General features: G+C 43.1%; 4 protein-coding genes across 6 annotated transcripts; all 4 read left to right on the top strand.

Moving 5' to 3' along the window:
• Positions 1-25,026: 25,026 nt before the first annotated feature.
• LOC128430037 (trypsin II-P29) lies at positions 25,027-36,473 on the top strand. 3 transcript variants are annotated; one of them, XM_053415962.1, is made up of 6 exons: positions 25,027-25,267; positions 26,032-26,049; positions 26,433-26,595; positions 26,921-27,186; positions 27,326-27,465; positions 27,770-28,680. In XM_053415962.1, the coding sequence occupies exons 1-6, from the start codon at positions 25,210-25,212 to the stop codon at positions 28,169-28,171; spliced, it is 1,047 nt and encodes a 348-aa protein (XP_053271937.1). In that variant the 5' UTR covers positions 25,027-25,209; the 3' UTR covers positions 28,172-28,680. The 3 variants fall into 3 exon arrangements, with proteins under 3 accessions (XP_053271937.1, XP_053271939.1, XP_053271938.1); XM_053415964.1 differs by lacking the exons at positions 26,032-26,049; positions 26,433-26,595; positions 26,921-27,186; positions 27,326-27,465; positions 27,770-28,680 and adding exons at positions 32,578-32,595; positions 32,708-32,861; positions 34,574-34,839; positions 34,978-35,117; positions 35,564-36,473 and having other exon boundaries at positions 25,121-25,267; XM_053415963.1 differs by lacking the exons at positions 25,027-25,267; positions 26,032-26,049; positions 26,433-26,595; ... (1 more) ...; positions 27,326-27,465; positions 27,770-28,680 and adding exons at positions 31,602-31,786; positions 32,578-32,595; positions 32,708-32,861; ... (1 more) ...; positions 34,978-35,117; positions 35,564-36,473.
• A 2,726-nt stretch (positions 36,474-39,199) lies between these two features.
• Positions 39,200-42,637, top strand: LOC128430036 (chymotrypsinogen A). Its single transcript, XM_053415961.1, has 6 exons — positions 39,200-39,323; positions 39,544-39,561; positions 39,675-39,837; positions 40,723-40,988; positions 41,125-41,264; positions 41,712-42,637. Exons 1-6 carry the CDS (start codon positions 39,266-39,268, stop codon positions 42,123-42,125), a joined length of 1,059 nt encoding a protein of 352 aa, XP_053271936.1. The 5' UTR covers positions 39,200-39,265; the 3' UTR covers positions 42,126-42,637.
• A 1,345-nt stretch (positions 42,638-43,982) lies between these two features.
• LOC128430038 (chymotrypsinogen A) lies at positions 43,983-47,450 on the top strand. Its single transcript, XM_053415965.1, has 6 exons — positions 43,983-44,125; positions 44,346-44,363; positions 44,477-44,639; positions 45,548-45,813; positions 45,958-46,097; positions 46,552-47,450. Exons 1-6 carry the CDS (start codon positions 44,068-44,070, stop codon positions 46,930-46,932), a joined length of 1,026 nt encoding a protein of 341 aa, XP_053271940.1. The 5' UTR covers positions 43,983-44,067; the 3' UTR covers positions 46,933-47,450.
• A 3,496-nt stretch (positions 47,451-50,946) lies between these two features.
• Positions 50,947-55,439, top strand: LOC128430035 (uncharacterized). Its single transcript, XM_053415959.1, has 6 exons — positions 50,947-51,089; positions 51,240-51,257; positions 51,371-51,533; positions 52,617-52,882; positions 53,027-53,166; positions 53,538-55,439. Exons 1-6 carry the CDS (start codon positions 51,032-51,034, stop codon positions 54,771-54,773), a joined length of 1,881 nt encoding a protein of 626 aa, XP_053271934.1. The 5' UTR covers positions 50,947-51,031; the 3' UTR covers positions 54,774-55,439.
• Positions 55,440-71,937: the final 16,498 nt, after the last annotated feature.

Genomic DNA, 71,937 nt, shown 5'->3' on the forward strand with positions numbered 1-71,937 from the left:
TGGTGGCTGGCGCTTGTACTGGCGGGACCTCAACACCTTCAGGCTCCATCCCCACGATCGCTGCACGGCACTGCTCGTGTCCGGGGAGGTTGTGGCGTCTCTAATTTGTTTTGTTTTCTGCAGCAAAGAAAAATTAAAACATTACTTTGGATGGAGGCGAACTGCAGCTTCCGTTCTAACCCGATAGATTCTAATTGCTGCGACTGCACCCCGACGTGTTTCCATCTCCTTTCTCGTGATGCTCATTTCAGTCACGCAGTCAACAAGCGCTCAACGACTTGCTCGAGCCTCCGGAATATAACCGAGCGGCTCGTGGAGCTGGTGCTCGAGTCGCTAAAACCTCCGAGGCCGTCAAGTCCAGATAAAGTCCAGAGTCGCCCAGGAAGGGATTTGATGTCACTGATAAAACGCAACCACCAGCACTTTTCTATGAATACAGAACAAAGAGGGAGGCCTTCATGCCAAGGATGTTATTTTTAGGAGCTCCTCTCGTTGATGTCTGGAAATGTGAGATGCAGGTTGGGCTGCTGTTGTTCTAGTGGCATCCCTCCCAGATATGAAATTATGGTCTGTTCGGCCATTTGGACGGTAGCTGTTGTCCATGATTGGGTACCAGCTGTGGAAGGCGTTTTGAAGCTGCACCAGTGCAGCGTCACGGTTGTAATTATGTATTTGCCCTTTTTCATTTTTATCATCTCTCCATCTCCCAGACTGCAACATCCATTTCCTCCGCTGCTGTCACCCTCTCTCTGGGAGAAGTATAGATTTTACTTATCAGTGTTTGCTGTTTCTGTTTGGCTGTGTGTGTGTGTGTGTTTGTGTGTTGGTCTGTGTGTGCGTCCGCCTGGTGTTGTCACCTCCCCTTTGGCTCGGCAGTAATGGAATTAGCCGGAGTGACCGGTCAGCTTTCTGTAAGAGGCAGAAGATATATTGCCCCGGAGAGAAAGAAAGGACGTGAGCCAGCGACTTACTGGAAGTGCTTTGTCTTAGATTACATTTCACCAGGTCACACAATCTTTAGATAATACACACACGTCCTCACACAGTTACCAAAAGAGGCCGTTGATGGTTAGTATGCTGTTGGTCTTTCTCCAACGTGGCCTCCTGCTACGTCTCCGAGAGGAGGAACATATTTCTCGGTTCCCAGGCATCAATATTTCTCAATTTATGAGATAGAGATTTCAGTTCAGACACTTTCAGAACTACCACAGCTGGAGGAAAAGTTTTGTATTTACAGAAAACGACCTCATCAAAAGTTTTTTATTATTTCGAAAAGGCTCAGCATGGAAGAGAACAGGAGATTACTTCACGATAGACAAATTGTTAAACTTTTTCTGAGTCTTGCTGTGAGTTCACCTCCTCCATCTCACCATCTACGTAACTGAACAAATGTTATTTCAAGGTTGTCTGACAATCACCATATAAAGCTACACTCAACTATAACCACCATCATTATGTGCGTGCAGCTGAATTAACAAATAACACTAATTTCTCCTCCCGGGCTGATCGGTGTAATCGGCCTCTCGGAGGTAGCTCTGTTATATTTAGAGCAGAGAGAGCAGCACTGGTGGGAGAGTGGAAACATGTAGGATGCAGAGAGAAGACAAGAGGGGAGCTATTTGTGTGGGATAGCAGCACAAGAGGTTGCTCTTCTCTGTGTCATTTTGCTCTAACAGCAGAATTATACTGGATATTACCTGCTGGGGGAAAAGGGCAGAAACCCACCAGCACAAGACCAGTGCTTCTGGGATTTGTTTAACCCGGCAGGTCGACTAACAACATATTCAGATTCCTGAGAAGTGGCTGAATTTAAGGTTTGCTTTCATGCACCAACACATTTCAATCCTGCAGACTTTCCCACACAGTTTATGCTACGGTTTAAATTCGGTTAAATAGTGACATGCACAGAGTTCCAAGGGCAAAGCTAAACTTAAGTTAAAGGGCACATCTCTATCTCGGGACTTGGCATTTGGGAGGGGGAGCGGCCCTAAGCCCAAAAGGACAATTAGGCATGTTAATAAACTGATATCTACTGGTTGAGTGTAAGGTCCCAGTTGGATCTTGGTGGTAGCGGTCACACATTGTCAGTTTAATGTTAGAAGAATATTGATCGCAGCCGGTTTTGCAGTGTCTGCCTCCCTCTGGGCGACTCATTGGTATTTCTGGTACCGTGAGGCAAAGGACCGCTGTGCCACTAACAACCTGCTGGGCCGGAATAAATGAAAGTCATTAGCAAAAATCAAAAAAAGAGCTCGGAGTCTTGTGACAGTGACAGAGGGGCCTGTACTTAATGTGGAGCTGTCACAAAGCATCCTTCACCTGACGAGGACAGGAGCAGCAGGAACACTGATCCTGACTCCATCACCGCCTCTTCACCCCGAGTGGCCTTCATCACGCTGCCGGGTTTTCACTGTGGACTCGGACCCACGCCGGCGTCCACTTGCTTTTTGGAGTTTTCAGCTGTGCACTGATGCTGCAAATAGTGTTACACCTCATCGCTGCAGCCCACGGTGCTCTGCAGCAACTGTGAGAGTCAGGTTCACTGAACCGCCCTCGACAGGGAGGGTGATTCACCGGACCAGCCGATGCTTTGCCACTGTTCATTTCTACCTTCTTTTAACCTGAAGTGGCCACTGCAGCATCGTGTTCATGCTCTGTGGTCAAATCCTCTTTCTGCTCCGACAGGTTCGGTTCATGCAAGGTGAATATTTGCAGAGCCGTTGCCAAATTGTCGTGTCCCGGCCTTCCGCAAAGTTTCGAAGAAAAGTGCTTTTTTGTGTAGTTTTGCTGACAAACCACCCAACAAGTGGACAGGAGCTAAAACTGAAACTCCTGGGCGAAGGTCAAATCAATCCTCACGTGCGTCTGGAGGAGTTTTAAACATTGCACTCTTTTTCTTTCACCTTGTGTTTGGGAGAAACCAAGGAGATCAGCGGGATCCGAACAGTAACACATGAAGACAGTTACACATGAAGACAATGGATTCTCCTGGGGCCAGTTTTTATTAACACTTACTTATTAACAAAACCCCATCTCACTGCAGTTATTACTAAAGAGGGACTGAAACATGGAGTGTGAATATTCCTTTTGGAAAGGACACATCTATCAGAAATGAATGATGGGTGATGCTGACCTACTATATAAGAACTACATACTATATTTGGACTGATACGGTTTCAGGATCGCGGCACGTTGTTTAACCTACTGCTGCTGCAACCTGATTCCAGATAAGCAGCTAAGAATGGTTGGATTGGGGGGGGGGGGGGGGGGGGGGGAGGCGAGCCGGCGATTGGGTGAAGGAAACGCAGGGACTTAATACACACAAGCTAACAAGCTAACAAGACACAGGGGAAACCAGTAAGGGGCCCGGCAGGTAATCAATAAAAGAGGGAAACCAGGACGTGCACAGAAATGAGACACATGGGGGGGGGGGGGGGTAACTAAATAAAAAAATCATTCATATTTATACCTACGACCAATTAAGAGTCTCCAATTAACCGAAGCTGCTTGAAGACCACGAAAGATTGTGTGTGAGCCTCTCGAGTGGCTTTTCTCTCCAGACTGGGGAAACATTAGCTTTGTTTTTTCCCAACATGCAACAGTTACATCACACGGACACGCCCCAAGTCAGAGGCCTCGTCCCCTGGAGGACGCAGAGGACTGTAGACGACAAAGGCCTAATGTAAATCAGACGACCAGGTCTACGGAGGATTTTGTGTTTACGTCACTCTCGCATTGTATCATCAGCATTTTGGCCGAGTTCCCACCACACGACTTTCAAAGTCCTCGAACCGCTGTAGGTCACATGACGAGGCAGATTGACGACAGCCTCAGAGCCGTGTGACAGTCGTAAAGAAGAGGGAGCTGTCCGAAAGCGTCCAAGCCCGAGTTCTGTACGAGGCGGAATGGAAGGACGTCTAAAATAGAGCAGAGCTCGTCCGGCCTCGAGAGAATAGATAACTTTGAGCCCTTGGTGAGTTTCTGTAGTAGCTCATATAGATGGATGACTGTCTGAAAGTTATACCAAGGATATAAACTACTTTTGTTGTCGGGGGGTTCGAGGTTTTTGGTCACAGTGGGGAGAGAGAGGGAGAGAGAGTGAGAGAGAGAGAGAGAGAGAGAGAGAGAGAAATTACTTTGTCACAAATCATGATTGTTTTGATTGAGTCCTTATTTTAACGAGCTACAATGTAAAATTTTAAAGCTAAGCTGTTAACATGCATTTTAATGTCGTCTAACATTATTTGTGTTAATGGTGCATCCACACCAGTCCAGATTATGGTCCCAGTACAGACCATAAAACCCTTTGCACTTTTTCCTGAGCCTGGAGCACGCGAGCACCTGGAACACCTCCAGCTGAACCAGGATCAGAACCCTGGATCACAGCAGGTGTCACCTTCCTTCCTCCTGCTCCGCTCCCTCCGCCTTCAGACTCAGTGGATGTTCCAGTTGCCCCCCCCCCCCCAGTCGTCCCCATTAACCCGCCACATCGTCACCTGCCTCTGCCTGGTTTGGAATCGTTGTTTCCTTTTCACCATCTGTCTGCACATCTCTGCCAGGCAGGTCCCCGCCTCCAGCCCAGCACCACTGCCAACCCCTGCCTCTGATCATTACAACGTTCTATAATATCCAACATGAAAAATACTTTGATTTTTGAGGCTTTAAAATGGAATCACATGGTTATTTTTGGACCCAATCACAGAAGCGACGGGTTAAATATCAAACAGGTTTAGGACAGACACTCCTTTCTTCTTCTCTCCTCCTTTTCTTATCAACCCCGGTTTAATAAAGTAACAGCAGATGCATTAGACGCTGGTCTAGAACGGATATGAATCATTTTTATGCAGCCGTGTAATGAATATGGCCAAACTAAATCAAATTAACCTCCTTCAGGCCTTTCGGCTTCCAGATGCTCCGGGTCTCTCAGAAAGATTCATTTCATCCGACTCTGGGCCTGAAGATGATGGAGGGTTGTGTGTTCTTCATCGTTCAGTCGATGTTTTAAGCTGATGAGTTTTACCAGCGCAGGAACATATCTCATGAGGGGGAAGCATCGGATATATCTGGCATCACAAGGACAGAGAGAGCAGGTCTGCATCATGTTTTCCTCTCTTCCCCTCCCTCGTCCTCCCTCGCTTTCTGAGTCACTCTGTTCCCCTTTTAACTTCTCCCCATTTCACTCCTCCTCTTCCTCACTTTCTTCTTTTCCCTCCAGTTACCTTACATCCCCACGTATCCTGTAATCTCACCTGCCTCCGTTTGCTCTCTCCATGCTTCTCACTTCCTCCCCGTCTCCAGTTGACACCGTCAGGTCTCTGCGGTGTAAAGGCCTGACCTCCGTTGATCCTGCCCTTCAGGAGAGTAGACTTTAAATCCTTTATGTTGTAAAAGATTTAGTGGTTTAAAAGCACTTTTGCTCTCTTCTGGGTGCAAATCAACATCTCAGAGGAACGAGGCTCAAGCTGACAGAGACCGGAGCAGAGGGGAAAGGAAACAGGAGAGTGAAGCAGAGGCAGACGTGGAAGAAGAGGGTGAAGAGGGTGAATGTGCTATCAAACATCTGTTCTAACAACATGGCTGCTACACACACACACACACACACACACACACACACGCACACACACACACACACACTAATTATAGAGCTGCATTGAAAACAGAAAAGTCTATTCAAACAGGTGTGTTTATAACAGGCTCTGGTGAACAAAGTGTTCCTGAAAGATGACTCCTCTGTAATCCAATAATCCAAAGTATTAAAGCAAACTGAAAGTACTTCCTCAAACCCTCACATTGGCCTGTGTGATCCCGTGCATGGTGGGCGGGTGGGCGGAGACTGTACTGAGAAACTTTGGCTTCCAGCTCTTGGAAAGAATTCAAACAACACTTCATTACCATCGATTCGTCCCACCAACACTCAGGCCTCCGTACTGGGGAGCGAGCACACTGCCAAATCACCCAATCTGATTTACTGGTTGGTGAGCACAACTTTGTTTTGCACAACGAGATAAAAAGCATTTGCCAAATAACCGTTTCCTGGATTTGAATGTGTTTTATAAACATGTATAAATAAGAAATAAAGAAAGCAACCAAAGTGTTTCTTGCACAGAAACTGCTGCGTCATCAGGTCTAAGTCTAACTCTAGAAACCTGCTTTATAACCCTGCTGGTGTGTTTCTGTAACTTTTGACTTTTTGGTCGTCAAAACTATGCAGTAAAAATAAAATGCAATTATTTGATCCACTGTTCAAATGAAGAAGCGCTTCACCAGCAGTGTTCTACTGGTTTAGTATCAAATCTGAACAACGTTGGGGGACAGCTGCTGCACAGAGAGTGTGAGTCTGTGAAGTGTATGAAAAAATGATTTAAATATGCGATGAAGTCACATGACGAGCACGACTTCATCTCCGTCAGCGACTCTGCACCTGACGCCGAGCAAACAGCCGCTCAGTTAAATGTCCTCTTCACCGACAGCAGCCTGTTCACCACGGAGTCCCAGTCTGCCTGGATGCCTCCTCCAGGTTAGTGGATGGGACCTTGACGGCTGAGAGAGACACAACAGCAACACACAGCTGAGCTTGCGGAACAAAAAAAGGAACAATTGTGACTTTCGGGTTTTGCCGCCGCGCTGACGTTGAGCGATGTCTCATCTTCTTATCTGTCAACCAGACGTCGGTAAATTCATCAGGTTTTTGGCCGGAGCTCAGCGTGCAAGTGTGTGTGTGTGTGTGTGTGTCTGTGTGTGTGTGTCTGTTCTCGATTCAGAGAGATCAGAGCGAGGGGTTTGTGCACCTGCACCCCCTTCACATCCCATCTCCTCTCCCCCTCTCCCCCTCTATCACTCTCTCCATCTCCTCGCCTCCCACTCCTGTGTTTTCTTGGCTTGCTCTGAATCAAATCTGCTCCAGGGAAGATGTTTTCCAGTAAATATGAGCTTTGTAAAAACACACCTGCCCTCAGAACGAGGCACGGAACAAAGCCGTGTATCTCTGAGGATCTGACAAGCCCTAATTATTTATAGGCTCAAAATAAATCCTCATGTCAATGAGCGGCTGATCCCTGCAAAGAAGAAGTGAGGGAGTTTAAACTGTGACCATGAACCACAGAGAGCTGGAGGTTACGTTTTCACCTTGGATCTTGGTGGAAGGATGGGACAGTGGATTTATCTTCCAGGGCCGTATATCTTCCCTCTGAGGTCGGGCAGGAGATTCCTGACATCAGAACCCTGTAGCCTATACACAGCTAATAAAGCTAATGTAAGAGATTTATATTAGTTAATCTGCTCGCCTGTGAAATAGGAGCCGGGCACTAAACTGGACACGGGAATTGATTAGTTCAGGAAACATGTGATTTCCCAAAGTGCCGCCCCCCCATTCCTCATTCCCAGTCCCAGTTAGACTCGACCACTTACGCTAATCACGCTCCGGGGCGGAAACTGGGCCGCCGCCATTGACCTTGTGCCATTTGGTAGTGGTCCCTCTGAATTCACTGGTTAATCACCAGACTGTGTTCACCTGCTTCCACCAGCTGCTGCTCCTCCATCATTACCCCCCCGGCATATAAAGGACAAATGTACCTGCAGCTACAGAGTAGGATGAAAACTCAAGTGTCTTCCACTTCCGTCTCATCTCAAAATACGAGAAGGGCACTGAGGCCCAACAGTCTCCGTGTAAAACAAATATTCAAATTCACTAAATTCAGAGTTTCTTCATCAAGATGGATGAATTATTCTCTGAGAAATCACAGAAACAAATAAACAAGAAGACAAACTCCTCCAGCAGCGACAGGAAATGAGTTGACTTGTGTTTAAATAACCTGAGGATCCCTCTGCCACCGGATTCCTGCTCCAGCCACAGAGAAAACAAGGGCGGCAGATTATAAATGTCATTTCCCTGCTTCCTCATAGACTCAGAGGAACCTTTCCACTGCTGCACCATCTGCTCCGTGTGCGTTGGACTGTGTCTGTGCAGCAGCTGGAGGGAGCGTCCCCCCCCCCCCCATTGACAAAAAGTGAACAACGACTTGTGATGAAGGGCAAAACCAAACCACACACGATTCAAAAGGTTTAAACTCCGACGTGTGTGTGTAATCTGTTCCATTTGTTCATTTCACTTTGAGTTAATTATTGTTTTATGTTGTTTTTGTGAATTCCTCATTAATTAAGCAACATATAAATGGCAAACGTAAATAAATTACTGACCGAATAATACTTTAATATAAACTACTGCTGTGTGAATTGGTCTGTTTCCTCCCAGTAAAGCGAGGAGCCTCGTCAGACGTCCTGGATGTTCTCAGCTCTCCGGCTGCACAGATAAGAAGCTTACATCCCGATAACACACAAAATTTTTATTTTATTTTTACACACAAACGGGATTAATTTCATCAGCGTGCGGGGAAGCTCTGGAGCTTAGAGAAGGACCCGGGGTAACAACGCCTTGGGTCTAATATGGGTTTTTTCTTTGTGCTCAGCCACATCCAGTGGGAGGATCTCGGTTTCAATATGTTCGGAGCTTCTTTTGCTTAAAGCTGTTCGATGCTGTCGGCTTAGATCTGAGTGAGAACACAAGATATCCGTCCTGCTGAGGGAAACTGAGCCGACAATGACCCCCGCTTCTTTGTGTTTTCAGTTAACTTAGAATTTTGTGCCTTTTGTGTTATCCCGACAATCTTTGACTCTCCGAGGCACAAACATTTAATTTAATTTTAAGAAGTTTAGAGAATATGAACATCGAGCAATGGGAGAAAAACTTTGTGGTGTATCCTTCGTAAAGCAAGAGTCAGGAGAGGAGATGTGATCCTTCATCTTTATAGTACACACACACACACACACACACACACACACTATTACATCTATGAGTAAGTCTATTATCACGCCCGCGATTAAATGCAACACAACTGGTCTTGTTTATATAAGCAGCTCCCAAGAGTCAAGCCCAAACATCTGGATCTCCTCCGTGTTGGCAGATGGGACATGGGCCAAGGTGAGACGTCATGATTGACAGCCGAGACTGACTCCTGATTGGCTGAGGGTGCGTTTCAACGTGACCTGGATACCACTCCGCCATTACCATAATGTTATTCCATTCAATGCATTCAACAACAATTCCACTTCTTTGAGGATAATTTAAAAATTATAATAAAAAAAAAAATGTTATATTCAAGGAGACAACTAATTATTCTTTCATTAAAAACACATGGAAAATATTTGGAGAAGCGAGTGACTGAGGGCGATTGAGACTCTTTGACTCAAAGTGAACCGGGCTGGACGGAGGCAGTGACCTTCTCCAAGGTCGAGTCACTTCACCGCGACTGTAGAAAAATCTCCTTAATCACAGACGCGTCCATTGATTAGGAGCCGCCGCAGTCTGGTCACAGAGATTTGATTCTGAAAGGGGTCGAACAGATTAGGGAACGCGTGGTGATAAATGGAGTTTGTGTTGAGCGGGTGTGTCTGGGTGAGGATCCACAGGGAGAATGAATGATGACGGGAAGAGGATCTGACATTACGGCTGTTTTGTTTTCATTTGCTGTAATGGATTGAAAGGGCCCAGTCTGCGCACACACACACACACACAGACACACACAGACACACACACACACACAGTCATCAGTGAGACTGTCACAGTTTGTTTGCATCCAGCGGTTCTAAAGAAACTCACACCGAAGACAAGTTGAACACGTGGCCGGTGGATCGATGCCTTTAGGGAAGAAGCGCTGATGAAAATGAAGCAACTCTCACCAAAAGTTGTTCTTGTCCATCGTCATCGACCCGAGATCAAACCAACACACTTTAGTGTTGTCACAGTGAGTTTAGCACGTGCACACAAAGAGGATCGATGTCAGAGTGCTTTCTAATCATCTTCACCGGCGCGGCGCTCGCTTCAAGAAAGCCAATCAGCATTGAGAATGAGTGTGCACCATGATGTTATATATTTAATACCATATGTTAAAGTCTCAGATGTGTCCAAGCAGCACATGAGGAGACATCATCTAGTCCGGGACAAACCGTGAAGTTGTGGTCAAGTTAACCCGACGAGAACCTCAGGTGTTTTAATACAATTCATATTTCTTCAGAATAAAAGCATGAATGTGGCGTTTGCACATTCCAGACACTGCTGGGGTCAGAGGTCACTGGTTTAATAAGCCACAGTGAGATAAGCATCCTGCAAAAATTAAAATGTGAGACCTGGAGATTGTCTGTTTCCAAAGGGAGCGGATAATTTTCCAACAAAGGAGGCAATTCGTACAACACACAAACTCACACACACACACACACACACACACACACACACACACACACACACACACACACACACACACACACACACACACACACACACACACACACACACACACACACACACACACACACACACACACACACACACACACACACACCTCAGAGTAAAGATGTTTCCTCTGATCTTTGTTTGACAATCAGTAAGATAAGTCACAAAAGTTTTCTTTGGTGATGTTAATCCATCCAGATGCTTTGTTACCCAGAAACATCTGTGGAGAGTTCATCGGAAACTTTTAGAAAAAAGGAAAGGTTGACAGGTTGACAGGTTGACAGATTGACAGGTGATTGGACGAAGCATCTGTCCGTCACAGCTGCACGAGTCGAGAGACGGGAAAACATATTTCACATCTTGAAAAGCTTCAAGTGGAATTCGTCTTTTTAAGAATCAATAATCCGTCTCCACTCAGATTTCTCAACCCTCACTAATCAGACTGAATTATTCTCTAAATGCTTCAACACACACACACACCACAGACTGAGTGAAGATGGACGACATGAGCGCTCCACAAACGTGAAGCCAAGACATCTGGGTCGCCCCCTGGTGGCCGTGTGCAGCCAGAAAAAGAGAAAAGCTCCACCTACACAAAAGCCATGAGCAACAACCAGCGCTGATTGGTTGATGATTTCTGGGAAATGAGCTGCAGCAAGATTACAACTGTTGCGTATTAACGATAATAATAACTTGATCTTCCTGTATTTAATCCTATTTTCCTCTCTCCCCTCCTCCTCCTCCCTCCAAGCTTCTTATCTTCCTCTCTTCTCCAGCTCTTCCTCTTCCTCCTCCTCTTCATCTATAATCCTCCGTAGATGAGTGTGGTAAATGGGGGATAAAACAGGTTTCAATTAAACACAAGAGGAATTCAAATGACATTTTCCCAGAGCAATGACAAAATGAGATCGAGGCTCACACACACAAACACACACACACACACACGCACCCCCCCCACACACACACACTGACACACACACACAGTTATTACTTGCTGTAAGCATCACGTTCTTCAGCCAGATTTCTATTAAAATGCATCATGTCAGATTTCCTGCAGCATGACTCTGCTTCAATCCCTTCTGCAAACAATGAAACCAAGCGTCTTGCTCGCCCCCTGGTGGCTGACAGCAGTAGAGCTCCTAAATCCTGCTCTCCCCATGTTAGTGGGTGGGAACAGGGCAACACTAAGAAGTCAAAGTACACTTTTCTCAAAGATGCTTTCTGTCATTGGATCACATGATTTACTTGACGCTGTGATACTGTGGCTCCGCCCTCTGATGGCTGCACAGACGTCTTTCCCGTGTCGTCCATCTTTATTCAGTCTGTGGTTCAGACACAGAACGGACTAGATAAAAAGTGAAATCACATTTTTGGGATGAATGAGCGCCCTGAGGCGGAGGCAGAGCAGCTCTGTCACGGACGAGGACACTTCATCTATTTTTCCTTCCTCAGATTCGCCCGTTTTTCTAAATTACAGATGATTCACGCTTCAAAAAACGGAATAATAGCGAAGGTGTCCGAGAATGGGCCCCGGTTTGATGACGGCAATCACCCAGGTGCAGCCGGTGGAACCCACTTCAGAGAGTGGACGCCTCATTTTGGAGAGAGAGTCTTTGTACGCAGGTCGTGTGGCTAAAATAAAAAAATAAACCACCTCCGCCCCGACCTCCTGGACGCATCTTTACACTAAAGTGCAGAGAGCTGAGAGGGGAAGACCGAGACTTCAGGGACCAATCGAGACAAAAGAGGAGTTGGAGAAGACAGCGAGGCTCTTTTACGATGCGTCTTTAAAATCGGATGAGTCCCCCCCCCCCCCCCTTCCTCAGTGTTATTCCCCTGAACAGAGCAGTGAACGTTAGAAAAGCTCAGAGGGAAAAAATAAAGAGGTTTTGTTACGACCAACCAGGGACCAGAAATATTGTTTTTAAAGTTTAAAGACTTAACGGCTGCACGAGGTGGAGATTTTATTAAGGTGCTAAATATTAACAAATAACACTTAGAAGTACAAGCAGTACATGCACATCAATGCTCTCACCCATTGTCCTTGCTGGTGAAGCGAAACTGACTCAGAGTCTGCGACTAGACGTTTGTCTGGGAAGCTGATGATTGATGAGAGTCTAGGAGTCGGATCCTGGACCAGTCCTTACTTATGAGGCCTGATTTAAATGATAACAACAAGGTGCTGCTCTCATTTTGAATTCTAAGTCTCATACTCCTGGATCTGCGGAGTTATTCTGAAAGCTTAAAACAAATAATGTGCGATTATGATCACGTGATTAAAAAGGCTCATGTGGTGTCGGACTGTTTCTGCTGCCGAAGACGAGACCATAGTTTCTACAGACGTCCCACAAGACGATGTATTATTCATCTTTTCTTACCTTCTAGAAAACATGCTCATGTTCTTCACTCACAGATGCATTATCCATCACACCCGCACCACTCAGCCCGACCCTTACCTCAGCATTAACCTTAAATCCAAGTCCTATCCCTCAAACGGCTTCTTAGAGAAAGTGAGGACGGGACTAAATGTCCTCTCTCTCAATCAGCACTTTCTCCACATGTCTCCGCTGAGGAAGACGAGGAACCTGCCGCTGTGCGTCCGCCGGCCAGAGGAAGAATATTAACCACGGGCCCGACTCTCTGTGCACGGAGCAATCGACAGCGTGACTCATCCGAGTGGAGCTCCGAGAGGCGAGTGGGCTGTGAACTACGAAACCTCACTTCATGTCAACGTCTCCGGGTGAACTCACACAAACACACACAAACACACACAAACACACACAAAACTCCCACGTCGATTCCGCTGCCTTTGCAATGTAGGTAACGTTTCTCAAAGCCGCCATGTCTCCGACCCATGATCCTCTCTGATTGTTGTCGATACAGGGTCTTAACCCCGGACACGGATCCATCCCCCCCCCCCCCGGCAGCTCTGCTCTGTTTTTCTACCTGTGCCGTTTCAGTGGAGGTTTCGACAACAGGCTGTCGCTTCCTGATCCGTCACTTCAGAGTCAGCAGGACGTCCTGATGGGTCAGAGCAGAGCGATGCAGACAGAGGAAGTCACCGGGAAGGATGAGGGTCATTTACAGGTCCGGGAATCAAACGCACAATTATTCAATGGGGTTGTGCTTTGTTACCGTCCTCTAATGGAAACAAGGGAAGATTTGATGAAGAAACTGGACTGAATAGACCTGAGTTTCCTGTGAACTTGACAAATAAGCCTCTCAACCTGTTTGTTATTAAATATTATTTACTGCTTTGTTGTTTGTCTGGAATTTGGGTCCAGGAAACCATATAAAAACTAAATTCAAAACAACTACAGTATGAACGCACGTCTGACTCCCCACTGAGCTTATTTATCCACACACACACAAAGGCTCAGAGACATATTTACACACACACACACTCTTGCCACTCTCTTTGCCCACCTGGCATCATTGTGTAACAGATGGGTGACACCGATGAATGTCAGAATAAAATACGACAGCCAATCTCCCGCTGTGTGCACACACACACTTGTGTGTGTGTGAAATAAACAACCATTCAATTTCACACACACACACACACAGACACACACACACACACACACACACAGGAACAAATATATATATTTTTTACTTTTGGACCAAAGCACCAGCGTGATACAAATGAATTTAAATGATCTGATTTGACCTAACAATCAAGTAATTAACTCAAAATGTAATAATTCAATAATAAAAATGATTGTTAGTGTCAAACTCAAATTAAAAGGTTGAAACAGCTCAAACTTTTGACACAATTCAACTTTAGCAGCTCTATTTTATCTTGGATCAGGCCATCAACTAGTAACACAGACCAGTGAGAACCAGTTACCCTACCTGGTCCAGAGGAGCCCATGACATCACTAACCCTAACATATTATTTGGTTATTCAATATGGCATTGTTTTGTCTGTTTTTGCCTGTTAATCATTTATTTATTATTATTTTAAATTTCATAAATAATTTTGGCGATGGGTGCCCTTTTTATTTGGTTTGAGCACCTGCCCCCCAAAATATCTGTGCACGTGCCTGCTGATGTCTGTAAATACATTTCCTATATATAACACTCATTCTTGCCAGAAGTGCCTTTTGAGTACTCAAAGCTTTAGATACAAATTTCTAGATTTTATGTTTTACGTAGCATGCAATATTTAAGTGAGGAATATAAAGAATATATATCTATATAGAAAAATATGAATGTAGCTAAACTACATTGGAAGGACAGTAAAAATGTGCAGTGAGAGAATATTCCACAGTTGAGACTTAAAGGGTTAAAGTGCAGTACATGATGGTGGTGAATGAAGTCACAACAAGATTCAAGATTCAAGATTTTTTATTGTCAAATGCTCGAGCATGATGCATGAGCATGAGTTGAGTTTGTAATATGCACCCAGACAGAAGACAGTGGTTTGTATTTATACATTTGACTAATCCCACCCATTCAGGAGGGGGTTGTTAAACAGTTAATGACATACAGGAAAACAGCACTTCAAACATCTTCAAGCTCCTCCTAGAGAGGAACAAACTTATCGATCAGCCTCTTTGATGTTTAAGAAATAGGTGACAGATATCCTGTTCTCTGTCTCCTGGAGTGAAACATCTGTTTCCAAGATCCCTTCTTAATGTTTACAACCACCAAAAATCCCCCGTGCTGTAAAGTCTTTGTTAGGGGAATTTGTGGGAGAGAAAATCATATAACATAAGTTGGTCGAGCAACACCCTGACTTCTCAGGGAAACATTTGCTCATCTTTCTAAACATCAAAGTACTTCCTTTCATCATTTCTTTGCCTGAATAGTTAATTACTATCACACTGTGTCTGGACTAATTAGATTACTGTGACTGGAGTACAGGCCAACACTCATTCAGTTTGACAGGAAACAGTAACATCAAAGTTACATTGTTAGAGATTCAATCATGATCAAAGTATAAATAAACATGTTACATTTCTCTTACAGGAAATGGAAACCATCTTTGAAGTTAAACACCGGTGTCTGGGCAAGTGTCAGGGTGTGTTCGTCCCTGGATACTATACCCAGCCCCAGCCTCCCACTATTCAGTGCATTGAATGCCACGTACTGTTTTCCCCCGAACAGTTTGTGCAGCATTCACATAATGCAGACAAACATACATGCCACTGGGGCTTCGACCCAACAAAGTGGTCTTATTACCTGCACTTGGCAAAGAAACATCGGGGAACGCCTGAGGAGCCCAGGCTCCACCAGGTTTTAATCAAATTAAAAAAAAAGTTTTCAGCAGAGGCTGTTCCTGAAATGGATAAAGTAAGTATACTTCAGAAATAATAATATATATATATGTCACCCCAAGGTGTTCCCGATATGCAAGTATTATGGCTCTGCAAAACAAATTAAAAGAAACTAAATAAATGAGTTACACTTCATAACTAACATTTCTAGGGCTGCAAAGCAGTACTGGGCGGGCCCAATATTTAAGTGAGGAATATATATCTATAGAAATATAGAAAAATATGAATGTAGCTAAACTACATTGGAAGGACAGTAAAAATGTGCAGTGAGAGAATATTGCACAGTTGAGACTTAAAGGGTTAAAGTGCAGTACATGATGGTGGTGAATGAAGTCACAAGTCACATCTCCACTGTCTCCCAGGGTCCTCCAATGGCGTCAACATCCACCCCTCAACCCAAAAAAAGTACTTTAAATCTATCAATATCTGAATAAGAGATGTATAAGTTGTGTAGATATAATAAAGTAATTCAAATGTTTTTTTTTTACTCATTTCTAAAGGAGCTGACAGCCGGACAAAGTTTGATTTAAAGGCCAGCCTGTCTCGTCCTTTACCATACAAGCCACACATGGGTAATGATGGTTTTCATTTTCTGTGTTTAGCTGAGGTGTACTGCATCATCAGTGAACCAACCCCTGATGTTTTTAATTGACAGGAAAACTGAAGGCGTTTGATGGAAAATAACCCCTTGAAAACATGGCAAATATAAATAAAATAAATTTGAAAAAAAGGGTATTTGTGATTTCTGGCGGCGCCATGTTTATGTAGGACGCAAAAGTTTGAGCTCTGCTTATTAACTATCTTACCAAACCGATATTTGAACAAAAACATGTCTAACGACACCACAAAGACGAGCGCTAATGACAAACTCACCTGATATCAGTTTAGACACAAAGGAGAAGAAAAATCGTCGGAACCAGCGGATGCTAACAAGTCTGTTGATCCCGACGGAGCTAGCGCTAGCAAAACTACTGATGCTGCCGTGTGTAACTTGGAGGGGATGTTTCAAGCTATCGCCCAGTCTAACAGAGAAATACGGGGGGGACATTCTGCAGATGAGTATGGATGTAAAGGAATTTAAAGGCCAGGCCAAGGAGTCATTCACAAGCCTTGAAACATCAGTTGAGGGTTTAAGTGCACAACTAACAAAGTTAGTGCGACTTTTCTCTACGGCGCACCAAACTCCAATCGAATGAATGATCAATTGTTTGACACAATCAATGAGTAATAGAATCATTGCGTTTGTTGTATTTGATTTCATTTGTTCAAACCGAATAAATTAAGTCAAATAAGTTTCAGACAGAAATAGGGCTACGTTGTAGCACTGGCGGGCCCGAGCTACCGCACGTTGAAGCGGTCGGAGGAGAGAGCGATCGATGAGCAAGCGCACGTCTCCGCGTCGCATGCGTTTTGCGCACTGCAGCAAGGATAAACTTCCTGCGTCCGTCACCCGATGTCGATCCTTATGGTCCACTGTATATCGAATGAGAGTTGTAAAACAAAGCTTACTTCCTGTTGATAGTAGGTGGCGCCATCACTATTATTACACACAGACATATAGATCTGTTAAAATAGGCGCTCTGATGTAGCCTGAGCAATTTTATGTCAATTGGACAATGTTTCCACAATTTAATTTTCACATTGATCAGTAGGTGGCGCTATGACTCTGAACTAATATTCATACATGCAGCTGTTCAGATCACAATTGTGATCATAGGTTGGTAGTTTGGAGCCAGTTGGGTAATGCAAAGTGGATTAACAAAGTACTTCCTGTTTCATGGCGACTCAGTAGGTGGCGCCATGACACTGAGGAAATATTGACTTATAGAGCTGTTCAGGCTTGGACCCTGATCAGGTAACAAGTTTGGTAGTGATATGACAATGCAGAGTGGAGTTATGACAACATTGTGTACTTTGGCGAAGGACTATCCTTTGCCGCATATCAATCTTTACACGATTTGAGGAAATGTCACAATTATGACCATCAACCGAAGACTTGCCTGAGCTCTTTTGAGCTGTATATTGTAAAGCAACCAGGAGCAGTTAATCAAAGTGAAAAACATTTCAATTCCTTTAGCCACCAGGGGGCGCTGTGATATCAAGTCATAATTTCTGTGTAGATGTCATCAGGCCGGGACTCTTGTCTTACATGTCTGGTTTGGACTCGATTGGACCGTTTGTCTGAGATACAGAAGCTCATGTTTGTGACGACACTCATCTGAAGTTGATCTGATGAAAGCCCTACGACAAGTTCAGAGTAAAATTGTAGAAATTGTATCAAATTTTTTAGATGTAGACCAATCGTAGTGCCGGGGCTGCCGTTTAGGTGGCGCTAGTCAGTTATTTTGCCACGCCCATTCCTTAAAACCATCTGAATGTCTGCAGGGTGGGGCTGTTGCTACACACACATGTAGTTTGAGGGAGCTGGACCCATGAACACGGAAGTTACAGCGATTTTCTGTGTCATGGCGAGCTGATGAACTTTGAGGCAACGCTATTAATAATCCGCATGACGAAAAGTCACAGTAATCTTATGCCTACATTATCAATGTCTTGAGACCCATTTGATACAGTTTGACATGGTTTCGCCATGTGTATGAGGAGAAATGCATCCAAGTGTAAGAAGTACCAAAAACAAGACATTTCCTGCTGCCACCAGGGGGCGCTGTGATTTTAAGTCACGATTTCTGTATAGATGTCTTACATGTCTAGTTTGGACTCGATTGGACAGAAGCAGAAGCTCGTGTCACGATTGCTTGCTTTTCTTATAAAAACTTTGAATAAACATGCAGATACATATAATGTACTGTCTTTTAATGCACACAGCTGTTTTGTTTAAGGTTTTTGCCCTGTATCATAAAAGCATTTCAAAGAACTATTAACAAACATCTAATTTTCAACCCTGCACTGACAATGCAGCCACATATATTGAACAGATTTATAATTTGTTGAAATAACCAACGTTACACACAAATGCTTTTATGATAAGGTTTTTGCTATACCTGGATTGTGATGTCAAAAAGCTAAAGGCTCCGGATGGAATTCCCAGTTTACTGGAGACAGGGTTCAATTCCCTGCGGTGTCCTGACTTGATGACATAACATTACATGAAAGGTCTTTCCCTATGTTTTACTATATTACATAATCTACAATACATATCTTCCAAAGTACATTCACCAATTAAGTTATGATATATTTATTACACACAACACTGTAAAATGTTTAGTATTCTATGCATTATAAAATAACTCTTAGTCCAATAAGTGTAGTGAAGTATTTTTTAACTATTTTCTTTGTCATCCCAAGATTGTGTAGTCAGATAGTGACAGTGGATTTTACAATGCCATGTAAACTCAGTGGCATGTTACTGTGGTGGACTTCATGATCATGACACCAGCTGATCATTTCAATCAAACACTTATTCAGGAAACCGTAATTTATTTCATCAGAAGTAAATGGCTTTCCAATAAAACATGATATTACATTAACCGTTTTGTCCATTAAACGCAACCATTTAAAGAAACTGGTCTTTAGATTTTTATTACTGCAAATACAAAGTGCAAACAATGTCTTATATACAATACATTACTTTACATGTCATTTAGCTGACGCTTTTGTCCAAAGCGACTTACATTTTTAGAACACTCAGCATTTCTGAGGGGCCATTTTAGGGGTTCAGTATCTAACAATGCATTGAAGCATTACAGTAATGACTTTGCTTTCATATTCTTTGTATGGCATCCATCCTGATGGTGAGTCCTGATGTTTTCAATGGATCTAACAACAAATTTTGATGTCAGATGTTGGATCATGAACATAGTGGCGCCTGATCCTGGTTACAACTCCTTCACACCTATCATTTTCTACACAGATACTGTTGAATTACCTGTCCATTAAATGCAACCATTGAGACAAATGAGATGGTTATTGTGATGTTTGTGATAATATAATAATATCCCACCAATAACTAATGTGAGAAGCAGTTTAAACAGTCTCTTAAGCCCAAGGTAACAAGTTTTGCCTTTGGCAAACCATGGTCTTACACAGCCCTCTAGGGATGTTATATTGCAGGTACATCTTAATTGTTTTCATTTAGGTCTACACACTTTGACGCCCCACCATTAAAAAATGATGAAAAGCCACCTTTCCAATTTCACCCTGGCATCCCTGGTCTAGACAGACAGTCCGTCTACAACAAACAAACAACATATAAATTCCACGCTACAACAGCAGCAGCAGTATAAAAATATTCATGGGGCCGAATGGGGCAGGGGACTGAGATCGAACCACCGACTTACTGGTTAGTGAACGACCCACAGCCGCCCATTACATACTGTTTTTGGACCGGGCACAACCATTTGATGCTGCTTGGCACCGATGAGTCTCCGAGCAACACTCCTGCCAAGCCTGAAGAGGACCGGATGAGCAGTTCTCAGATTTCCTCACCTTACAATTCATTATGCAGATGCTTTTATCCAAAGAGGCACACGAGTAAAGCCTCGGTGCAAAGTGCTGAATGGGTTGAGGGAAACAGTGAGGTGCATCAGAGCTGCACGGTTTGTGCTCGTGATGTAAGAGGACAGAGCCCGAGACTTAAAGATGTTCCTCCAGCGTCAGGGAAGCACCAACCGGGTCGGGACTGTAACCGTGCCGCAGGGATGACGACACCAGTTCCTCGGAGGAATGAGTCGTGTTAACTCCGCTGAGACTGCACGTGTTGAGCGAACGACTCGTCCACTCAACATGTCGCCTGCTCCGTTTGCTTCTGTCGTCGACAACAAGTTTTATTTCGTCGCGATTCAAAAACATGACAGGTCATTACCGCTTGTGTCAAGGCTTCCATTGCAGAACTTATTTGGTTTCTTAAGTTAATGAAATGAATTTCTATAATTTCTGTGAAGCTGTGAACCTGAAAGTGTCTTTTCTCTAAATTATAAATATGTGAAGAGCCCGTTCATACTTTAGGCACGAAAAGGAGAGAGAGATGAACGCCTGTTATCAATCATGTATCACTGCCGCCCCATGGAGTCAGTGTATGTCTGTGTGTGTCGAGGGGTTTGTTGTCGTTTGCAATGACCAGAAAGAACAGTGTAAAAAAAAAAAAAAAAGCTGAAAGGTGTGAAAAAGGCACAACAACCTCCCAGAAAGAATACAAATGAAAAATGGCATCATAATTGGTGGCCGTTTGTGTGCATGAGAGAAAGAATGAAATTCAAAAACCGAGAGAGAGAGAGAGAGAGACACACACACACACACACACACACACACACACACACACACACACACACACACACACACACACACACACACACACACACACACACACACACACACACACACACACACACACACACACACACACACACACACACTTCAGCATTTCAACAAAACCTGTCAGACGATTTCAGGAATGTTGATATGTCCTGATCTTATTGTGTTGGATCATCATCATAAATCATCTGTGTTGAAAAGACAGGGACAGATTCTCACCCTATTTTTGTAGCTTAGATTTTTCTTATAGTTTTTATTTTCTATATTCCTATTTTATTGTTACAAGGATATAACTTTAATATTTCATGCTTGTTCATTTATAGCTTTTTATGATTTTCCATCTTTGCACACACACACACACACACTCACTCCCATTATTCCACTATTTATGTAAATGCATTCAGCAGAAGCCTGAGTCTGTACAGGCAGCACGGAGCTGAGTGTTTCCTGCTTGTTGCTTTAATCAGCATGAAATGGTTGTTCGCCACTAATCTGATTGCATTCGGCCTCAAAAGGCCAAAACTAATGGATCCAGAAATATCTTCAACCGGCTTTTCTGTTCCGGGTGTTTCAGACACCTGAAGCTTTCACGAAGAAAAATAGAGACGAATCATATTTAAATATTATATATAGATGATATTGCGTTTTCTTCTGCAGCAGACCCACACACATACACACACACACAGGATGCATTAATTTGCTGTGCACATGCTAACAAATGAAAACCAAAACATGCCCTGGAGTACATTGATTCAAGTTTTGCATTGGTCATTTCTACTCAACCGTTATGATTGTTATTGACAGAAAACTGTTCAATTCCTCAGGAAATGATGATGTGTTCAGGGGGCGTCTTACTCCTCCTTCTCTCTCTCTCTCTCTCTCATCACATCCTGGATCCTAATAAGAACTTAAATTAAATGCTTCTTAGTGTAGATTCTTCAGGTGTGTGAAACTCTAAATGGTTGTTCCACACGTACAAGGAGCTCTGGGCCCAAACTAACATTCACTCTGTGATCAACATCGACCGACACACAAGGTCCAGGTTCCTGCTTCTTGTATCTGAGGCTCGGTTTCCTTGCCCCAGATTCAGGAGGAAGAGTCATGTGAAGACCTGTGGGAAAATATAGATGAGTTCAAGCTGCCAGTCTATTTGACACCCAAATACAGGCAGAGACACACACAGCAGAGTCTGACTACTGCTTCCTGATGCATCGGTTTTCATTCCCACAAAAGAAAGGCAATCAGAAGCCAAGAGATCAAACACACACGTCTTTCTTCCTCTCATTCACAAACTTGCACACAGACCACAGAGTCGACAGGGAACCGTGAAAACGAGTGTTAGCCCGGGGACCGGAGACATGGCTGCTGGCTGCACGGGCTGCAATAAATTTAGCAAGTTAAACTCTAAAAGGAAGAGATGAATGAGCCGATAGCTGCAGCAGTGCATCGTCCATTATAAAGACTCTGGTGCAAACGAACAGGAAGTAGAAGCAGAGTCAGGTTCCATGTGTCACATGACCGCGTCACTGTTTTTTTCAAAGAAAAAGACGTTTGAAGAATCTGACTTTTGATCCATTTTGATCTAAAAAAAGAAAAATAGACTAAAATGTAAAATATGGACAGATTCATTTTCTTTTTAATGATGAAACTTATTTGTCTCAATGATCAGCTCAACTTGTTAGACGAGAGTATTACAGGGATTCTTGGGACAATGGCGTCTTTTAACACTCTAATCAGGACGACATAAATAACTTGATGCTAAGAATACAGTTCAGTTCTTGAGCAACACACACACACGCCCTATTCCTCACTGAGATCAATATTCTACCTCTGTCCGTGTGCATCTGATTGGGGGGGGGGGGGGGGGGGGGGTTTCATATCATTACATCAGTGAATCAGCATCATTACACCCAATCTTTGCTGAATATCGTGTCCCAGTCAATGTCCCCTCACTCGTCACAGCCTTCATCTGTCCATTTGCTCTCCACCTTCTCCTCCTCCCTTTCCATCACCTCCTCCATTTCTTCAACCACACACCGAACATAAACTTACGCAACAGTTAGATAAATCCTGAACGTCTTTATTCTAGATTTTATAAAGTGACGGGATTATATAGAATGTGTGTTATATTCCTACAAGTAAGTTAGACACAACTACGTGACTAGAAGCTGCACACAAAACGTCTAGAACCATTAGAAATCGTACTGGAGCAAAATACCACATCCATGGAGTTTTACAGAGCTTGTCACTACAGCTAAAGTTAACAAAACATTTAAGGTGTAGCCTTCATGCTGCACAAAAGAAAGTGTCACGGAATGTATGATGGGGTTGATAACACATTCCCTCACTGTCCCCAGTCATGCCATTCACATACCAGCAGACAAGGAACCTTCCATAACTGTCAACACATTATTATTGTCAGGCTAATGGGCGGATCTGCGCTTCAGCCTAACTGGGAAACCTCAAACTGGGTCAGACTGTTTTGAGATATTAGATAATGTCTGTGTGTTTTATAAAGTCCCACAGCTGATAGCAAGAGACTAAGAGTTAAAGCTATGACCAAATTAATTTGAACGTTGTTGTATATTCACCTAGTGGATCTTTTTAACATGGTTACAAACCAGAATGACATGTTAACTCTTAGGCGTCTTGATTCTTAAATCCCAGATGTGTCTAGTCAGTTCTCTCCCTTTTTGGAATGATCTTTGACCTGCTAATGGATGGGTAAATAAGGAATGTTCTTTAGCAGGCATCTTCAACTTTAGGTACCGAACATGTCCTTATTTAGTCAGAGGCCCTATGTGTGATGTCATTGTATCACTAGTTTAGGGGTTAACACCTCCCCTATAAGACTCCTTGTCGGGCAGAGGCAAGGCAGATTTTCACTATTGGCTTGTGTTATCTCCGGGTTTCTAGAGCTCGTCCTGACCTGCAATACTTCTGTGTAATAAACATTGTTATACATGTAAGTACTGGGTCCGCGGTTTCCTTCCTTCAACATCATCTTCAACAGATAGATAGATAGATAGATGGATACTTTATTAATCCCGTGGGAAATTCAGAAAAGACACTCTGCTGCTTGAAAGACCCGACAACGGACAATTTAAAGCAACACTAAGTTCTACCCAGCAACAGTGCCCTCTGCAGCCACATGTCACAAGTCGATGTATATTCTGCTTTGTATTATGTATCAGACATCATTTAAAAGCCTTTCGAAGAAAACATAAATGTAAAGAACACTGTAAACTGTTTGTTCTCCAGAGCAGTAACAACATGAACATTAGGGCTGCATTGATTGGACCTGTCATACTGATGATTGACTGGAATTTAAGCTTTCAATGGGTAGAAGTGAAATGTGTTTGTTAAAAGGTCGAAAGAAACAAGAAATTAAACTGAGATACTCTTTAGTTTTTAGTTCATGGAGCAGGTGGGGTTCTGCAGCCGGCCTCCAGGGGGCGATCAAGACAATTTGGCTTCACTTTTGACAGGCCGTCATGTCATGTTTACATCACTTGGAGAAAATAATTACCCCTCCTCTCACCAGGTCATATGTCCCCAAAACACAGGCAGCACAAGTGCACTCACACACTCACATTTTATAGACATTAAACTGAAATGAACTCCATCATCAATTAGTGGCGATTTCAGGACGACCACAGTCCGGGGGAAAGGTCCGGTTCAGCCAAAATGGAGACGAACACTTTTTGTGGGGGTGGACGTTTCTCTAGGAAACTGCAGATAACAGGGAAACTCGCGATTAGTTCATAAAGTTTAGACAGGTGCAGTGTGAGCAGGGCCGCAGGGCGTCACCTTCTCCTTCGAGACCGAGCATGTGAGTAATGACTGTGTTTTATAAGACCTGGGCTAAAAGAATGAGGAAAAATACTGAAGGAATTTGAATGGAACTTGGTTGAACATGGGCCAAAAGGAATCTGTTAACATTTGACTCCTCTACGTACAAACACACAGATCCTGGAATTTGGTTCCACTTTACGGGATTCTGACAGATTTCTCTGGGAGTTTAGAGGAATCATATCTGTGAGCTTGACTGAATCTAAGGGAAGGAAACGTTGAGGCAATGACTCAGATTAAGAGGAGTGAAGTGGAATGCCACTTCACTCCTCTCGGACTGGCAGCTGTCCATGCACCTAATGAGACACCCAGGCCGAGGGCATCTGGACAAACGTGTTTGTCTTGATTTGTCTTGATGAATGTTCTCGGTCGGAGATCACAGGTCTCAAACTATTACATGCAGCAATCGGATAAAAGAACAAGTGATGGTTTGATGGAAGGTGCGACAGTTTGGGAGGAGCTGGACATCAGGAGTGAACTACTTAACGCTGAGGACAGAGTGAAGGAGACACAGTAAACATGGCTCTCCAACAGTCTGTCTGTGTCTTATCCGTGACAGTCCTTCTCCTGTGCACAGGTGAGACAGATGTTTATTAGTATTCGGTTCATATTAATAATGAAGTTCGAAAGGGAAGTTACTCTTGTAAAATTGTTCCAAGGTTTGAAAATCGTCCTGATTTGATGAAATTGACCGAATCAAGGCCCTTAAAATTAAATAGCAAATGTTTTATCAAAAGCGACAGTGACTGATGAAAGATAGAAACCAACTATTTGTTTGATGTTCAGCCAACAATTTAGATTCCTGGATTTAGCACAATTTCAATTCCGAATTATCCGAGGGCAGCATTTATTTAGGTAATTATTTAATTTCCTTGGAGTTGTTTGATTTGAATGAAAAGGGAAACGTGAGAACGGGAGAACTGAATAATTTTCTGAGTCCCGTTCTTTTGACCTTCATAGGTAGAAATGCAATGTTTGTATTATGTGACGACATCAGTCCAGTTAATTTCAATTGCAATATTTAATATTATTCAGATAACATCAAAACACTTAGATTGTTGCTACAAACCAGTTTGCCTGCTGGGACAAACAAAGGATCTGTCTGAGATGTGAATTTGAATCTTGTCTTGGTTGTAGATTTAGTCTGAGACAGAAAGTTTATGGGACATTTAAATGACTCTTTAAGTTTTAAAAGCTTAAAGAATAGATTTCTCCCCACAATCTCCCCACTGTGGCTTAACTATCAAACCTCCTATTGGTTGGTGCTGCAAAGGGCCAGTCATCCTGTGCCACACCCTGAACACCACTTTCATGCTTTCTCCTCTCTGTTTTAATTTTCAGGATGTCGATCAGCATTGAGTAAGTGCAACTTTACAAACTCTTCCAAGTTTAAAAGCTGTTTTAAGGGCGGCTGTGGCTGAGGGGTAGAGTGGTTGTCCTCCAACCTGAAGGTCGGCAGTTCGATCCCCAGTCTGACCCATCTGCATGCCAAGTGTCCTTGGGCAAGATGCTGAACCCCGAATGGCCCCTCATAGAATAACAAAGTGCTGCGAATAGATGCACTGTTTGAATGTGTGTGTGAATGGGTGAATGTAAAACTGTACTGTAAAGCGCTTTGAGTGGTCATCAAGACTAGAAAAGCACTATATAAATACAAAACCATTTACCATTTTAAGTCAGATATAGAAAATATTTTATGCATATTATTTCACGTTTAATTTTCGTCTCATGTCTACCGTCAGTTTGCGGCCGTGGTCACGCCATCAACAGGATCGCGGGTAGTTTATTTGTGTCTCCAGGAGTTGTGCCCTGGCACGCTTCTTTGGTCTCGGGAGGAAAACACAGATGTGGGGGGTCACTGATAAATGACCAGTGGGTGATGACAGCTGCACAGTGCATTACAGGGTAAGTATTTAGAAACACCAGTCTGTGTCTCTATATTCAACGACGTTATCGCATATTTTCCTAATATCGTGCAGCCATAGATATATATATATATATATATATATATATATATATGTATAAACACAATACATTCGAATGTCGTTGAGATCTTCACAGCATTTTGCGACATTGACTAACAGTAGTTTCCAACAGCTTGAAATGGCAAAATCATTTAATCATATTTCCCCTTTTAGCTTTTTCTAACGGTATTGTTGATAAATCAATGAATCCTGGATCAGTGACATTAGAACATTTAAACTGATTTTATTCTCTTTTTGTCTTCAAGGTCAGGAAGTGGTGTAACGGTTTACCTGGGGCGCTTTAACCAGTCAGGTCCAAACCCGCATGAAGTGTCACGGACCATCGCTCAGGCCGAGTGCCATCCGTCATACAGCACCCTGACCAATGAGAACGACATATGTCTCCTGAAGCTGTCGTCACCTGTGAACTTTACCACCTACATACAACCTGTTTGTTTGGCTGATGCAAACAGCACCGTCCACTCTGGGCATGGGAGCTATGTCGGTGGTTTTGGCAACATTAGCCTTCTTGGTGAGCTCAAACATAACACAGACCAAAGAGAAACTATGCAGGTGGCTTTTCAATCTGTTAATATGTCAAATCACATCTTTTTGCTTTGTTTTGTTTAAAACATAAAATTGAAGCTGATGTTTGAAATCTCTCCAATTAGGGCCGAGGGACTCCGACACCCTGCAGTTGGCTGTTCTGAGAGTAGTGGGAAACAAAGAGTGTCAGTGCAACAGCATATATGACATCACAGACAAGATGATCTGTGCTGTGGCCTGGCTGGGCAGAATTGAACCATGTCAGGTGACCACCACTTTTTGTTGCATGTTATTTTCTATGTGATGCTTTGTTAATGACAAGAGAGAAAAAGTCCTCACGAGGAGTTGAGAGAAATCCAGGTAAGACACAGATTGTCACGAGGCAGATTTTGTATCTCAGCTTTGTTGCAAATAAATGAGGAAAATGGTATAAAGATGGAATACATGACTGCTCCATCATAAGTGAAGCCAAAGCAGCTCATTCACCACCTGGTCAACTTTAATGAGTTATCACCGAGGCAGTACAGAAAGAAACTGTCTCAACAACTCTCGTTGGTTTCTTTCCACAGGGAGACTCAGGGGGCGGACTGGTGATATCTTTTCCGTCTGGCTTTATTGCTATTGGAATCGTGAGTTTTGGTAAAGGCTGCGCTAAGTCCAACGTCTTCGGGGTCTACACCCGTGTGTCCGAGTACATGGAATGGATCAGCAACATCACCGGCAGTGACGAACCAGGCTTTGTTAACGTTTCCTCCACCGGAGTCGACAAAGACTCAAACTTTACCTGTTCAATCACAGCACCACCGACCCAAACTGTCTTCACCAATCACACCCGCCCGTCAACCACCATCCATTCCACAACCCACGATAAGAGCATTTTTGGCGGTGGTGAAAATTTGATCCACTCCACTCACTTCACCTCACTCTGGGTTCTTGCTCTATCGCTCTATGTACTGGTCGGTCATGCATAACATGAAAATGTGACACTACCGTACGTGTTGCTAATCTTATTGGCTGCGAGAGTGAATGCATTACTACACTGTGTGATGTCATTTTGTGACTTCATGATGACGTCATTCCTAACATATGATGATGATAAAATTATACAAGCTTTAGGTTAGAGTCCTGCACACACATCTTTACAAATGTGTTTTCCAGCTCCTCTTCTTTGTGACTGTCAATGATCATATGGAGAATCAACTTCTGATCAATACAAACTTTGGATTGTCTCTTTATAATTTGCGGAGATATTTGGGAAAAGGGATTTTTTTTAGACAATATATTTGTTCATCTTTATTTGATCAGCTCCAACAGTTAATCAAGAAATATTGTGTTTGGTAAAAATCTGTCTGTGTGTTGAGTAATTTTATGCTGATGCTGATTCGCAGGGTAAATAAACTGAAACTTTTCTCATGGAACGTGAAGTCATGTTAATCACAAACTGTTTGACTTGGAATAAAATGGACGTTGATTGGTCAAACCTGTGTTGTTGTTGGGACAGGGAGCGTACAAAGGCTTTAATGCTGAAAAGCCCTTCATCTTAATACACAGCTGACGCAAAGCTGCGGGTTGTTGAACTAAAAGATTTTCACAGTAATAGTTTTGCTGTTATTACAAAGGAAAAAACATTAAAGTGAAGCAATAAATAGAATTCAGACAAAATGTCCGCTGTCCAAAAGGCTTACCAGCTGAAGACAGTGAAACGAGCAAAGACTTGGTGCTAGATGAGGATATTTTTATAGACACGAACAATGATTTAAACTAAAGCAATAAAACAAACACATTTCAACATCTAATTTTTTTAAAACACTTGCATCACAGTGTAAACACCGGTCATTTCTAGAAGGAAACGCTGCCCCCTAGGGATCATAGAACAGCTGTGAAATGGACTGAATGCAGTTTGTGCTCTAGAGCAGGGGTCTTTAACGTTTTTCAGTTCAAGGACCCCAAACTGATGGAGATGGAGCAGGGACGCCCTACTATATATTGTATAAAAATTGTGTTTTATATTAAACTGGGCCTAGGTTCATGAATAAACACATGCATTCAATACTAAGCTATTCAAATAATACACAGGTTCATATATTAAACATGTGCAAGGTACAGTGTGGCCGTGCAACTGCCATTCATAAACATACATCTTACATACAACACTGAGCCATTAAAATAATTCACAGATTACTGTTTTTACTTTAAACATACATGTAGAAGGGACAGTGAATCCTCAAGCCACCTGTGGATGGCACACACACTCAAGCATTAGTGAGATGTCTGAACCTGACGAGTAGCACACAACTAATCTAACCTTGGACGGATGGAGATTGTCAGGCAGAGGATCGTATCGGCCTCAGGCTGCAGTCTTGACCTGGATTTGTTTTTCAGGAAGGTGAGTTTCTTCAAAGAAAAGGCGTTTGAAGAATCTGACTTTTGATCCATTTTGATCTAGCATCCGTCTTTCACATGAAAAATACACTAAAATGTAAAAGACGGACAGATTCATTTGCTTTTTAATGTTGAAACTTATTTGTCATCAACTCAACTTGTTAGACGAGAGTCTTACAGGGATTCTCGGGAATCTCTGAACAATGGAGCTCACCTGGCGTCTTTTGACACCGAGACGCTGATCCGTCAACGGCTGCTCTAATCAGGACGACAGAAATAACTTGATGCTAAGAAAACAGTTCTTGAGCAACACACACACACGCCCTATTCTTCACTCAGATCAATATTCTCCCTCTAAAGGTTCTAAAGGTTTCATATCATTACATCAGTGAATCAGCATAATTAAACCCAATCTCTGCTGAATATCGCGTCCACATCAATGTCCCCTCACTCGTCAAAGCCTTCATCTTTCCATCTGCTCTCCACCTTCTCCTCCAGCCTTTCACACCCGTCTCTTTCCATCGCCTCCTCCTGCCTTTCTTCAACCACACAAGACCATAAACTTATGCAACAGTTAGATAAATCCATTAGTCTTTATTCTGATTTTAAAAAGTGACGTGATTATATACAATGTGTGTTATATTCCTACGAGTAAGTTAGACACAACTACGTGACTAGAAGTGACAGTCATGCCAATTACATACCAGCAGACAAAGTACCTTCTATAACTGTCAACACATTATTATGGTCACGGTAATGGGCAAATCTGCACTTCAGCCTATCTGGGAAACTCAAACTGGGTCAGACTCTGTATTAGATAATGACCGGTTGTAATATTAAGTCCCACAGCTGATAGCAAGACACTAAGAGTTAGAAGCTACAATCAAATTAGTTTGCACGTACAAATTAGAGCAACATTAACTTCTAACCAGCAACAGTGCCCTCTGCAGCCACATGTCACAAGTATACATCGATGTATATTGTGCTTTGTATCATGTATCAGACATAATTCAAATTTCGAAGAAAACATAAATGTAAAGAACACTGTAAACTCTGTTTGTTCTCAAGAGCAGTATCAACGTGAACAATAGGGCTGCATTGATTGGACCTGTCATACTGCATGATTGACTGGTAGGCAAGAATTTAAGCTTTTAATGGGTAGATGTGAAATATGTTTCTTAAAAGGTCGAAAGAAACAAGAAATTAAACTGAGATACTTTTTAGTTTATAGTTCATGGCGCAGGTGTTTCTGCAGCCGGCCTCCAGGGGGCGATCAAGACAATTTGGCGTCACTTTTAAGAGGCCGACATGTCGGGCTTACATCACTTGGAGAAAATAACTACCCCTCGTCTCACCAGGTTAAATGTCCCCAAAACACAGGCAGCACAAGTGCACTCACACACTCACATTTTATAGACATTAAACTTCAGAATGAGAATTCTGACAATCAAATATAATGGAGGACTGGAAATGAACTCCATCATCAATTATGGACGTTTCTCTAGGAAACTGCAGATAACAGGGAAACTCGTGATTAGTTCATAAAGTTTAGACGGGTGCAGCGTGAGCAGGGCCGCAGGGCGTCACCTTCTCCTTCGAGACCGAGCACGTGAGTAATGAATGTGTTTTATAAGACCTGGGCTAAAAGAATGAGGAAAAATACTGAAGGAATTTGAATGGAACTTGGTTGAACATGGGCCAAAAGGAATCTGTTAACATTTGACTCCTCTACGTACAAACACACAGATCCTGGAATTTGGTTCCACTTTACGGGATTCTAACAGATTTCTCTGGGAGTTTAGAGGAATCATATCTGTGAGCTTGACTGAATCTAAGGGAAGGAAACGTTGAGGCAATGACTCAGATTAAGACTTTTGGGGGAATGCCACTTCACTCCTCTCGGACTGGCAGCTGTCCATGCACGTAATGAGACACCCAGTCCGAGGGCATCAGGACAAACGTGTTTGTCTTGATTTGTCTTGATGAATGTTCTTGGTCGGAGATCACAGGTCTCAAACTGTTACGTGCAGCGGTCGGATAAAAGAACAAGTGATGGTTTGATGGAAGGTGCGACAGTTTGGGAGGAGCTGGACATCAGGAGTGAACTACTTAACGCTGAGGACAGAGTGAAGGAGACACAGTAAACATGGCTCTCCAACAGGCTGTCTGCTTCTTATCCATGACAATCCTTCTCCTGTGCACAGGTGAGACAGATGTTTATTAGTATTCTGTTCGTATCAATAATGAAGTTAGAAAGGAAAGTTTCTCTTGTTCCAAGGTTTGAAAATCGTCCTTATTTGATGAAATTGACCGAATCGAGGCCCTTAAAATTAAATAGCAAATGTTTTAATCAAAAGCGACAGTGACTGATGAAAGATAGAAACCAACTATTTGTTCGATGTTCAGCCAACAATTTAGATTCCTGGATTTAGCACAATTTCAAACCTGAATTATCCGAGGGCAGCATTTATTTTGGTATTAATTTAATTTCCTTTGGAGTTGATTGATTTGAAGGAAAAGGGAAACATCAGTTAATTACAGAATTGAATAATTGGCTGTGTCCCGTTCTTTTGACCTTCACAGGTAGAAATGCAATGTTTGTATTATATGACGACATCAGTCCAGTTAATTTTTAATCCAGTTAATTTCATTTACAATATTTTATATTATTCAGATTACAACAAAACACTTAGATTGTTGTCAGAATGTTTGCCCTTAGATTGTAGCTGCAACCCAGTTTGCCTGCTGGGACAAACAAAGGATCTGTCTGAGATGTGAATTTGAATCTTGTCTTGGTTGTAGATTTTGTTTGAGACAGAAAGTTTGTGGGACATTTAAATGACTCTTTACATTTTTAAAAGCTTAAATAGATTTTCTCCCCACAATAAGATTAAATATCAAACCTCATATTGGTTGGTGTTTAAAAGTGCCAGTCATCCTGTGCCACACCCTGAACACCACTTTCATGCTTTCTCCTCTCTGTTTTAATTTTCAGGATGTCGATCAGCGTTGAGTAAGTGCAACTTTACAAACTCTTCCAAGTTTAAAATCTGTTTTAAGTCAGATAGAGAAAATGTTTTATGCACATTGTTTCAGTTAAATTCTCGTCTCATGTTTTCTGTCAGCCTGCAGACAGAACAACAGGATCTTGGGCGGTTATCCTTTGTCTCCAGAACAGGTACCCTGGCACGCTTCTTTGGTCTCGGGAGGAAAACACAGATGTGGGGGGTCAGTGATTAACGACCAGTGGGTGATGACAGCTGCGCACTGCGTTACAGGGTAAGTATTTAGAAACTTTTTAAGGAGAGACAAGCGAGGCTGCTCCATCAATTCTCGCGTCGCCTTCTCCCGACTAAATTCTACTGTGGAGACTTCTAGTTATCGATCTGTCTCCCTCTCTGTCTGTCTGTTTATCGCATATTTTCTTAATATCGTGCAGCCATATACAGTATTTGCCCCCTTCCTGGTTTCTTATGTTGTTGCATATTTGTAACACTTAAATGTTTCAGATCATTAAACCAATTTTTATATTAGACAAAGATAACCCGAGTAAATATAAAATGCAGTTTTTAAATGATGATTTCATTTATTAAGGGAAAAAAGCTATCCAAAACTACCTGGCCCTATGTGAAAAAGTAATTGCCTCCCATGATAAATCATGAATGAATTGTGATTAACAACATTTTTTGGAAAGCTGAATTCAATTTCACCAGCCCAACCCAGGCCTGATTACTGCCAGACCTGTTGAATAAATAAATCACTTAAATAGCACCTGTCTGACAAAGTGAAGTAGGCTAAAAGATCTAAAAAACAACACATAATGCTGCGATCTTAAGAAATTCAAAAACAGATGAGAAACAAAGTAATTGACATGTATCAGTCTGGAAAGGGTTATGAAGCCATTTCTAAGGTTTTTGGGACTTTAGAGAACTACAGTGAGAGCCATTATCCACATATGGAGAAGACTTGGAACAGTGGTGAACCTTCCTAGGAGTGGCCGGCCTACCAAAATTACTCCAAGAGCACATCAACGACTTATCAGGGAGGTCATAAAAGACCCCGGAACAACATCTAAGGAACTGCAGGCCTCACTTGCCTAAGTTAAAGTCAGTTTTCATGATTCAACAATAAGAAAGACACTGGGCAAAAATGGCATCCATGGCAGAGCTCAAAGGCGAAAGCCAATGGTGACCAAAAAGAACACAAAGGCTCATCTCACATTTGCCAAAAAACATCTGGATGATCCCCAAGACTTTTAGGCAAATATTCTGTGGACTGACGAAACAAAAGATGAACATGGTGGTGGGAGTGTGATGGTCTTGGGCTGCTTTGCAGCTTCAGGACCTGGACGACTTGCCATAATTAATGGAACCATTAATTCTGCTCTCTACCAGAAAATTCTGAAGGACAATGTCTGGCCATCAGTTTGTGACCTCAAGCTCAAGCGTACTTGGGTTATGCAGCAGGACAATGATCCGAAACACACCAGCAAGTCCACCTCTGAATGGCAAAAAAAACAAAAACTGAAGGTTTTGGAGTGGCCTAGTCAAAGTACGGACTTCAATCCGATTGAGATGCTGTGGAATGACCTTAAACAAGCCGTTTATACGAAAAAACACTACAATGTGGCTGAATTAAAACTATTCTGCAAAGAAGACTGGGCCAAAATTCCTCCACCAAAAAAACCTGGAAGAGGGCAAATACTTTTTCACAGCACTGTATATATATATATATATATATACACAATATCTCAACACAATATATCTTAATTTCGTTCAGATCTTCACAGCATTTTGCGAACATTGACAAACAGTAGTTACCAAAAGCTTGACAAGGCAAAATCATTTGATAGATGGGATTTCCCCTTTTAGCTTTTTCTAGTGGTATTTGTTGATAAATCAACGAATCCTTGATCAGTGGAATCGTCACTTTCCACCAAGGTTCATGACCTTAGACAATTTAAACTGATTTTATTCTCTTTTGTCTTCAAGGTCAGGAAGTGGTGTAACGGTTTACCTGGGGCGCTTTAACCAGTCAGGTCCAAACCCGCATGAAGTGTCACGGACCATCGCTCAGGCCGAGTGCCATCCGTCATACAGCACCCTGACCTACGAGAACGACATATGTCTCCTGAAGCTGTCGTCACCTGTGAACTTTACCGACTACATACAACCTGTTTGTTTGGCTGATGCAAACAGCACCGTCCACTCTGGGCATTGGAGCTATGTCGGTGGTTTTGGCAACACTAGCCTTTTTGGTGAGCTCACACATTACACAGACCAAAGAGAAACTTTACAGGTGTCTTTTCAATCTGTTAATATGTCAAATCACATCTTTTGCTTTGTTTTGTTTCACACATAAATTTGAAGCTGATGTTTGTAATCTCTCCAATTAGGGTGGAACGCCTCCGACACCCTGCAGATTGCTCTTCTAGAAATAGTGGGAAACAAAGAGTGTCAGTGCAACACCACACTTCGCATCACAGACAAGATGATCTGCGCTGTGGCCTGGCTGGGCAGAATTGAATCATGTCAGGTGACCACCACTTTTTGTTGCATGGTATTTTCTATGTGATGCTTTGTTAATGACGAGAGAAAAACGTCCTCACGAGGAGGTGAGAGAAATCCAGGTAAGACACAGATTGTCACGAGGCAGATTTTGTTTCTCAGTTTTGTGCAAATAAAAAAGGAAAATGGAGGTGAGCATGTTTTTCTCTACTTGAAACAATTGTAAAGACCATTTGGTGTTGTTTGCCTTATTGTCCAGCAGGGGGCACTTTACAATTCACTATCAGCTTGACCTGTTGCTTGTAAGACATACGCTTCATAGCATTAACTGTAGATGAAGATGGACGACATGACTGCTCCCCCATAAGTGAAGCCAAAGCAGCTCAATCACCACCTGGTCAACTTTAATGAGTTATCACCGAGGCAGCACAGAAAGAAACTGTCTCAACAACTGTCGTTGGTTTCTTTCCACAGGGAGACTCAGGGGGCGGACTGGTGACAAAGGTTGGTTCAGGCTGGGCCGCGGTTGGAATCGTGAGTTTTGGTGACGGCTGCGCTAAGCCCAACGTCCCAGGGATCTACACCCGTGTGTCAGAGTACATGGAATGGATCAGCATCATCACCGGCAGTGACGAACCTGGCTTTGTTAAGGTTTCTTCCACCGGAGTCGACAAAGACACAAACTTTACCTGTTCAACCACAGCACCACCGTATGCTTCCTCTACTCACCCTTACACCCACCCTCACACCACCATCCATTCCACAACCCACGATAAGAGCATTTTTGGCGGTGGTGAAAATTTGATCCACTCCACTCACTTCACCTCACTCTGGGTTCTTGCTCTATCGGTCTATGGACTGGTCGGTCATGCATAACATGAAAATGTGACACTACCGCACGTGTTGCTAATCTTATTGGCTGCGAGAGTGAATGCATTACTACACTGTGTGATGTCATTTTGTGACTTCATGATGACGTCATTCCTAACATATGATGATGATAAAATTATACAAGCTTTAGGTTAGAGTCCTGCACACACATCTTTACAAATGTGTTTTCCAGCTCCTCTTCTTTGTGACTGTCAATGATCATATGGAGAATCAACTTCTGATCAATATAAACTTTGGATTGTCTCTATATAATTTGCGGAGATATTTGGGAAAAGGGATTTTTTTTAGACAATATATTTGTTCATCTTTATTTGATCAGCTCCAACAGTTAATCAAGAAATATTGTGTTTGCTAAAAATCTGTCCATGTGTTGAGTTATTTATGCTGATGCTGATTCGCAGGGTAAATAAACTTAAACTTTTCTCATGGAATGTGAAGTCATGTTAATCACAAACTGTTTGACTTGGAATAAAATGGAAGTTGATTGGTCAAACCTGTGTTGTTGTTGGGACAGGGAGCGTACAAAGGCTTTAATGCTGAAAAACCCTTCATCTTAATACACAGCTGACGCAAAGCTGCAAGTTGTTGAACTAAAAGATTTTCACAGTAATAGTTTTGCTGTTATTACAAAGGAAAAAACATTAAAGTGAAGCAATAAATAGAATTCAGACAAAATGTCCGCTGTCCAAAAGGCTTACCAGCTGAAGATGGTGAAACGAGCAAAGACTTGGTGCTAGATGAGGATATTTTTATACACACGAACAATGATTTAAACTAAAGCAATAAAACAAACACACTTCAACATCTAATTTTTTTAAAACACTTGCATCACAGTGTAAACACCGGTCATTTCTAGAATGAAACGCTGCCCCCTAGGGATCATAGAAGAGCTGTGAAATGGACTGAATGCAGTTTGTGCTCTAGAGCAGGGGTCTTTAACGTTTTTCAGTTCAAGGACCCCAAACTGAGGGAGATGGAGCAGGGACGCCCTACTATATATTGTATAAAAATTGTGTTTTATATTAAACTGGGCCTAGGTTCATGAATAAACATAGCTACCCTGTTATTGTGCATTCAATACTAAGCTATTCAAATAATACACAGGTTCATATATTAAACATGTGCAAGGTACAGTGTGGCCGTGCAACTACCATTCATAAACAAACATCTTGCATACAACACTGAGCCATTAAAATAATTCACAGATTCCTGTTTTTACTTTAAACATACATGTAGAAGGGACAGTGAATCCTCAAGCCACCTGTGGATGGCACACACACTCCAGCATTAGTGAGATGTCCGAACCTGACGAGTAGCACACAACTAATCTAACCTTGGACGGATGGAGATTGTCAGGCAGAGGGTCGTATCAGCCTCAGGCTGCAGTCTTGACCTGGATTTGTTTTTCAGGAAGGTGAGTTTCTTCAAAGAAAAGGCGTTTGAAGAATCTGACTTTTGATCCATTTTGATCTAGCATCCGTCTTTCACATGAAAAATACACTAAAATGTAAAAGACGGACAGATTCATTTGCTTTTTAATGTTGAAACTTATTCGTCATCAACTCAACTTGTTAGACGAGAGTCTTACAGGGATTCTCGGGAATCTCTGAACAATGGAGCTCACCTGGCGTCTTTTGACACCGAGACGCTGATCCGTCAACGGCTGCTCTAATCAGGACGACAGAAATAACTTGATGCTAAGAAAACAGTTCTTGAGCAACACACACACACGCCCTATTCTTCACTCAGATCAATATTCTCCCTCTAAAGGTTCTAAAGGTTTCATATCATTACATCAGTGAATCAGCATAATTAAACCCAATCTCTGCTGAATATCGCGTCCACATCAATGTCCCCTCACTCGTCAAAGCCTTCATCTTTCCATCTGCTCTCCACCTTCTCCTCCAGCCTTTCACACCCGTCTCTTTCCATCGCCTCCTCCTGCCTTTCTTCAACCACACAAGACCATAAACTTATGCAACAGTTAGATAAATCCATTAGTCTTTATTCTGATTTTAAAAAGTGACGTGATTATATACAATGTGTGTTATATTCCTACGAGTAAGTTAGACACAACTACGTGACTAGAAGTGACAGTCATGCCAATTACATACCAGCAGACAAAGTACCTTCTATAACTGTCAACACATTATTATGGTCACGGTAATGGGCAAATCTGCACTTCAGCCTATCTGGGAAACTCAAACTGGGTCAGACTCTGTATTAGATAATGACCGGTTGTAATATTAAGTCCCACAGCTGATAGCAAGACACTAAGAGTTAGAAGCTACAATCAAATTAGTTTGCACGTACAAATTAGAGCAACATTAACTTCTAACCAGCAACAGTGCCCTCTGCAGCCACATGTCACAAGTATACATCGATGTATATTGTGCTTTGTATCATGTATCAGACATAATTCAAATTTCGAAGAAAACATAAATGTAAAGAACACTGTAAACTCTGTTTGTTCCCAAGAGCAGTATCAACGTGAACAATAGGGCTGCATTGATTGGACCTGTCATACTGCATGATTGACTGGTAGGCAAGAATTGAAGCTTTTAATGGGTAGATGTGAAATATGTTTCTTAAAAGGTCGAAAGAAACAAGAAATTAAACTGAGATACTTTTTAGTTTATAGTTCATGGCGCAGGGGTTTCTGCAGCCGGCCTCCAGGGGGCGATCAAGACAATTTGGCGTCACTTTTAAGAGGCCGACATGTCGGGCTTACATCACTTGGAGAAAATAACTACCCCTCGTCTCACCAGGTTAAATGTCCCCAAAACACAGGAAGCACAAGTGCACTCACACACTCACATTTTATAGACATTAAACTTCAGAATGAGAATTCTGACAATCAAATATAATGGAGGACTGGAAATGAACTCCATCATCAATTATGGACGTTTCTCTAGGAAACTGCAGATAACAGGGAAATCACGATTAGTTCACGAAGTTTAGATTAGAGAGCTTGATTGAATCTAAGGGAAGGAAGCGTTGAGGCAACGACTCAGATTAAGACTTTTGGGGGAATGCCACTTCACTCCTCTCGAACTGGCAGCTGTCAATGCACATAATGAGTCACCCAGGCTGAGGGCATCATGACAAACTAGTTTGTCTTGATGTATGTTCTAGGTCGGAGATCACAGGTCTCAAACTGTTACGTAAAATCAGTGGGATAAAGGAACAAGTGATGGTTCGATGGAAGGTGTGACTGTGGGAGGAGCTTGACATCAGGAGTGAACTACTTAACGCTGAGGACAGAGTGAAGGAGACACAGTAAACATGGCTCTCCAACAGGCTGTGTCTGTCTTAACCGTGACAATCCTTCTCCTGTGCACAGGTAAGAACAATGTTTATTAGTATTCGGTTCGTATCAATAATGGAGTTCGAAAAGAAAGTTTCTATTGTAAAATTGTTCCAAGGTTTGAAAATCGTAAATATTTTATAAAAAATGAATAAATACTGAACCTCCTATTGGTAGGTGCTGCAAAGGGCCAGTCATCCTGTGCCACACCATGAACACCACTTTCATGCTTTCTCCTCTCTGTTTTAATTTTCAGGATGTCGATCAGCGTTGAGTAAGTGCAACTTTACAAACTCTTCCAAGTTTAAAAGCTGTTTTAAGTCAGATATAGAAAATGTTTTATGCACATTTTTTCATGTTTAATTTTGGTCTCATGTCTTTTGTCAGCCTGCGGCCAGGCTCCCATGAACACCAGGATCATAGGAGGTCAAACTGCGACTCCAGGAGATTGGCCCTGGCAGGTTTCTTTGGTCATGGACGGAGCGCACGGATGTGGGGGGTCACTGATTAACGACCAGTGGGTGATGACAGCTGCACACTGCATTACAGGGTGAGTATTTAGAAACAAATCTCGTGCCGCCTTCTCCGAACTAAATTCTACTGTGGGAACATCTAGTTATCGATCTATCTATCTATCTATCTATCTATCTGTCTGTCTGTCTCATTCTCTCTGTCTCTCTCTCTCTCTCTCTGTCTCTGTCTCTCAATATTCAACGACATTTTTGCATATTTTCCGAATATCGTGCAGCCATATATATATATATATATATATATATATGCTAATGGTCAGATTACCCCTTTTAGCAGTTTCTAGTGATATTTGTTGAACTCAATCCAGGTGTCAACACCTGTTTGTAACTCAGAATGCGCACAGCAGGCAGCTCGACCAGCCACATTCCCTCTGTGACACGCTGCTATTTCTCTGTGACACAACAGGCTCTGTGGAGAAATTCTCATCACGGCTTAGATGACGTGATTAACTCTTTTCAAAAAGTTTCCCGACCGTGTCAAACGACAGAAAAGAAATAAGAGTAACAGTCATTTTAATCTTGGTATTTGTCTTCCTATCTCTCTTTGGATCTGTGCAAAGAAAAAACCCGTTCGCGCTGAGTTTGTGTTCTCTTCTCACATCATTACTGTTGCCTGTTGCCTGTGCCTTCTGTTTTCATAAAAGAAACAGAAAACTTAAAGTTAATGAGCAAAATGCATACACTCATATTCTCCAAAATTCTTTTCAACAAAAACCATGAACCGTTTCGGTGGAGAAACTGTGAAAAACTCCAGACAAACTTTTTCTCTCCCAAAAGAAGTACGGAAATGAATCCTAGATCAGTGGAATCATCGCCAAAAAAGTTCTTTCCTGCTCTGTGTCTTTCCACCAAGTTTCATGACAATAGACAATTTAAATTGATTTTATTCTCTTTTTGTCTTCAAGGTCAGGAAGTGATGTAACGGTTTACCTGGGGCGCTTTAACCAATCAGGTCCAAACCCCAATGAAGTGTCACGGACCATCGCTCAGGCCGAGTGTCATCCGTCATACGACACCCTGACCTACGAGAACGACATATGTCTCCTGAAGCTGTCGTCACCTGTGAACTTTACCGACTACATACAACCTGTTTGTTTGGCTGATGCAAACAGCATCCTCCACTCTGGGGTCAGCACCTGGGTCGCTGGTTGGGGCAACACCCGCCCTAATGGTGAGCTCAAACATTACACAGACCAAAGAGAAACTTTGCAGGAGGCTTTTCAATCGGTTAATATGTCAAATCACATCTTTTGCTTTGTTTGGTTTCTCACAAAATTGAAGCTGATGTTTGAAATCTCTCCAATTAGGGTGGAGCGCCTCCGACACCCTGCAGGAGGCTAATCTGGATATAGTGGGAAACAAAGAGTGTCAGTGCAACAGCATATATGACATCACGGACAAGATGATCTGCGCTTGGGTCAGAGCGGGCGGAATTGACTCATGTCAGGTGACCAACACTTTTTGTTGCACTGTATTTTCTATTTGATGCTTTGGTACTGACAGGAGAGAAAGACATCCTCACAAGGAGGTGAGAGGAACCCAGGTAAGACACAGATTGTCACGAGGTAGATTTAGTTTCTCAGCTTTGTTGCAAATAAATGAGGAAAATGGAGGTGACCATGTGTTTCTCTCCTTGAAACAATTGTAAAGACCATTTGGTGTTGTTTGCCTTAAAGTCCAGCAGGGGGCACTTTACAATTCACTATCAGCTTGACCTAATGCTCGTAAAACATCACTTCATAGCATTAACTGTAGATGAAGATGGACGACATGACTGCTCCCCCATAAGTGAAGCCAAGCAGCTCAATCACTACCTGGTCAACTTTAATGAGTTATCACCGAGGCAGCACAGAAAGAAACTGTCTCAACAACTGTCGTTGGTTTCTTTCCACAGGGAGACTCAGGGGGCGGACTGGTGACAAAGGTTGGTTCAGGCTGGGCCGCGGTTGGAATCGTGAGTTTTGGTGACGGCTGCGCTAAGCCCAACGTCCCAGGGATCTACGCCCGTGTGTCAGAGTACATGGAATGGATCAGCATCATCACCGGCAGTGACGAACCAGGCTTTGTTAACGTTTCCTCCACCGGAGTCGACAAAGACTCAAACTTTACCTGTTCAACCACAGCACCACCGACCACTTCCTCTACTCACCCATACACCCACCCTCACACCCACCCCCCAACCACCATCCATTCCACAACCGACGATAAGAGCATTTTTGGCGGTGGTGAAAATCTGATCCACTTCACTCACTTCACCTCACTCTGGGTTCTTGCTCTATCGGTCTATGGACTGGTCGGTCATGCATAACATGGAAATGTGACACTACCGCATGTGTCGCTAATCTTATTGGCTGCAAGAGTTAATGCATAACTACTCTGTGTGATGTCATTTCGTGTGATGTCATTTTGTCATGATGACTTCATTCCTGACATATGATGATGAAATCATACAAGCTTTAGGTTAGAGTCCTGCACACACATCTTTACAAATGCATTTTCCAACTCCTCCTCTCCGTCACTGATCATATGGAGAATCAACTTCTGGTCAATATAACCTTTGGATTGTGTCTTTATAATTTGCAGAGATATTTTGGAAAGGGATTTTTTTTTTTTAGATGATATATTTGTTCATCTTTGTCTGATCAGCTCCAAGAGTTGATCCAAAAAAAATGTGTTAGGTGAAAATCTGTCAGTGTGTTGAGTAATTTATGCCGATGCTGATTCACAGGGTAAATAAACTGAAACGTTTCTCATGGAACGTGAAGTCATGTTAATCACAAACTGTTTGACTTGGAATAAAACGGACGTTGATTGGTCGAACCTGTGTTGTTGTTTGTTCATGCTGAAAAACCCTTCATCTTAATACACGGCTGACGCAAAGCTGCGGGTTGTTAAACTAAAAGATTTTCATAGTAATACTTCTGCTGTTATTGCAAATGAAAAAAACATGAAAGTGAAGCAATGAATAGAATTCAGACAAAATGTCCGCTCTCCAAAAGGCTTACGAGCTGAAAGACGGTGAAACGAGCAAAGTCTTGGTGCTAGATGGGGATATTTTTATACACAAGAAAAATGATTTAAACTAAAGCAATAAAAAAAACAGATTTCAACATCAATTTTTTCAAAACACTTGCATTACAGTGTAAAGATGCCTGGTCATTTCTAGAAGGAAATGCTGCCCCCTAGGGATCATAGAACAGCTGTGAAATAGTCTGAACACAGTTTGTGCTCTAGAGCAGGGGTTTTCAATGTTTTTCAGGTCAAGGAAAATAACGTCTTCTGCCTCCATTTAGCCATTTGCTACAATATGTTGGGTTCATGTTCATGTGTATTTAAAGACAATTAAATTTGGGGGGGAAATTTTTTCTAATCAACCAAAAATGTCACGACCGCCCTGCAGTACCTCCTAGGGGTCACAGACACCAAGTTGAAGACCTCTGCTCTCGAGTGTGAGCTGCAGCTCTCTCCTCTGGATCAAGTCAGAGTCAAACTGAGGGTCACACATGTGTGTGAAGGGAAAATGTTTTATTAAAGGAATAAGTGCTCCTCCCCGGAAGTAAAAGTAAATAAATAAATCCACCCGCTGGTTAGTGGACGACCCGCTCTACCCCACTACCATGACAGGATGAAATACATATTAAATGTGAGGGACTGGCGTCCTGCACCTTTCAGTCCCCCGTTCAGCCTCCAATGAGCTTGGTTGGAGTCACGTTCCTTCAAGACCGAGCATGTGAGTAATGACTGTGTTTTACAAGAACTGGTCCTAGAAGAATGAGGAAAAATACTGAAGGGAGGAACTTGGTCGAACAAACGCCAAAAGGAATCTGTTAACATTTGACTCATATTGCGACAATCACACAGATCCTGGAATTTGGTTCCACTTTACGGGATTCTAATAGATTTCTCTGGGAGTTTAGAGGAATCATATCTGTGAGCTTGATTGAATCTAAGGGAAAGAAGAGTTGAGTCACCGACTCAGATTAAGACTTTTGGGGGAATGCCACTTCACTACTCTCGGACTCGCAGCTGTCAATGCACATAATGAGTCACCCAGGCTGAGGGCATCAGGAAAAACTAGTTTGTCTTGATTGAGTTCTAGGTCAGAGATCACAGGTCTCAACCTGTTACGTAAAGCGGCTGGAGAAAAGAACAAGTGATGGTTTGATAGAAGGTGTGACAGTGTGGGAGGAGCTTGACATCAGGAGTGAACTACTTAACGCTGAGGACAGAGTGAAGGAGACACAGTAAACATGGCTCTCCAAAAGTCTGTGTCTGTCTTAACCGTGACAATCCTTCTCCTGTGCACAGGTAAGAACAATGTTTATTAGTATTCGGTTCAGATCAATAATGAAGTTCGAAAAGAAAGTTTCTATTGTAAAATTGTTCCAAGGTTTGAAAATCGTAAATATTTTATAAAAAATGAATAAATACTGAACCTCCTATTGGTAGGTGCTGCAAAGTGCCAGTCATCCTGTGCCACACCCTGAACACCACTTTCATGCTTTCTCCTCTCTGTTTTAATTTTCAGGATGTCGATCAGCGTTGAGTAAGTGCAACTTTACAAACTCTTCCAAGTTTAAAAGCTGTTTTAAGTCAGATATAGAAAATGTTTTATGCACATTATTTCATGTTTAATTTCGGTCTCATGTCTTCTGTCAGCCTGCGGCCAGGCTCCCATCAACACCAGGATCATAGGCGGTCAAACTGCGACTCCAGGAGATTGGCCCTGGCAGGTTTCTTTGGTCTTGTTTGGAACACACAGATGTGGGGGGTCACTGATTAACGACCAGTGGGTGATGACAGCTGCACACTGCATTACAGGGTGAGTATTTAGAAACAAATCTCTAGCCGCCTTCTCCGGACTATATTCTACTGTGGGAACATCCAGTTATCGATCTATCTGTATCTGTCTGTCTGTCTCTCTGTCTCCGTCTCTGTCTGCGTCTGTCTCATTCTCTCTCTCTCTGTCTCATTCTCTCTGTCTTTCTGTCTCTCTGGCTCTCGGTCTCTCAATATTCAATAACATTTTAGCAAATTTTCCTAATAACGTGCAGCTATATATATATATATATATATATATATGCTAACGGTCAGATTACCCCTTTTAGCTGTTTCTAGTGATATTTGTTGAACTCTATCCAGGTGTCAACACCTGTTTGTAACTCAGAGTGCAGAGAGCAGGCAGCTCGACCAGCCACATTCCATCTGTGACACGCTGCTATGTCTCTATGACAAAACAGGCTCTGTGGGAAATTCTCATCAGCGCTTAGAGTACGGGAATAACTCTTTTCAAAAAGTTTCCGGACCGTGACAAACAACTGAAAAGAAAGAGGAATTTTATTCTTGGTATTTGTCTACATATCTCTCTTTGGATCTGTGCAAAGACAAAAAACGTTCGTACTGAGTTTGTGTTCTCTTCTCACTTCATTACTGTTGCCTGTGCCTGTCGAAATTTCATTAAAGAAAGCGAAAACTTAACGTTAATGAGCAAAATGCACACACTCATATTCTCCAAAACGCTTTTCAACAAAAACCATGAACCGCTTCGGTGGAGAATCTGTGAAAAAGTCTAGACACACTTTCTCTCTCCCAAAAGAAGTACGGAAATAAATCCTGGATCAGTGGAATCATCGCCAAAATTAAAAGAGTCCTTTCCTGCTCCGTGTCTTTCCACCAAGTTTCATGACATTAGACAATTTAAACTGAATTTATTCTCTTTTTGTCTTCAAGGTCAGGAAGGAATGTAACGGTTTACCTGGGGCGCTTTAACCAGTCAGGTCCAAACCCCAATGAAGTGTCACGGACCATCGCTCAGGCCAAGTGCCATCCGTCATACAACACCCTGACCTTCAACAACGACATATGTCTCCTGAAGCTGTCGTCACCTGTGAACTTTACCAACTACATACAACCTGTTTGTTTGGCTGATGCAAACAGCATCCTCCACTCTGGGGTCAGCACCTGGGTCGCTGGTTGGGGCACCACTCGCCCTAATGGTGAGCTCAAACATTACACAGACCAAAGAGAAACTATGCAGGTGGCTTTTCAATCGGTTAATATGTCAAATCACATCTTTTGCTTTGTTTTGTTTCACGCATAAATTTGATGTTAAAGCTGATGTTTGTAATCTCTCCAATTAGGGGGGAACGCCTCCGACACCCTGCAGGAGGCTAATCTGGACATAGTGGGAAACAAAGAGTGTCAGTGCAACAGCATATTTGACATCACGGACAAGATGATCTGCGCTTGGGTCAGAGCGGGCGGAATTGACTCATGTCAGGTGACCAACACTTTTTGTTGCACAGTATTTTGTATGTGATGCTTTGTTTACTGACAGGAGATAAACATGTCTTCACGAGGAGGTGAGAGAAATCCAGGTCCGACACAGATTGTCACGAGGCAGATTTTGTTTCTCACCTTTGTGCAAATAAATGAGGAAAATGGAGGAGACAATGTTTTTCTCTCCTTGAAACAATTTATATCGAAAGACCATTTGGTGTTGTTTGCCTTAAAGTCCAGCAGGGGGAATTTTACAATTCAATTTAAGCTTGACCTATTGCTCGTAAGACATACGCTTCATAGCATTAACTGTATATGAACATGGACAACATGACTGCTCCCCCATAAGTGAAGCCAAAGCATCTCAATCACCACCTGGTCAACTTTAATGAGTTATCACAGAGGCAGCACTGACAGAAACTGTCTCAACAACTGTCGTTGGTTTCTTTCAACAGGGAGATGGTGGGGGCGGACTGGTGACAAAGGTTGGTTCAGGCTGGGCCGCGGTTGGAATCGTGAGTTTTGGTAACGGCTGCGCTAAGCCCAACGTCCCGGGGATCTACACCCGTGTGTCCGAGTACATGGAATGGATCAGCAACATCACCGGCAGTGACGAACCTGGCTTTGTTAACGTTTCCTCCACCGGAGTCGACAAAGACACAAACTTTACCTGTTCAACCACAGCACCACCGTATGCTTCCTCTACTCACCCTTACACCCATTACACAACCGATAAGAGCATTTTTGGCGGTGGTGAAAATCTGATCCACTTCACTCACTTCACCTCACTCTGGGTTCTTGCTCTATCGGTCTATGGACTGGTCGGTCATGCATAACATGGAAATGTGACTCTACCGCACGTGTCGCTTATCTTATTGGCTGCAAGAGTTAATGCATAACTACACTGAGTGATGTCATTTCGTGTGATGTCATTTTGTCATGATGACTTCATTCCTGACATATGATGATGAAATCATACAAGCTTTAGGTTAGAGTCCTGCACCCACATCTTTAGAAATGCATTTTCCAACTCCTCCTCTTTGTGACTGTCACTGATCATATGGAGAATCAACTTCTGATCAATATAAACTTGGGATTGTCTCTTTATAATTTGCAGAGATATTTTGGAAAGGGATTTTTTTTTTTTAGATGATATATTTGTTCATCTTTGTCTGATCAGCTTCAAGAGTTGATCCAAAAAAAATGTGTTAGGTGAAAATCTGTCAGTGTGTTGAGTAATTTATGCCGATGCTGATTCACAGGGTAAATAAACTGAATCTTTTCTCATGGAACGTGAAGTCATGTTAATCACAAACTGTTTGACTTGGAATAAAACGGACGTTGATTGGTCGAACCTGTGTTGTTGTTGGTTCATGCTGAAAAACCCTTCATCTTAATACAAGGCTGACGCAAAGCTGCGGGTTGTTAAACTAAAAGATTTTCACAGTAATAGTTTTGCTGTTATTGCAAATGAAAAAAGCATGAAAGTGAAGCAATAAATAGAATTCAGACAAAATGTCCGCTCTCCAAAAGGCTTACGAGCTGAAGACGGTGAAACGAGCAAAGTCTTGGTGCTAGATGAGGATATTTTTATACACAAGAACAATGATTTAAACTAAAGTAATAAAACAAAAACATTTCAACACCTAATTTTTTCAAAACCCATGCATCAAAGTGTAAGACGCCTGGTCATTTCTAGAAGGAAAAGCTGCCCCCTAGGGATCATAGAACAGCTGTGAAATGGTCTGAACGCAGTTTGTGCTCGAGAGCAGAGGTATTCAATGTGTTTCAGTTCAAGGACCACCAAACTGATGGAGAGATGGAGCAGGGACGCCCTACTATATATTGTACAAAAATTGTGTTTTTTATTAAACTGGGCCTAGGTTCATGAATAAACATAGTTACCCTGTTATTGTGCATTCAATACTAAGCTATTCAAATAATACACAGGTTCATATATTAAACATGTGCAAGGTACAGGGTGGCCGTTCCACTACCATTTATAAACCTACACTACCGTTCAAAAGTTTGGGGTCACTTAGAAATGTCCTTATTATTCAAATAAAAGCACAGTTTTTTTCAATGAAAATAACATTAAATTAATCAGAAATACACTCTTTACATTGTTGATGTGGTTAAGACTGTTCTAGGTGGAAAAGTCTGGTTTTTAAGGAAATATCTACAAATGTGTATAGAGGCCCATTTCCAGCACATATCACTCCAGTGTTCTAATGGTACATTGTGTTTGCTAATCGCCTCAGAAGACTAATTGATGATTAGAAAGCCCTTGAAAAACCCTTGTGCAATTATGTTAGCACAGCCAAAAACTGTTAAGCTGGTAAGAGAAGCTATAAAACTGGCCTTCTTTTGAGCTAGTTGAGTATCTGGAGCATCACATTTGTGCGTTCGATTATACTCTCAAAATTGCCAGAAAAAGAAAACTTTCATGTGTAACTCGCCAGTCTATTCTTGTTCTTAGAAATTAAGGGTGTTCCATGCGAGAAATTACGAAGAAACTGAAAATTTCCTACAACAGTGTGAACTACTCCCTTCAGAGAACAGCACAAACTAAACCTAAATCTAATCAGAGTAAAAAGAGAAATGGGAGACCCCGGTGCACAACTCAGCAAGAAGACAAGTATATTAGAATCTCTAGTTTGAGAAATTGACACCTTAAAAGGTCCTCAACTGGCAGCTTCTTTGAATGGTACCCGCAAAACGCCAGTGTCAACGTCTACAGTGAAGAGGCGACTCTGGGAGGCTGGCCTTCTAGGCAGAGTGGCAAAGAATAAGCCATATCTGAGACTGGCCAATACAAATAAAGATTGATATGGTCAAGGAACACAGACATTGGACAGATGAAGATTGGAAAAAGAAATTATGGACAGAAGAATCAAAGTTTGAGGTGTTTGGATCACAAAGAAGAACATTTGTGAGACGCAGAACAGGTGAAAAGATGCTGGAAGAGTCCTGACGCCATCTGTCAAGCATGGTGGAGGTCATGTGATGGTCTGTGGCTGCTGTGGTGCTGGTAAAGTGGGAGATTTGTGCAAGGTAAAAGTGATTTTAAATAAGGAAGGCTATCACTCCATTTTGCAACGCCATGCCATACCCTGTGGACAGCGCTTGATTGGAGCTAATTTCCTCCTTCAACAGGACAATGACCCAAAGCACACCTCCAAATTATGCAAGAACTATTTAGGGAAGAAGCAGGCAGGTCTGCTGTCTGTAATGGAGTGGTACGGTCAACCCAGCTTGACCGTATGGTATGCAAGAAATGCCCATCAAGCCAATCCAACTTGTGGGAGGAGCTTCATGAAGCGTTGGGTGAAATTTCTACAGATTACCTCAACAAATGAACAGCTAGAGTGCCAAAGGTCTGCAATGCTGTAATTGATGCAACAGGAGCATTCTTTGACGAAAGCAAAGTTTGAAGAACAAATTAATATTTCAAATAAAAATCATTATTTCTAACCTTGTCAATGTCTTGACTATATTTTCTATCCATTTTGCAACTCATTTGATAAATAAAAGTGTGAGTTTTCATGGAAAACATGAAATTGTCTGGGTGACCCCAAACTTTTGAACGGTAGTGTACATCTTGCATACAACACTGAGCTATTAAAATAATTCACAGATTCCTGTTTTTATTTTAAACATAAATGTAGAAGGGACAGTGAATCCTCAAGCCACCTGTGGATGGTGCAAACACTCCAGCATTAGTGAGATGTCTGAACCGAACCAGTAGCACACAACTAATCCAACCTTGGACGGATGGAGGTTGTCAGGCAGAGGGTCGTATCAGCCTCAGGCTGCAGTCTTGACCTGGATTTGTTTTTCAGGTCGGTGAGTGAGGAAAATACACTTCGCAAAGATATGTGGTTGCAAAGGGCTGACTGAAAGATAAAGTCATCTACCTCCTTTTATCCATTTGCTACAATATGTTGGACTGATTTTCATGTGTATTTAAAGACATTTTAATTTTTCAAGAAAAATTTGTTGGAAAAGAAAATTTTTAATATAAAAAACTGTCTTATCAACCAACAATGTCACGACCGCCCTGCAGTACCTCTGCGGACCCCCTAAGGGTCACAGACCCCCTATTGAATACCTCTGCTCTCGAGTGTGAGCTGCAGCTCTCTCCTCTGGATCAAGTCAGAGTCAAACTGAGGGTCACACATGTGTCTGAAGGTAAAATGTTTAATTTAAAGGATGAAGTGCTCCTCCCCGGAAGTAAAAATAAATAAATAAATCCACCTGCTGGTTAGTGGACGACCCGCTCTACCCCACTGCCATGCCAGTATGAAATTCATATTAAATTGTGAGGGATTGGTGCCCTGCACCTTTCAGTCCCCCGTTCAGCCTCCAATGAGCGTGGATTGAGTCACGTTCCTTCAAGACCGAGCATGTGAGTAATGACTGTGTTTTACAAGAACTGGTCCTAGAAGAATGAGGAAAAAATACTGAAGGGATTAATTGGAACTTGGTCGAACAAAGGACAAAAGGAATCTGTTAACATTTGACTCATATTGCGACAATCACACAGATCCTGGAATTTGGTTCCACTTTACGGGATTCTAACAGATTTCTCTGGGAGTTTAGAGGAATCATATCTGTGAGCTTGATTGAATTTAAGGGAAGGAAGCGTTGGGCCACCGACTCAAATTAAGACTTGTGGGGGAATGCCACTTCACTCCTCTCGGACTCGCAGCTGTCAATGCACCTAATGAGTCACCCAGGCTGAGGGCATCAGGAAAAACTAGTTTGTCTTGATCGAGTTCTAGGTCAGAGATAACAGGTCTCAAACTGTTACGTAAAGCGGCTGGAGAAAAGAACAAGTGATGGTTTGATAGAAGGTGTGACAGTGTGGGAGGAGCTTGACATCAGGAGTGAACTACTTAACGCTGAGGACAGAGTGAAGGAGACACAGTAAACATGGCTCTCCAACAGGCTGTGTCTGTCACAACCGTGACAATCCTTCTCCTGTGCACAGGTGAGACAGATGTTTTGAAAATCGTAAATATTTTACAAAAAATGAATAAATACTGAACCTCTTATTGGTTGGTGCTGCAAAGGGCCAGTCATCCTGTGCCACACCCTGAACACCACTTTCATGCTTTCTCCTCTCTGTTTTAATTTTCAGAATGTAGATCAGCGTTGAGTAAGTGCAACTTTACAAACTCTTCCAAGTTTAAAAGCTGTTTTAAGTCAGATATAGAAAATGTTTTATGCACATTATTTCATGTTTAATTTTGGTCTCATGTCTTTTGTCAGCCTGCGGCCAGGCTCCCATCAACACCAGGATCATAGGCGGTCAAACTGCGACTCCAGGAGATTGGCCCTGGCAGGTTTCTTTGGTCTTGGTTGGAACACACAGATGTGGGGGGTCACTGATTAACGACCAGTGGGTGATGACAGCTGCACACTGCATTACAGGGTGAGTATTTAGAAACAAATCTCGTGCCGCCTTCTCCGGACTATATTCTACTGTGGGAACATCCAGTTATCGATCTATCTGTATCTGTCTGTCTGTCTCTCTGTCTCCGTCTCTGTCTGCGTCTGTCTCATTCTCTCTCACTCTCTGTCTGTCTCTCTGTCTCACTCTCTCTTTCTGTCTCTTTCTCTCTCTGTCTCTGTCTCTCAATATTCAACGACATTTTTGCATTTTTCCTAATATCGTGCAGCTATATATATGTATATATATATATATATGTCAATGGTCAGATTCACTCTTTCAGCTGTTTCTATTGATATTTGTTGAGCTCTAACCAGGTGTCAAGACGTGTTTGTAACTCAGAGTGCAGACAGCAGGCAGCTCGACCAGCCACATTCCGTCTGTGACACGCTGGTATGTCTCTGTTACACAACAGGCTCTGTGGGAAATTCTTATCACGGCTAAAGATTACAAGATTAACTCTTTTCAAAAAGTTTTCCGACAGTGTCAAACGAATGAAAAGAAAGAGGAACAGTCATTTTAATCTTGGTATGTGTCTCCATATCTTTTTTTGGATCTGTGCAAAGAAAAAACCTGTTCGTGCTGAGTTTGTGTTCTCTTCTCACTTCATCACTGCTGCCTGTGGGTGTTGAACTTTCATAAAAGAAAGCAAACAATTAAAGTTAATGAGCAAAAGCTTTAAGAAGTTAAAAAGAAAAAGTGAGGAAGAAGGATCTGTCCATTTCGTTTATTCCTTTGGTCAATTCAACTAAAACTCAGTAGAACGCCCACCTCTGGCAACAGTTCCCTTCTTAAACTACTCTATAAAGAGTTTTGGGATCTGCAAAATGCACAAACTCATATTCCCCAAAACTCTTTCCAATAACAGCCATGAACTGTTGGGTGGAGAATCTGTGAAAAAGTCCAGACACACTTTCTCTCTCACTATAGAAAGTGCGGAAATAAATCCTGGATCAGTGGAATCATCACCAAAATTAAAGCAGTTCTTTCCTGCTCCGTGTCTTTCCAACAAGTTTCATGACATTAGACAATTTAAACAGATTTTATTCTCTTTTTGACTTCAAGGTCAGGAAGTGGTGTAACGGTTTACCTGGGGCGCTTTAACCAGTCAGGTCCAAACCCCAATGAAGAGTCACGGACGATCCTTCAGGCCAAGTGCCATCCGTCATACAGCACCCTGACCAACGAGAACGACATATGTCTCCTGAAGCTGTCGTCACCTGTGAACTTTACCAACTACATACAACCTGTTTGTTTGGCTGATGCAAACAGCATCCTCCAATCTGGGGTCAGCACCTGGGTCGCTGGTTGGGGCAACACTCGCCCTAATGGTGAGCTCAAACATTACACAGACCAAAGAGAAACTTTGCAGTTGGCTTTTCAATCGGTTAATATGTCAAATCAAATCTTTTGCTTGGTTTTGTTTCACGCATAAATTTGATATTAAAGCTGATGTTTGAAATCTCTCCAATTAGGGGCAAGCGCCTCCGACACCCTGCAGGAGGCTAATCTGGACATAGTGGGAAACGAAGAGTGTCAGCGCAACAGCATATTTGACATCACAGACAAGATGATCTGCGCTTGGGTCCGAGCGGGCGGAATTGACTCATGTCAGGTGACCAACACTTTTTGTTGCACAATATTTTGTGTGTGATGCTTTGTTTGCTGACAGGAGATAAAAATGTCTTCATGAGGAGTTGAGAGAAATCCAGGTCAGACACAAATTGTCACGAGGCAGATTTTATTTCTCAGCTTTGTGCAAATAAATGAGGAAAGTGGAGGTTTACAATTCACTATCAGCTTGACCTGTTGCTTGTAAGACATACGCTTCACAGCATTAACTGTAGATGAAGATGGACGACATGACTGCTCCCCCTTAATTGAAGCCAAGCAGATCAATCACCACCTGGTCAACTTTAATGAGTTATCACCGAGGCAGCACAGAAAGAAACTGTCTCAACAACTGTCGTTGGTTTCTTTCCACAGGGAGACTCAGGGGGCGGACTGGTGACAAAGGTTGGTTCAGGCTGGGCCGCGGTTGGAATCGTGAGTTTTGGTGACGGCTGCGCTAAGCCCAACGTCCCAGGGATCTACACCCGTGTGTCAGAGTACATGGAATGGATCAGCATCATCACCGGCAGTGACGAGCTAGGCTTTGTTAACGCTTCCTCCAATGGAGTCGACAAAGACTCAAACTTTACCAGTTCAACCACAGCACCACCGACCGCTTCCTCTACCCAAACACTCTTCACCAATCACACCCGCCCCTCAACCATGCCCGTAACTGTGACCCGCCCCTCAACCATGCCCGTAAACTTCACCCACCCTCATACCCGCCCCTCGACCATGCCCGTAAACGTCACCCACCCTCATACCCGCCCCTCAACCATACCCGTAATTGTCACCCATCCCTCAACCATGCCCGTAAACTTCACCAACCCTCACACCCGCCCCTCAACCATGCCCGTAAACGTCACCCACCCTCATACCCGCCCCTCAACCATACCCGTAATCGTCACCCATCCCTCAACCATGCCCGTAAACTTTACCCATCCTCACACCCGCCCCTCAACCTTGCCCGTAAACTTCACCCATCCTCACACCCGCCCCTCAACCATGCCCGTAAACGTCACCCACCCTCATACCCGCCCCTCAACCTTGCCCGTAAACTTCACCCATCCTCACACCCGCCCCTCAACCATGCCCGTAAACTTCACCCATCCTCACACCCGCCCCTCAACCATGCCCGTAAACGTCACCCACCCTCATACCCGCCCCTCAACCATGCCCGTAAACTTCACCCGCCCCACAACCATGCCCGTAAACTTCACCCGCCCTCACACCCGCCCCTCAACCATGCCCGTAAACGTCACCCAGCCCTCAACCATGCCCGTAAACTTCACCCACCCTCATACCCTGCCCTCAACCACCCCCGTAAACGTCACCCACTCTCACACCCGCCCCTCAACCATGCCCGTAAACGTCACCCACTCTCACACCCGCCCCTCAAGCACGCCCATAAACTTCACCCACCCTCACACCCGCCCCTCAACCTTGCCCGTAAACATCACCAACCCTCACACCCACCCCCCAACCACAGACCATCTCATAACCGACGATAAGAGCATTTTTTGCGGGAGTGAAAATCTGATCCACTTCACTCACTTCACCTCACTCTGGGTACTTGCTCTATCGCTCTATGTACTGGTCGGACATGCATAACATGAAAATGCGACACTATGCACATAATTAAATACATTAATACACTGTGTGATGTAATTTCGTGACTTGAAGATCCTTGAATACAATTTTGAAACTAACAATTTAGTAGCATTTTAATGGCACTTACAAAGCACTTTTTTTGCTTTTATTGAAGAAATTGTACTTTCTTGATTCTTGTCGTTCTGGGTTTGTACCCTCGGGTTGATGCACTTATTGTAAGTCACTTTGGATAAAAGTGTCAGCTAAATGTAATGTAATGATGACGTCCTACCTAACATATGATGATGATGATGAAATCATACAAGCTTTAGGTTAGAGTCCTGCACACACATCTTTAAAAATGTTTTTCAACTCCTCTTCTTTGTGACTGACACTGATCATATGGAGAATAATCTTCTGATCAATATAAGCTTTGGAATGTCTCGATATAACTTGTAACTAATGTTTTTTAGTTTTTCAGAGGTTATATTTGTTCATCTTTGTCTGATCAGCTCCAAGAGTCAATCAAGAAATGATGTGTTTGGTAAAAATCTTTCTGTGTGTTGAGTAATTTTATGCTGATGCTGATTCGCAGGGTAAATAAACTGAAACTTTTCTCATGGAACGTGAAGTCATGTTAATCACAAACTGTTTGACTTGGAATAAAATGGACGTTGATTGGTCAAACCTGTGTTGTTGTTGGGACAGGGAGCGTACAAAGGCTTTTATGCTGAAAAACCCTTCATCTTAATACACGGCTGACGCAAAGCAGCCGGTTGTTGAACTAAAAGATTTTCACAGTAATAGTTTTGCTATTATTGCAAATGAAAAAACATGAAAGTGAAGAAGCTAAATAGAATTCAGACAAAATGTCCGCTGTCCAAATGGCCTACCAGCTGAAGACGGTGAAACGAGCAAAGACTTGGTGCTAGATGAGGATTTGTTTATACACAAGAACAATGAATTTAACTAAAACAATAAAACAAACACATTTCAACACCTAATTTTTTCAAAACACTTGCATCAAACTGTAAAGACGCCTGGTCAGGTTTAGAAGGAAACGCTGCCCCCTAGGGATCATAGAACAGCTGTGAAATGGGCTGAACTCAGTTTGTGCTCTTGAGCAGGGGTCTTTAACGTTTTTCAGTTCAAGGACCCCAAACTGATGGAGAGATGGAGCAGGGACGCCCTACTATATATTGTATAAAATTGTGTTTTATATTAAACTGGGCCTATAAACATAGCTACCCTGTTATTGTGCATTCAATACTAAGCTATTCAAATAATACACAGGTTCATATATTAAACATGTGCAAGGTACAGGGTGGAAGTGCAACTACCATTCATAAACATACATCTTGCATACAACACTGAGGTATTAAAATAATTCACAGATTCCTGTTTTTATTTTAAACATACATGTAGAAGGCACAGTGACTCCACAAGCCACCTGTGGATGGCACACACACTCCAGCATTTCAGTCGGACAACTCACGTTCGAACATTTATTGCAGCATTACAACAGATTTAGTGTTTGGCGTCTAGGCTCGAACTTAATTACTTCCCCATATGATTACACAGGAATGATTGGAGTGATGAGCAAATACTTGTAACCCCGCATTGGAGCCTACAGGTGGATGCTAGGGTGGTGGAGGGGCTGAAGCAACAGGTGGCAATAATGCAGCAGCAGTGCGAGCAAGAGGGGTTGATGGGAAATGTCTCTCTGGTTAAATAGACCACCTGATAAAATGGGTGTGTGTTGTTGATGGTTGTGGAGAGTGAGGAGTGTCACATGATATATGTCACATGATGTATGTAACATGATTGGCGCAGCGCAGCTTGAGTTGCCTGCCAAAACTAACTCGCTGGCAAAGCCACATTAGTGAGATGTCTGAACCTGACGAGTAGCACACAACTAATCCAACCTTGGACGGATGGAGGTTGTCCGGCAGAGGATCTTATCAGCCTCAGGCTGCAGTCTTGACCTGGGTTTGTTTTTCAGGTCGGTGAGTGAGGAAAATACACTTTCGCAAAGATATGTCGTTGCAAAGGGCTAACGGAAAGATAACGTCTTCTGCCTCCTTTTATCAATTTGCTACAATATGTTGGATTCATTTACATGTGTATTTAAAGACATTTGTGAAAAAAAATTGACTAATCAATCAAATATTTCACGACCGCCCTGCAGTACCTCCGCGGGCCCCCTAGGGGTCACAGACACCAAGTTGAAGACCTCTGCTCTCGAGTGTGAGCTGCAGCTCTCTCCTCTGGATCAAGTCAGAGTCAAACTGAGGGTCACACATGTGTGTGAAGGGAAAATGTTTTATTAAAGGATGAAGTGCTCCTCCCCGGAAGTAAAAATAAATAAATAAATCCACCCGCTGGTTAGTGGACGACCCGCTCTACCCCACTGCCATACCAGGATGAAATTCATATTAAATTGTGAGGGACTGGCGTCCTCAACCTTTCAAACCCCCGCTCAGCCTCCAATGAGCGTGGATTGAGTCACGTTCCTTCAAGACCGAGCATGTGAGTAATGAATGTATTTTACAAGAACTGGTCCTTAAAGAACGAGGAAAAATGGGGATTTTAATGGAACTTGGTTGAACATGGGCGAAAGGAATCTGTTAACATTTGACTCGTATTGCGACAATCACACAGATCCTGGAATTTGGTTCCACTTTACGGGATTCTAACAGATTTCTCTGGGAGTTTAGAGGAATCATATCTGTGAGCTTGATTGAATCTAAGGGAAGGAAGCGTTGGGCCACCGACTCAAATTAAGACTTTTGGGGGAATGCCACTTCACTCCTCTCGGACTGGCAGCTGTCAATGCACCTAATGCGTCACTACTCAGTAGTACTGCGAACATGCATCAAGACAAACGTGTTTGTCTTGATGCATTTTCTAGGTCGGAGATCACAGGTCTCAAACTGTTACGTAAAGCGGTCGGATTGAAGAACAATTAAGTGATGGTTAGATGGAAGGTGTGACAGTGTGGGAGGAGCTTGACATCAGGAGTGAACTACTTAACGCTGAGGACAGAGTGAAGGAGACACAGTAAACATGGCTCTCCAAAAGTCTGTGTCTGTCTTAACCGTGACAATCCTTCTCCTGTGCACAGGTGAGACAGATGTTTATTAGTATTCGGTTCAGATCAATAATGAAGTTCGAAATGCCAGTCATCCTGTGCCACACCCTGAACACCACTTTCATGCTTTCTCCTCTCTGTTTTAATTTTCAGGATGTCGATCAGCGTTGAGTAAGTGCAACTTTACAAACCATTCTACGTTTAATAGCTGTTTTAAGTCAGATATACAACATTTTCTATGCACATTATTTCATGTTTAATTTTGGTCTCATGTCTTTTGTCAGCCTGCGGCCAGGCTCCCGTCAACACCAGGATCATAGGCGGTCAAACTGCGACTCCAGGAGATTGGCCCTGGCAGGTTTCTTTGGTCTCGTTTGGAAGACACAGATGTGGGGGGTCACTGATTAACGACCAGTGGGTGATGACAGCTGCACACTGCATCTCAGGGTAAGTTTTTAGAAACAAATCTCTAGCCGCCTTCTCCGGACTATATTCTACTGTGGGAACATCCAGTTATCGATCTATCTGTATCTGTCTGTCTGTCTGTCTGTCTCCCTCCCTCTCTGTCCGTCTGTCTGTCTCTCTCTCGCTCTGTGTGTGTCTCTCTTTCTCCTCTCTATCTGTGTCTGTCTCTTTGTTTCCCTCTCTGTGTCATTCTCTCTCTCTGTCTTTCTCTCTCTGTTTCTCAATATTCAACGAAATTTCTGCCATTTTTCCTAATATCTTGCAGCCATATATATATATATATATGTCAATGGTCAGATTTCCCCTTTTAGCTGTTTCTAGTGATATTTGTTGACCTCAATCCAGGAGTCAACAAGTGTTTTTAACTCAGAGTGTGCACAGCTCGACCAGCCACATTCCCTCTGTGACACGCTGCTATGTCTCTGTGACACAACACGCTCTGTGGGAAGTTCTCATCACGGCTTACATTACAGGAAATAACTCTTTTTTTCAAAAGGTTCACAGACCGTAGGGGTGGGAATTGGCTAAAATGTCACGATTCTATAGTATTGCGATATTTGGGCCACGATTCCATATTATTGCGATTCTTAACATATTGTGATTAGGGATGGGCATAATTAATCGACGATCGATTAATTGACCATTAAGAATTTCCTCGATGAAATAATTTTCACGCTAATTACACATTTGACCACGGGGGGCAGTGTTTGAAAAAAACGCCACAGTCCTACTCAGTTTCCTGCGACTGGCTGCGAGTTACCGTGTAGTTCCATTTCCAAAGTAAACATGAAGAGGTCACGGCGAAGTGTTGCATGGGACCATTTTGAGTTAAAAAATGACTTGGTTCACTGCCAACACTGCGAAGCTATCCCAGAGGCTGGGGGAGACAAGGAGCCTGCGTTGTCTGACACGGACGAGGGGAGCGCAAACACCGGAGCCGCGGCCAGGCTAGCTAAGTTAGCACGGAGCTACCTGTGTATCAGGGCGACGTCAGTCCCATCAGCGGGTTTTTCTGCGGCTGGACTGACGGTCACCAGGCTGCGTTCGCATCTGACCCCAGAGCAGTTTAACATGCTCATCTGTCTCAACACAGATCCGTAGGCTGGTGCTGAAGTTGTATGTGAGTTACTGGTTATTTTTATGAAGCTTTCTCGACTCAGTACCTTGTTTGATAGTTTTGAGTCACATTTGGCAAAACCTGTCAGACTTAAGTATTATATATTTGTAGTTGTTGTTTAACATTATTTTTTTTATATTATTATTATTTTATTTTGGAGAAAAAAAAACAAGGATCAGTTGTGTTTAGTAGCACCGGCTTCTAGCTGTCGGCTCCGCTGCTTAAGATTACAGCAGCGCATATTTTGTTCATCTTGTAATAAAGATCTCAATGAGGAAACACGCTTTTTTTTTTACTGCATTTTAATGTAGCTTATAAATAGTGAATTTTTGAACTTGAAAATATTAATGATTAATCGAAAATTCGTCATTAACTCTCCCGACGATCGACGAAGACAATTTAATCGAACGCCCATCCCTAATTGCGATACAGCAAGTATTGTGATTTGATTCTGTGATACATTGCGATTCATGTCCCCCATATTATTCAAAGTCTTTACAAAAAATGAGGGAAATAAGACCGCTCCAGACACTTCAAATGTCACATTTAATTTTGTAAACAACATTGTCTTCTACACATTAACTGAAGTGCAAAAACTAAGAAAGGGTATTGGAAAAACGTTGTACTTGAACTTGAATAATTAAATATTGCAAAAATTGTACATAAAGTAATAAAAGAAAATATATATATTGCAATACTTTGTGCTACTGTATCGATATAATTGCGTTCGCAAAATATCGCGATACTGAACAGAATCGATTTTTTCCCCCACCTTTACCAGACAGTGTCAAACAACTGAGAATAAATAAGACTAACATTCATTTTAATCTTGGTATTTGTCTTCCTGTCTCTCTTTGGATCTGTGCAAAAAAAAAATTTAACGTTCGTGCTGAGTTTGTGTTCTCTTCTCACTTCATCACTGCTGCCTGTGCGTGTTGAACTTTCTTAAAAGAAAGCAAACAATTAAAGTTAATGAGCAAAAGCTTTAAGAAGTTAAAAAAGAAAAAGTGAGGAAGAAGGATCTGTCCATTTTGTTTATTCCTTTGGACTATTCAACTAAAACTCAATAAAACGCCCACCTCTGGCAACAGTTCCCTTCTTAAACTACTCCATAAAGAGTTTTGGGATCTGCAAAATGCACAATCTCATCTTCCCCAAAAGTCTTTTCATCAAGAGCCATGAACTGTTCGGTGGAGAATCTGTGAAAAAGTTCAAACACACTTTCTCTCTCACTATAGAAAGTGCGGAAATGAATCCTGGATCAGTGGAATCATCGCCAAAATGAAAGGAGTTCTTTCGTGCTCCGTGTTTTTCCACCAAGTTTCATGACAATAGACAATTTAAACTGATTTTATTCTCTTTTTGTCTTTGAGGTCAGGAAGTGGTGTAACGGTTTACCTGGGACGCTCAACCCAGTCAGGTCTAAACCCCAATGAAGTGTCACGGACCATCGCTCAGGCCAAGTGCCACCCGTCATACAGCACCCTGACCAACGAGAACGACATATGTCTCCTGAAGCTGTCGTCACCTGTGACCTTTACCAACTACATACAACCTGTTTGTTTGGCTGATGCAAACAGCATCCTCCAATCTGGGGTCAGCACCTGGGTCGCTGGTTGGGGCAACACTCGCCCTAATGGTGAGCTCAAACATTACACAGACCAAAGAGAAACTATGCAGGTGGCTTTTCAATCGGTTAATATGTCAAATCACATCTTTGCTTGGTTTTGTTTCACGCATAAATTTGATGTTAAAGCTGATGTTTGAAATCTCTCCAATTAGAGGCGAGCGCCTCCGACACCCTGCAGGAGGCTAATCTGGACATAGTGGGAAACGAAGAGTGTCAGCGCAACATCATATTTGACATCACAGACAAGATGATCTGCGCTTGGGTCAGAGTGGGCGGAATTGACTCATGTCAGGTGACCAACACTTTTTGTTGCACAGTATTTTGTATGTGATGCTTTGTTTACTGACAGGAGAGAAAAACGTCTTCAAGAGGAGTTGAGAGAAATCCAGGTAAGACACAGATTGTCACGAGGCAGATTTTGTTTCTCCGCTTTGTTGCAAATAAATGAGGAAAATGGAGGTGAGCATGTTTTCCTCAACTTGAAACAATTGATATCGAAATACCATTTGGTGTTGTTTGCCTTAAAGTCCAGCAGGGGGCACTTTACAATTCACTATCAGCTTGACCTGTTGCTTGTAAGACATACGCTTCATAGCATTAACTGTAGATGAAGATGGACGACATGACTGCTCCCCCATAAGTGAAGCCAAAGCAGCTCAATCACTACCTGGTCAACTTTAATGAGTTATCACCGAGGCAGCACAGAAAGAAAATGTCTCAACAACTGTCGTTGGTTTCTTTCCACAGGGAGACTCAGGGGGCGGACTGGTGACAAAGGTTGGTTCAGGCTGGGCCGCGGTTGGAATCGTGAGTTTTGGTGACGGCTGCGCTAAGCCCAACGTCCCAGGGATCTACACCCGTGTGTCAGAGTACATGGAATGGATCAGCATCATCACCGGCAGTGAAGAGCTAGGCTTTGTTAACGCTTCCTCCACCGGAGTCGACAAAGACTCAAACTTTATCAGTTCAACCACAGCACCACCGACCGCTTCCTCTACCCAAACACTCTTCACCAATCACACCCGCCCTTCAACCATGCCCGTAACTGTCACCCATCCCACAACCATGCCCGTAAACTTCACCAGCCCCACAACCATGCCCCTAAACTTCACCAACCCTCACACCCGCCCCTCAACCATGCCCGTAAATTTAACCCCCCGCACAACCATGCCCGTAAACTTCACCCCCCCCACAACCATGCCTGTAAACTTCACCCCCCCCACAAACATACCCATAAACTTCACCCACCCTCACACCAACCCCTCAACCATGCCCGTAAACTTCACCCACCTCACAACCGTGCCCGTAAACTTCACCCACCCAACAGCCATGCCCGTAAACTTCACCCACCCCACAACCATGCCTTTAAACTTCACCTATCCCACAACCATGCCTGTAAACTTCACCCACCCCTCAACCATGCCTGTAAACTTCACCCACCCCTCTACCATGCCCATAAACTTCACCCACCCTCACACCAGCCCCTCAACCATGCCCGTAAACTTCATCCAGCCCACAACCATGCCCGTAAACTTCACCCAACCCACAACCATACCCGTAAACTTCACCCCCCCCACAACCATGCCCGTAAACTTCACCCACCCTCAAACCAACCCCTCAACCATGCCCGTAAACTTCACCCACCTCACAACCGTGCCCGTAAACTTCACCCACCCAACAGCCATGCCCGTAAACTTCACCCACCCCACAACCATGCCTTTAAACTTCACCTATCCCACAACCATGCCTGTAAACTTCACCCACCCCTCAACCATGCCTGTAAACTTCACCCACCCCTCTACCATGCCCATAAACTTCACCCACCCTCACACCCGCCCCTCAACCATGCCCGTAAACTTCATCCAGCCCACAACCATGCCCGTAAACTTCACCCAACCCACAACCATACCCGTAAACTTCACCCCCCCCACAACCATGCCCGTAAACTTCACCCACCCTCAAACCAACCCCTCAACCATGCCCGTAAACTTCACCCACCCCTCTACCATGCCCATAAACTTCACCCACCCTCACACCCGCCCCTCAACCATGCCCGTAAACTTCACCCACCCCTCAACCATGCCCGTAAACTTCACCCACCGCACAACCAGGCCCGTAAACTTCACCCACCCCACAACCATGCCCGTAAACTTCACCAACCCCTCAACCGTGCCCGTAAACTTCACCCACCCCTCAACCATGCCCGTAAATTTCACCCACACCCCAACCATGCCCGTAAACTTCACCCACCCAACAACCATGCCCCTAAACTTAACCCGCCCCTCAGCAATGCCTTTAAACTTCACCCAACCCACAACCATGCACGTAAACTTCACGAACCCCTCAACCATGCCCGTAAACTTCACCCCCCCCACAACCATGCCTGTAAACTTCACCCCCCCCACAAACATACCCATAAACTTCACCCACCCTCACACCAACCCCTCAACCATGCCCGTGAACTTCACCCAACCCTCTACCATGCCCGTAAACTTCACCCACCCCACAACCAGGCCCGTAAACTTCACCCACCCAACAGCCATGCCTGTAAACTTCACCCCCCCCACAAACATACCCATAAACTTCACCCACCCTCACACTAACCCCTCAACCATGCCCGTGAACTTCACCCAACCCTCTACCATGCCCGTAAACTTCACCCACACCCCAACCATGCCCGTAAACTTCACCCACCCAACAGCCATGCCCGTAAACTTCACCCACCCCACAACCATGCCCGTAAACTTCACCCACCCAACAGCCATGCCCGTAAACTTCACCCACCCCACAACCATGCCCGTAAACTTCACCCCCCCCACAAACATACCCATAAACTTCACCCACCCTCACACCAACCCCTCAACCATGCCCGTGAACTTCACCCAACCCTCTACCATGCCCGTAAACTTCACCCACCCCACAACCAGGCCCGTAAACTTCACCCACCCCACAACCATGCCCCTAAACTTCACCCACCTCACAACCGTGCCCGTAAACTTCACCCACACCCCAACCATGCCCGAAAACTTCACCCAACCAACAGCCATGCCCGTAAACTTCACCCACCCCACAACCATGCCCGTAAACTTCACCCACCTCACAACCAGGCCCGTAAACTTCACCCACCCCTCAACTGTGCCCATAAAATTCACCCACCTCACAACCATGCCCGTAAACTTCACCCACCTCACAACCAGGCCCGTAAACTTCACCCACCCCACAACCATGCCCGTAAACTTCACCAACCCCTCAACCGTGCCCGTAAACTTCACCCACCCCTCAACCATGCCCGTAAATTTCACCCACACCCCAACCATGCCCGTAAACTTCACCCACCCAACAACCATGCCCCTAAACTTAACCCGCCCCTCAGCAATGCCTTTAAACTTCACCCAACCCACAACCATGCACGTAAACTTCACGAACCCCTCAACCATGCCCGTAAACTTCAGCCCCCCCACAACCATGCCTGTAAACTTCACCCCCCCCACAAACATACCCGTAAACTTCACCCACCCTCACACCAACCCCTCAACCATGCCCGTGAACTTCACCCAACCCTCTACCATGCCCGTAAACTTCACCCATCCTCACAACCGCCCCTCAACCATGCCCGTAAACTTCACCCACCCCACAACCAGGCCCGTAAACTTCACCCACCTCACAACCGTGCCCGTAAACTTCACCCACCCCTCAACCATGCCCCTAAACTTCACCCACCCCTCAACCTTGCCCGTAAACTTCACCCACACCCCAACCATGCCCGTAAACTTCACCCACACCCCAACCATGCCCGTAAACTTCACCCACCTCACAACCAGGCCCGTAAACTTCACCCACCCCTCAACCAGGCCCGTAAACTTCACCCACCCCTCAACCATGCCTGTAAACTTCACCCGCCCCTCAACCATGCCCGTAAACTTCACCCACCTCACAACCAGGCCCGTAAACTTCACCCACCCCTCAACAGTGCCCGTAAACTTCACCCACCTCACAACCATGCCCGTAAACTTCACCCATCTCACAACCATGCCCGTAAACTTCACCCACCCCTCAACCATGCCCGTAAACCTCACCCAATCCGCAACCAGGCCCGTAAACTTCACCCAATCCGCAACCAGGCCCGTAAACTTCACCCACCCCTCAACCGTGCCCGTAAACTTCACCCATCCCACAACCATGCCCGTAAACTTCACCCACCCCTCAACCATGCCCGTAAACTTCACCCACCCCTCAACCATGCCCGTAAATTTCACCCACCCCTCAACCATGCCGGTAAACTTCACCCACCCAACAGCCATGCCCGTAAACTTCACCAACACCCCAACCATGCCCGTAAACTTCACTCAACCCTCAACCATGCCCGTAAACTTCACCCCCCCCACAATCATGCCCGTAAACTTCACCCTCCCCTCAACCATGCCTGTAAACTTCACCCACCCAACAGCCATGCCCGTAAACTTCACCAACACCCCAACCATGCCCGTAAACTTCACTCAACCCTCAACCATGTCCGTAAACTTCACCCCCCCCACAATCATGCCCGTAAACTTCACCCTCCCCTCAACCATGCCCGTAAACGTCACCCACCCCTCAGCTACCAACCATCTCACAACCGACGATAAGAGCATTTTTGGCAGTGGGGAAAATCTGATCCACTTCCCTCACTTCACCTCACTCTTGGTTCTTGCTCTATCGCTCTATGTACTGGTCGGTCATGCATAACATGGAAATGTGACACTACTGCACATAAAGCATTACTACACTGTTTGATGTCTGTTGTGACTTGATGATCCTTGAACAAAATATTGAAACTAACAATTGAGTAGTATATTAATGCTACTAACTTATAGCACTTTGTAGTTTTGCTTTTTTGAAGAAATTGTACTTTCTTGATTCTTGTTGTTTTGGGTTTGTACCCTTGGGTTTGAATGCACTTATTGTAAGTCACTTTGGATAAAAGCGTCAGCTCAATATAATGTAATGATGAAGTCCTGCCTAACATATGATGATGAAATTATACAAGCTTTAGGTTAGAGTCCTACAGAAACATCTTTAAAAATGCACTTTCCAATTCCTCTTCTTTGTGATTGACACTGATCATCTTCTGATAAATATAAGCTTTGGATTGTCTCTATGTAACTAAAACTTTTCTCATGGAACGTGAAGTCACGTTAATCACAAACTGTTTGGCTTGGAATAAAATGGAAGTTGATTGGTCGAACCTGTGTTGTTGTTGGGACAGGGAGAGTAAAAAGGCTTTTATGCTGAAAAACCCTTCATCTTAATACACAGCTGACGCAAAGCTGCTGGTTGTTAAAATAAAAGACTTTCACAATAATAGTTTTGCTGTTATTGCAAAGGAAAAAACATGAAAGTGAGGAAGCTAAACAGAATTTTGACAAAATGTCCGCTGTCCAAATGGCTTACGAGCTGAAAGACGGTGAAACGGGCAAAGACTTGGTGCTAGATGAGGATTTGTTTATACACAAGAACAATGATTTAAACTAAAACAATAAAACAAACACACTTCAACACCTAATTTTTGTCAAAACACTTGCATCACAGTGTAAAGCGAATGCGTCTTGTCTGCAACGTGCAAATTCCCTCATAAGCCTGCCGAGTAAACCTTGAACATTGGGAGCTGGAGTTTGATTTCACAATATTGCAAGTGTGTTCGTGAGCTCACTATTGTATGTGTATGTGTGTGTGTGTGTGTGTAAGCATGTGTTGCATTGTCCTTAAATGCCCTTCATGTAAACAAAGTTGGCTAAAATGTACTTTATTTTTTATTTCCTTTCATTTTTGTGTTTTCTATTTTTTAAACACACATGAATATGACTTATGTCCCCAACAGGACGCTGTAGATAATATATGGCGAGCGCACTCCAGTATGTTCTGGATGGCTGCAGGCCGCCTCCAGCTAACGAGACGTCTAATTGTTATTCTGCGGCTGTAACAGTGTTTATAACTGTAGCCTCAGTGGTGAAAATTGTGTTTATGGACTTTTCTCTGTGTCGCACACAGAAAAAAACACACAAAAGAATGAACTAAAAATACAAATGACCCCACAAATCTGGCTGTGGGGCGAGAGACACCCTCCAGAAAATAAAGTTAATTTGTTTCCCTGATGTAGAAACAGTTTGTTTCTCCTTTTGTCTCCTTCCTAGTGAGCAGCATTCATCATTTTCATTATAATTACACTTTTTTTTATCAGCGTCATTTTTTTTACAGCAGCACAGTAAGTTTGTGAAGTCTTGAACCAAACCGGCCTGAACACCAGTAGTTGAGGGGAGATCTAACACCGCCAACTCAAACATCAGTGAATAGGTGAAAACACCAGTGAATATTAAACCAATACGCAAACCAGCACACAACAGGAAACACAAGCAGCTCTGTGCCGATGTGACTCACGGGGAAGTTGTTAATGAGCTTCTGTTGAACTTCTTCACTGTTTTACGAGCTAATGTGCAAAGTCATTATCAAACTTCCTGAGTGATTCATCCTTAAAGCACAAACAGAACAGGAAGTGGAAGGAACACACACATTCACAGATCTAGTCCCGAACAATTGTGTTCTCACATCTCATTACCGATCCGTTTATGCATCTATAAGATATATCCTAACACACATGTACACATAAATACACATAGCAATATATACACATACACAAAGTAGATTCCCTTATACGTTTCTCATATTTCTTATTTTTCCTTTGGGCAGAAAAACAGCTTCTTGAATCTCGTTGTGCGTTCCTGCACATCTGCATCTTTGCACAGGTGGAAATGTCCAAAGTCCTGAAAACACCTTTGTGTCTCCTCCTCTCTTTCATTGCATTCCTGTCTCAGCCTCTCGCTCCAGGCCCAACCACAAATATCCCTGATGTCAGCATGTGTGTGTGTGTGTGTGTGTGTGTGTGTGTGTGTGTGTGTGTGTGTGTGTGTGTGTGTGTGTGTGTGTGTGTGTGTGTGAATAAGAGAGAGAGAGAGAGAGAGAGAGAGATGAAGTGTGTTTGAGACAGGTTTTTGTCAGCTTCAGAAGCCATAGAGCAACACACCCACACTCCCACACACACAGGGACACACCCAAAGACACACACATTATGGTTGCTCTGTTGTGTTGAAAAGGTCTGCCCATATTTAAATGTAATTTATCCATATATAATATAGAAAAAGGAAAATATAGGATGAAACAAACTAAAGTGTTACCTCCTGCACCAATTCAATTGTAGTGGATTGAACAACAACACAATATATTGTACAACACCTATACAACAACTTTACAAACTAGACAGTCCCTCAGTAGAGCTCAGCTCCAACAGTCAATCACCAGATGTTGTTCTTCATCAAGATTCTTCTCTGAGAAATAAAATTTAATTTAACTTCATTCTCCCTACGAGTTTTGTGGGACTATGTTGTGTAGTTTTTGCGTCATCCTGCTCACAAACCAACAAACCAACAACCCACCACAGCGGACGGCCATCTTGTCACCACGTTGATCAAATGAAGCCTGAAAGCAACATAAGTGACCAGATGCAAACTAAACACCACAATAAACACAACGCATCAGCAGGAGTGTGTTTGTGCTTCATGGGAGCAGCTTCACTAGGGAGGAGCAAAACCAGGAGAACCCAGAGAAGGAGTCAACAAGGAGCTCCTGCTCAGACACACAGGTACAGTTACAGTTACAGAGGAGACATGTTTAAACAAACACCAGCTTCAACACAGACGAGGAGGACGTGACACAAATATACACACGTCTCTGTTTCACCAGCAAACAGAGGAACAACAGGGACAGAGATTCAGAACAACAACAACAACAACAACAACAACAACAACAACTCACTGTGAGGTGTGATAGGCTGGGTCACTTCAGGAAACAGCAGCAGCAACAGCAGGAGAAGCTGAATGACTCAGGTGAGGCCATTTTAGGTGGATAGGCCAAGCCCCGCCCCCTCAGGGACTGGACAGGAAGCAGGAAGTCCTTCACCCCTGGGATTGGACAGGAAGCAGGAAGTCCTGCCCAATAACAGGAAGTAGAAAGTAAACGCCAAAAGAAGATGCTAGCAAGTACATTTTTTATATTTATTGGAATTCAGAGGAAAACAACGTCCTGTGGTGGTTTTTCTTAATCCCTCAATATGGCGAATATGAGGATATTTCTGGGAATAGTTGAGGAATTAGCTGTTAACGTCTCAGTTTTTTTAATTAAGTCCAAAGAAAAGAAATTAAAAGAGCCTCCACGTGTGCGGGGTGAAAGCGGAGGAAGACGCCGGAGGGCCGGGGAGCGTGAAGGGGCAAACGAGATTGACAGTTTGGATAAGGAGCTAAATCTGTTAAACCTTTGCCGGATGGAGACGAGGGATGAACGGAGGGAGAAGAAAGAGAATAAATCCCTAATCCAGAATTTAAATTCCCACTTAAATCGATATTTGACACAGAGGCATTCACACGGAAACCTGTTTAAAATTTGATATATTTCATTCTGACATTAACAGGTCGGACTTTGATGAAATATCCCCACGAGAAAAAAGTTTTTCCTTAAAATCCCTCATCTTATGAAGCGAAACTTCCAGAAATATTCTATTATTTTATTTAATACTCTTAAATTAAACTTAATCTCATCTTTCTTGAGCAAAGTCAAACCAGCCCTCAGGGAGTTTTCCTCTCTGCACAGACGCTGACCTTTAATGATGATCCTCTCATTTCTGGCTGAATGACCCACGTAGTGTCAAATTGTTTTAACTGCACGATGACAAAGAGGGAACGGATTCGATGGAGGAGGAAGAGGAGGAGGAGAGATGAAGCAGAGGAAAGGAGAGGGAGGGGGATTAAGAGAAGGAGAGAGAGAGAAACGGGAAAACTGATTGTGTCTAACTCGTCTATGAGCGTCTGAGCGTGTGTTTCTGCTAATGTACGCACATTCTCTTCCATACGCTTCAGTTCTCGCGTTTGTCTGACTGATTGTCGTCATCTTCCACACAAACACACACACACACAGAGGCAATAACTGTTTGTAGCAACACAAGAGCTTTTACATGTCTTGTTATGAACGAGTCCGACCCGCACAATCTCCTGTTGCTTCCTCATATGTGAAACACAAACTCCAGAAGAGGTCTGAACAGATTCATGGCTTCAGTCTTCTTCTTTAACGAGAAATAATCTGGAAATGAAAGTGAAATAGCCTCATACTTTAATTTTATATCTTTTGGGCAATTATACTCACAGCGAGAGAGCAAAGCGTTGGTTTGAAAGTGGATCTGTCAGATGTGGTGATGTGTGAAATCTTCTAATGAGGGAAGCTTAAAGATTAAAGATCTTATGGGAGGAAATTCAACAAAAGATGATTCATAAATATTTTATTAAATTAAAGTTTTATTATCATAAGACACAGACCATAAAGAATGTTTAATGTGCAGCTGAAAGACGTAGAACTGTGTGGAGTTGTAGCGGTGGTGTTGAGATCAGTTTGAACAGATCACTGTAGAGGCTGAGTGGACTATGGTCCAGAGTGACACCACAACATGACATGAAACAAACACAAAGTGACGTAACACAACCACAGAGATGCAAAACAGCTATAAAGAGACTCGAAAGAACTACAGAGAGACACACAACCACCAAACAAGGGTTAGGAGACACAAAACAATTACAGAGAGCGTGAAAAGAACCACAAAGAGACTCAAAACAACCACAACTATAGACATAACCACTAAACAACCACAAATAGACACACAACAACCAACCCAAAGGGATTGATTTGTCACTAAGAGAGAAACTGAAGTGAAAAGCATTCACATGAATCCTCAAAACCTCCAGAGAGAGGAAATGAAAGTGACCACAGAGACTTGAAACAACTACAGAGACTTGAAACAACCACAAAGACACAAAACAATGCTTTTTTTTTTTTTAGATGATCAAATTTTCTCTGCATGTGACTGAGAAGAAATACAAGAACAAACTTTATAGGCAATGCGTGATCAGAGGGACTGAACCAGCCACGGGAACAGACGACAGGAGAACGCTCCGATTCGCCACAGAGGGATGGAGAAAGTTTGGGGAAAGATAAACTCTCTCCCAGGGAAGGAGCTCGATGTGTGTTGTGTTGTGTGGAGATATCGAATATGAAAGGAAAATTTGATTTAATAAGCAAACCAACCACCAACAGCACCTGAGAGGCTGTAGCTTTGTGTGTTTGTTCCTTTGTTTCATTTGGTTTCATGTTGTAATTTAGGGACTAGAGAACGTTTTTTGTAAAAAAGTACGTCCTGAACGCTGGATATTACCCATGATCCTCTGCTTCCTGACCGAGAAGAGCGGCTGCTGTAACATATCCACCAAACTCTGTTCAGAATTCTTCATATTTAATAGTTTCTTGCTGAGTATTGGAGATAAATTCAGTTTTTTTTAATAACTTCTGAGTATTTTTGTCTGATCTACAGTTCAGCTTCAAACTAATTTCAATGAAGCTTCTATTTCAAGGTTTTCTCTGCAGTAAGTTATAAACATATCTCTAAGTCGCCATCTGTCCTCAACAACTTATTAACACAGTAAACTCATTTGAGTATAAGTTGTGACATTTTAACAATCTCCATAAAATCGAGCAGATAAATAATCTGCTTATAAGATAAGCAGATAAAGCTCCAGATTTTAATACTCCTCAGTTTTTTTGTTTCTTTTTTCATTACATTCTAAACATCGTGGAAGAGAAGGTCAGGAACAGATTTTCCTGTTGATATTCCACCGGTTTATTAAAGTGACCTTTTAAGGTATCGTTAAATGTTTAAGTGCTCTCACAGAGCGCTGCCTCTGATGATGTATTCATCGGCTCCACAGCCCCAGACGCCCCATTCACATTCATGCTGCGTGTTACGAATTGCACA

This window comes from Pleuronectes platessa, chromosome 23 (assembly GCF_947347685.1).
Source record: "Pleuronectes platessa chromosome 23, fPlePla1.1, whole genome shotgun sequence".
Lineage (NCBI taxonomy): Eukaryota > Metazoa > Chordata > Actinopteri > Pleuronectiformes > Pleuronectidae > Pleuronectes > Pleuronectes platessa.

Bases quoted from the DNA above. Each gene is read 5' to 3' on its own strand.
- LOC128430038 (XM_053415965.1), top strand. From the start codon at position 44,068: ATGGCTCTCCAAAAGTCTGTGTCTGTCTTAACCGTGACAATCCTTCTC. The intron at 44,640-45,547 runs GTGAGTATTTAG...TTTGTCTTCAAG, and splicing joins GCTGCACACTGCATTACAGG to GTCAGGAAGGAATGTAACGG. The intron at 46,098-46,551 runs GTGACCAACACT...TTCTTTCAACAG, and splicing joins GCGGAATTGACTCATGTCAG to GGAGATGGTGGGGGCGGACT.
- LOC128430035 (XM_053415959.1), top strand. From the start codon at position 51,032: ATGGCTCTCCAACAGGCTGTGTCTGTCACAACCGTGACAATCCTTCTC. The intron at 51,534-52,616 runs GTGAGTATTTAG...TTTGACTTCAAG, and splicing joins GCTGCACACTGCATTACAGG to GTCAGGAAGTGGTGTAACGG. The intron at 53,167-53,537 runs GTGACCAACACT...TTCTTTCCACAG, and splicing joins GCGGAATTGACTCATGTCAG to GGAGACTCAGGGGGCGGACT.
- LOC128430037 (XM_053415962.1), top strand. From the start codon at position 25,210: ATGGCTCTCCAACAGTCTGTCTGTGTCTTATCCGTGACAGTCCTTCTC. The intron at 26,596-26,920 runs GTAAGTATTTAG...TTTGTCTTCAAG, and splicing joins GCTGCACAGTGCATTACAGG to GTCAGGAAGTGGTGTAACGG. The intron at 27,466-27,769 runs GTGACCACCACT...TTCTTTCCACAG, and splicing joins GCAGAATTGAACCATGTCAG to GGAGACTCAGGGGGCGGACT.
- LOC128430036 (XM_053415961.1), top strand. From the start codon at position 39,266: ATGGCTCTCCAACAGGCTGTGTCTGTCTTAACCGTGACAATCCTTCTC. The intron at 39,838-40,722 runs GTGAGTATTTAG...TTTGTCTTCAAG, and splicing joins GCTGCACACTGCATTACAGG to GTCAGGAAGTGATGTAACGG. The intron at 41,265-41,711 runs GTGACCAACACT...TTCTTTCCACAG, and splicing joins GCGGAATTGACTCATGTCAG to GGAGACTCAGGGGGCGGACT.